Source organism: Nerophis lumbriciformis, linkage group LG11, assembly GCF_033978685.3.
Source record: "Nerophis lumbriciformis linkage group LG11, RoL_Nlum_v2.1, whole genome shotgun sequence".
In the NCBI taxonomy this organism is placed as follows: Eukaryota; Metazoa; Chordata; class Actinopteri; order Syngnathiformes; family Syngnathidae; genus Nerophis; species Nerophis lumbriciformis.
The window spans coordinates 42,890,979-42,963,067 of NC_084558.2; the positions used below are offsets into that span (position 1 = coordinate 42,890,979).

Here is a 72,089-nt window from a genome sequence, read left to right on the forward strand (position 1 = left end):
ACAAATGCTTGCTTTATTTTGATGAATGGGCATATGTTTTGACCGAAGTGTGTCATTTTGCAAATAATCTAGGAATTAAGAAAATGTAATGTGTTTGGAAAAGTGTGTAAATCCTTTTGAAAAGAGACACACAGTTAGTAATATTGTGTGTAAGCAAATAGAAAAAACTGTAATTGTTTACACCATTACGTGTTATGTAAACCACAAGGAAGTGTTTTAATGTAGAAAAAAAATAATTACTGTATATGATCCCTTTAAAGAAACATTAAATTTTTTTTTAATCCATTGTTAAAAATTAGGAATTGTTTTAAAATCGGAATGAATACAAATCACAATTTTGATGTGAACCGATAACGTGTTTTTCCTATCTTTCAATTGGTTTTCCTGCTTTCTCACCATGCATCTTCTTCTCAAGTCCCACCTGGCACGTCTCGCTATGCTAATGGCACCATCAGGGCCACATAGCCTGTCTCAAATCAAATAGGTGTGAGCCAAATGAGCATGTATCCAATTATGTATCAAGACTGACAAGTAGGGCTTCTAAAATAACATTTGTAACCTCTTTTGTCCTTATCCCCTTAATGCAATGCCTTTTGACTGCTAAAAAAAACAATCAAGTCTCAAGGATTGAGGATGTGTTGCCAGGCAACAAGTGGGGATGTGTTCAGATAATTAGAATCACCGAAAATAAAATGTAACAGCGACACGAGTACCACCTCCATCTTATCGCACTGACCCACTTTTCAACTTTCAACTCTGCATGACTCTTCCTTGCATCCATCAGATCACATGCAGGGAGGACCCTCGCTTCCTCCCCTCATGACCAATCAGCATGGGTGGGTAAAATATCTATACAACAATATAGCAATATAACAAAAATTTCTTACGATAAATATACATGTTTTTTGTCTTAATATTGATTTTTTTTTTATTAAACTTTTTTCTTTTTCAATTTAAATAATTACATTTATATCTCATTGTACAGTTAGTAAGACAGTACAGTACAGGAAGTCAACAGTTAAAGGGTCTGTTTGCAACTTTAACCCGGATCCCTACAGGGCGCTAACATATATATATAAAATAAATATATACAGTATATATATATATATATATATATATATATATATATATATATATATGTATATATATATATATATATATATATATATATATAGTATATATATATATACATATATATATATATATACATACATATATACACATACATACAAATATACATACATATACACATATATACATACAGTTGTGCTCATAAGTTTACATACCCTGGGAGAATTTATGATTTCTTGGCCATTCTTCAGAGAATATGAATGATAACTCAAAAACTTTTCTTCCACTCATGCTTAATGGTTGTGTGAAGCTATTTATTGGCAAACAACTGTGTTTACTCGTTTTAAATCAAAATAACAAAAGAAAGTACCCGAATGACCCTGATCAAAAGTTTACATACCCAAGTGACTTTGATCTGATAACGTGCACAAAAGTTGACACAAACAGGTTTGAATGGCTAATCAAGGTTCCAATCCTCATCTGTGACATGTTTGTTTGTAATTAATGTGTGAGTATAAAAGGTCAGTGAGTTTCTGGGCTTCTGACAGACCATTGCATCTTTCATCCAGTGCTGCACAGATGTTTCTGGATTCTGAGTCATGGGGAAGGCAAAATAATTGTCAAAGGATCTGTGAGAAAAGGTAATTGAACTGCATAAAACCGGAAAGGGGTATAAAAAGATATCCAAGGAATTGAGAATGCCAATCAGCAGTGTTCAAACGCTGCTTAAGAAGTGTAAAATGAGGGATTCAGGTAGACCAGCAAAGATTTCAGCCACAACTGCCAGGAAAATTGTTCGAGATGCAAAGACAAATCCACAAATAACTTCAGCTGAAATACAGGACTCTGAAAAATTGTGGTGTGGCTGTTTCAAGATGCACAAAAAGGAGGCACTTGAAGAAAAATGGGCTGCATGGTCGAGTCGCCAGAAGAAAGCCATCACTCCAAATTACTTTGTTCCAGAAGTTTTGAGGCTTGTCTCTATGCTGTCTGGCGTAATGTAAGCGGGATACTTTGTGAAATTTGCGCAGAAATGGCTTTCTTCTGGCGACTCGACCATGCAGCCCATTTTTCTTCAAGTACCTCCTTCTTGTGCATCTTGAAACAGCCACACCACAATTTTTGTCATTCTTTTTTGGTGTGGATTCACAGTGTGGCGTATATTTCTAACAATGTTAAAGTTGCTTATACGGCCACTCTCAGTGTAAACTGTATCGCTGTTGATGAAGTATGCGTTGCATTTACGTGTGTGCGTACAGAAGCCTCTCATGTCTTGTGACTGGGCGGGCACGTTGTTAGAAGGGATGAAAAGCGGACGTGACGTCAGCTCGTAGAGGACGTTAAAAGCAGTGCCTGTAAGGCACGCCCCCAAGACTGTGGAATACGAGATATAATGACTGACGAACACCTTCGTTGGATAATGAGGGTTGCTTCAGCTCAAAGCCTGAGCCCCGACATTAATGAACTAGCATCCAAGAAAAGATGCCAGGTATCTGGCTTGGGCACATCAGATTAGATCAGTGTGTTGCAAACTGAGCAGTTTAAAATCCTGAATGGTTGGTTTATTCATTATTTTATTTTCAAATTTATTAGCCTGTGGAAAAAGTTAATGTTGATATTTACCTCAAAAGGCTGCAAATAGAAGAGGCATTCAATTTTTATTTAAATTGTATTTGATATGCCATTGATATTTTTTAATTATTATTATTATTATTTGAAACTCAATTTTGCATGTCACTATAAAGTTATATAAGCCTTGCTTGTTCAATGTTCAATGCAAAACTTGTTTGGGTCCCTATTAAAGGTTAATTTGTTCAACCTTGGCCCGCGGCTTTGTTCAGTTTTAAATTTTGGCCCACTCTGTATTTGAGTTTGACACCCCTGATTAACGTGGACCCCGACTTAAACAAGTTGAAAAATTCATTGGGGTGTTACCATTTAGTGGTCCATTGTACGGAATATGTACTGTACTGTGCAATCTACTAATAAAAGTCTCAATCAATCAATCAAAAAAAGCACTTTATATGTAGAAAGGTTTTGTTAAGAAACCATTCTGAGCCTTATCTTATTTAGTTTTTATTTTATATATGTTGACCACATTGACCCTGGCAATGGACCCTGTGTGTATATGTATGTTATGCCATTGTTTACAAATTTGGAAAAATAAATAACCAAAAAATTTATATTTTGTTGTTTTCTTACTGTACCGAAAATGAACCGAACCGTGACCTCTAAACCGAGGTACGTACCGAACCGAAATTTTTGTGTACCGTTACACCTCTAATATATAGACTATTATTTGTATACTATTAACAAGTGATCTACCGAAAACTTGACGTGGTCAAAACCGCACTACCAAAATCGGATGTAAACAAAATGCACACCATTGTCTGGAGTGTTGTTAGCATGTATGCAATGTGAACGTAAGTTTTACATATGGCGCAGATATACCCGCGGACAGCCATCTACAAAATGTGCAAATATGAAGAGGACAGTGGCGGCTTTTAAGAAGAGAAAGTCCAACTAGAGCAACAGAGCCAAGCAAGTGTGACGTCGTGCTCGCTGCAGCTAGCCTCTTTAGTCAGCGACATCGAGGGACAGAAGAGTCTCTTAACATGAGTAAATTCTATAACAACACCAGAAGAAGATGCCACATTTGTTGCTAGTTGTTTTTAAATTAAAAAAAAAGTCATGAAAAGTCTGGAAACACTTGAAAAAATTTCAACAAAGTACAATGTACAAAAAGCAGCAACAATTGAAAATATGACAAAATTATAAAAATATATATGCTAATACTAATTAATAATAACATATTTGTTTATATAAGTTTGAAAGAAAATCGTATCATAGCAAATTATGCAAATTCATCGATGACCATGGCAGTAACCACGCTCCCACGGCCACAGGTATCTTGGCAGTTTAGGGGAAACCCTGTATATACTGTACATATATATACAAATGTATACTGTATACACATACATATAAATACACACATGTACATATGCATATACCGTATTTTTCGGACTATAAGTCGCAGTTTTTTTCATAGTTTGGCCGGGTTCCAGTGTGACTTATATATGTTTTTTTTCGTTCTTTATTATGCATTTTCGGCAGGTACGACTTATACTCTGGTGCGACTTATACTCCGAAAAATACGGTACCTATAAATAAATACACATATACACTATATTGCCAAAAGTTTTTGGCCACCTGCCTTTACTCACATATGAACTTGAAGTGCCATCCCATGGAATTGTCCAAAATGTTTTGGTATCCTGGAGCATTCAAAATTCCTTTCACTGGAATTAAGGGGCCAAGCCCAACACCCCCATACAAAACAACCCCACACCATAATTCCTCCTCCACCAAATTTCACACTCGGCACAATGCAGTTCGAAATGTACCGTTTTCCTGGCAACCTCCAAACCCAGACTCGTCCATCAGATGGAAAAGCGTAATTTATCCCTCCAGAGAACGCGTCTCCACTGCTCTAGAGTCCAGTGGCGACGTGCTTTACACCACTGCATCCCACGCTTTGCATTGGACTTGGTGATGTATGGCTTAGATGCAGCTGCTCGGCCATGGAAACCCATTCCATGAAGCTCACTGCGTACTGTACATGGGCTAATTGGAAGGTCACATGAAGTTTGGAGCTCTGTAGCAACTGACTGTGCAGAAAGTCTTTGCACTATGCGCTTCAGCATCCGCTGACCCATCTCTGTCAGTTTACGTCGCCTACCACTTTGTGGCTGACTTGCTGTTGTTCCCAAACTTCTCTTATCTTATAATAAAGTTGACTTTGGAATATCTAAGAGCAAGGAAATTTCACGACTGGATTTGTTGTTCAGGTGGCATCATATGACAGTTCCACGCTGGAAATCACTGAGAGCGGCCCATTCTTTCACAAATGTTTGTAGAAACAGTCTCCATGCCTAACTGCTTGATTTTATGCACCGGGCCATGTGATTAGGACACCTGATTCACATCATTTGGCAATATAGTGTATATAAATATATTTTTTCTAAACTTGGAACTTCCTTCGGGCCAGATTGTGGACGCTGGCGGATCCCTGCTGTATTATATCGTGACTCAAGTATTGCAAAATCCATCCCAATACCCAGCCCTACCGATCTGCAACAACCTATTGTCCCAAAACACCATCATTAGTTTTTTTTACCTACACAAACAACACTGAGCATCTCGGTAAACTACTGAGGTTGAAACGCTGGAGGGTTTGGTTGTACTTCACCTCCAAAGTTGCTGAGTCAGCCACATGCCTGAAGGTGATAGTGTGCAAGTAACGTCTTGTCAGTAACTTAATTTTGCTCAATTAATGCACAACTCTTTCATGTAGGGTTGACTACTAAACACTGTTGTAATGGTAAAGTAATTATAAAGTCTAACCTCATAACAATTGTGTACCAATAATCAAATTGTACAGAATGTATGCACTTAAACAGTGGAATGAAAGCACTTTAAAAGCTTGTTAACTGTTATTACATTCCTTGTATTCTGTATTGCTGCTGGTTTTGAAGTGATAATTATGACATTTGCTGTGAATGTTATTTCATTTTGATGAATGTTTTACTTTATTATCATTTTAATCATATTATTGAAGTATATAAATTCATTTTTGTGCTTAACTTTGTATGTCACAAAATAAAAAAAAGATATTGTTTTTGGACAAAATCTGTAGGTTTTCTTTTTTTAGGTACCGATTCAGGCATCATCTAAGCCAGGGCTATTCAACTACATAATGAAGAGGGCCGTAGTTTCAAGAGCCCAAGGGCTCAGGGGCCGGACATCAAAATGTGGATGTTTCGTCTGAAAGACTGCGTTTACTTAATTGCAAAGTAAACACATTGGCTTTCACACTGCACTGTCAATAAATGCATTGTTTTGCTCTTGCTACTCGTTTCCAGCGCGTGCAGGTAGTTAACAGTATAAAGAAAAAATATCTCTAGTTTTTGTTGCAAACTAATGTTCCTTCTTTTGAATTATTTTCCTTCCTTAGTTGTATTTCTTTATACTTCTTTCTTCATTTAGGTTTGTAAGACTGAAAACATAAACATAAAATAAACATAAACAAAGTACAACGTCTATTATGTATTTTACATAAATAATGTCCATTGTGCATTTGACATTAATAAAATAGAAGGTTTAGTATTAATATATTCACACAATAAGGCTCCAGCACTCCCCGCAACCCCTAAAGGGACAAGCGGTAAAAAATGGATGGATGGATGTTTACACATATAGAAATTACACAGCATTCACACACCAAACATTGTATGTGATTTATCAGTATTAGCATTGTCGCCATCTACTGGTCAAATTTAGCACTACACATAATATTAATATATTCACACAATAAGATAGGCTCCAGCACCCCCCGCAACCCCTAAAGGGACAAGCGGTAGAAAATGGATGGATGGATGTTTACACATATAGAAATTACACAACATTCACACACTAAACATTGTATGTGACTTATCACTATTAGCATTGTTGCCACCTGCTGGTCAAATTTAGCACTACACGCAAAAAAACGAGGTTTGATTGTTACTCTCGGACAAAAAACAGCACCACCACGAATACAAAAGACATCATGAAGTCAGCAGTTCCATTACAAAACAAACTAATTATACATATGCACAAATTATATCTACTTACAAATGTTTGACTGAGTTTTGTGATGAAGCCTAAACACTAGGATTTCTATTGTTGCTGCTTGTCTGGATCAACGTGTCCGTCGTTTAAATGGTCCGCCAGAAAACAATGTCTTGAGCACTTGCTCTGGGTATAACATTCATACTTTTTTGTCCAGTCGGTGTTAAAAGACAGATTTTTACAATTTACTTTGATTTTTTTTCCAGGGTTGAATGAGTAGTCTTCTTCTACTCACCCCAGTGCAGCTTCACTGTGACACATATGTGGCGGGACATCTGCATACGATCAACCCTAGTTTTAATGGTTTCATCAAGCCCTATTTGGGTGATGTTCGGCGGGCAAAATTAAATGCCTTGGCAGTCCAGAAGTGGCCCGCGGGCCACCAGTTGAATAGTACTGATCTAAAAAAAAAGAAAAAGAAAAAAGTACTGACTTAGCACCAGTATCGAATAAAGGGGCCATATTATCCAAAACCAACTTTGCTTACCTATTGGTACCTGTTTTTGGGATCTTCATAAGTCCCAAAAATGTGAAATCAAACCGGAGATATTTCTAAAACAATCTTGCCTTCCTTCATATTTCCTCCAAGCGAGCTGTTTGGAATTTGCCCAATTTGCGACATTTTTCCCCAACTGTGACATCAGCGGATTATCCATATATGGTAAAAATTTACCCAGAGAGCTTTCCACGAGTCCACCATTGTAGTCAATACGTTAAGTGAGACAGACTGGCTCGTACATGCACCTTCGGCTGTTGCCATTTCTAATACAAAGTAGTGTATAGCTCAAACTTCTGTCAGTAGATTAGTTTGTGCTCATAGACTTAGGTTGGTCAGATATAGTCTAGCGGCTGGTACCAAAAGCCCAAATATTAATACTCCAAAACCAGGTGGGTATGCCTGGGCAAGGATGGTTTCGTAGTGAGAAAAACAACTGTTTTGATGCATACCAGCAATCCTACTGTTAAAGCCAACAACAGTCGTGTAATTACCCCTCGTTAGCCTTGAGGTATTGCGTGGCAGAACGATCGCTGTGGATCGACTACTACCAGTCCAAAATAGTCAGAATCCCCCGCCTAAGTATTCCATTCAGTTGTAAACAAATGGCATTCTGGTCACCTTCTGTGACCAGGATGTTTCTAACTCCTATTATTTGTTGGAGGCTAAATTGCAGAGTCTTTTAGTTTAGTTATATGTGGGGGACAGGTGGTGTCGCAGACAACTTCGTCTGTTCAGGGATGGTTTTTCAACCTTGACATAGATGGCTTTCCTCACTCCTGTTTCGTACCATCAGTCCTTCCTGTCCAGAATATGTACATTTTTGTTCTCAAAGGAGTGCTGTTTCTCCCTGAGTCTTGGCCTGAAGAGTTTGCCCGTCTATGCTGTGCCATGCGTCGGCTTAGTGGTTGTTTTGTTTCCCCAATATATGAATCAGTGCATTCATCATTACACTGGATAGCATACACCAGATTGTTTTTGTGGGTGTGGGCTATCTGGTCTTTAGGATGCACGAGTCTCCGTCTCAGGGTGTTGCCTGGTTTGAAGTGTACTGGGATGTTGTGTTGGTTAAAAATTATTCTGAGTTTTTTTAGATAGACTCTGATACATATGGAATGACGATATATTTGCATCCGTCACCTTTTTCCTCGTCATCCACTCTGTTCTTGTTACTTCTGGAATTGGATGCACTTTTCACAAATGACCAGCTGGGGTGACCACATGTTTTTGAGGGCTTCCCTCAAATGCCTATACTCTTTCTCTTTGGCCTGTGAGCTGGTAGGAACATTATCAGGTGCAGGGTTCTGATAATGCCCAGTTTGTGTTTCAGTGGGTGGTGCGAGTGAAAAAAGTAGGTATTCATTGGTATATGTGGGTTTTCGGTAAACCCTGACATGCAGGCCCAGTTTTCTCCAAGGTGGACGTCACAGTCCAAAAAAGGCAACTTACTGTCTTTGACCTCTTCACGTGTGAACTTGATGTTTCTGTCCACTGAGTTAATGTGCTCGGTGAAGGGTTGCACTTCTTGGTTTCCGATTTTCGCCCACGTGTCATCCACATATATGTACCAATGACTTGATGTTGTTCCCTAAAAAGAGCTCAAAGCTCTCTTTCCCATGTCCTCCATGTAAAGGTTTGCTACTATTGGGGATACAGATGATCCCTTGGCACAACCGTGTTTTTGTTGGTAAAACGTTCCCATGAATTGAAAGTATGTAGTGTTAAGGCAAAGTTCCAGCAAAAGGCCAATCTGTTCTGGGTTTAGTGTGGATCTATCTTGTAAGGTGCCATCACCTAGTAGACGCTGCCTCACTGTCTCTACTGCATCTTGGGTTGGAATACAGGTGAACGTCTAATGAAACTATAGCTTCATTTTTGTCCAGTTTTAGATCTCTGATCTTCGCTACAGAGCTTTGGACATGATGTGGAGTTTTGCCAACCAAAGGTGCTACGATGTTGGTCACATACTTGAGTTAATGCTAGTGACAATGGGTCTGAGGGGAGCCCCATGTTTGTGTATTTCTTGGAAGGCCATAAATACCAGGGTTGGTTTCTTGTGGGTATAATTGGTAATACAATGTCTGGTTGATGGCTTCTGACTTTTGTAGAGTTTGAAAGTTTTTAATGATTCTTCTCTTGTACCTACTGGTGGGGTCCCTTTTGAGTATTTCCTGTGTTATGAGTCTTTGAGGAGTGTAAGCAACTGGTTTTGGTAGTCAGTTGTTTTGAGAATTACTGTGCATCTCCCCTTATCAGCTGGCAGAATTGTGTTATTTTCATCCTTGCCCAGATGTTACTGCCTTCCTCTCCTCCAAGGAGAGGTTTGGGGGTGGCAGTTTGGCATTAGAAAGAGCTGCTGTCACTTTCATCCGTATTTGCTACTCTTCGGTTTCTGTTAGGTTGCTTTTCCTAATGGCTGATTCCGTCGCTGTGATCAAATCAACTCTAGTAACCTGATGTGGAGTGGCAAAGTTCACAGATTCATCTTTTTCTGGTTGGGTAAAATTTCTGCTGGACAAATTCTGTACCCATCTATTGTGTGATTCATATTCATTATCAGTTGAGTCCCCAGTTTTATGCCTCCAAATGAGTTCTTGCGGTGTGGAAGTGTTATTACTGACTTGTAATTTATGAAACGTTCTTGTTTGTCTTGCTTTGGTTCTGTTGTCTAAGTTGGGCTTTGATTGTGAATATTGTAACCTTTTCCCAGACCTCTTCGGTCAAGATATTTTGCAATTTGAGGCATAATTCATCAGATTTTACTCTGTGTCTTTCAATTGTAAAGTTGACTTGTTTTACTCTCACAATCAAGAGTTGTTTTTGTGCTTTCAACAGGATTGTGTCTGTCCTGTGGTCTTTCATGGTAGAACGAAGGCGTAGGCTTGTGGGTATATGAGGTCATTTGGTCTACATCTCAGGTTAAACCTGAAGTGGTTGCGGTAGTCTGCAACCTTACGAGCCAACCTTTCATATTCCCACACCATTTTTAGGGTATCCAACTCAAAATGTTTCAAAACATGTGTATTATTGTTCTCATTCAGCCATTAGACTAAATCTGACCAATCTAAGTCTATGAGCACGAACTGATGAAGCCTACTCGGATGAGAGGAGAAACAGTCCAGTTGCGATCGATTGAATACCGTGAGATGACAATGACCTGGATGAATAACAACATTCTTAGACATGAAGAAGCGCTAAAAACTACAACATGGATGAAAGGAATAGACACAAAGTGGAGCCACGTAAATAAGAAAGAAACGGTCTGTGAAAAATAATGCAGAATTTGGACCAAAGAACCACCATTACATGGTATGTAGACCACAAGGAAGTGTTTTAAATGTAGAAACAAAATCATTATATGACCTCTTTAATATGTAAACAATATCCAATTGAGTCTGCTACTGGACAGACTCTGCAGTAGTTTGCTTTATAGAGTTTTTTTTATTATCAACTCACAAAAGGTCAGTTAAATGTGTTGACCCTGGAACCGACTATTTCTGTTTCAAACCTATTTTATGGGAAAAAAATTGTTTCTAAAACCGGTCAAAACTAAGGTCAAGCAGTGTCCCTGAACGGATTGTGTTTTGCCGCATCTATAAATGCTCATAAAAAGCTACCGGCTTCACCGCCTCAGTATAAAAGCCACAATGTCAGCCCTGGGGATGTTTCATGACAGCGTAAACATTGTCACCAAAGGTCAGATGAAAAAATACACAACCTGCCGCAGGGAAGATGAAATGCGGCCATGATGCGCTGTAGACCTTGACTGGTGTCAGCAACAAAGACGTGCTTCTCTTATCATTTGTGCTCCAAACAACCGAAGGAGACAAGCAACAACATCCTTCATCCAAATCAAGAAGGGGAGCCAAAGAAAGTCTCAGAGTTTGGAAAATGGAGTAACTTTCTTCAGCACTTTTCGGATTGTTCTCATGGTTCAAATTTGTTGATCGTGCAAATGAACAGAAGTTGCTAATTCGGGATGGGTAGAGAATGTTGTACTTTACTAGGTACTGACCGTCAGTACTACTACGTACTGTCGGAGGCAGATATTTACATATATCCGTATTTAAGTGTTACTTCTTTATTTTCATAGTCATATTACAAAACAGCTAGTGTTCTTCTTCCAATTGTGATCTTTTGGTTGTCTGCAAGTACTGTGTGCTAACCTTGACTTTAGGAATGTAAGGAGGACAGATACTCCTTTTCCTTATCTGTTCCTGTGCCCAGCTGAGGAGGACAATGGGAATGTGTTTGGGCTGGAAAGAGAGACAACGAGGGTGGGAGCGAGAGACACTTTATAGAAGAGAAGGTTTCCATATTTTAGATCAGACCATCTTAGCTGCGCGATTGAATGTTCTATGCTGGACTGGTCTCATTCTGTTTCCAAGGCTTTGGAAATAAAATTACAAAATACCTATTCTGTCTCTGGTGGTTCTTCTACTCAGCTGTACGTGTCACAAAGAGCTTGGGAGCGACCAGCAACTTGAATTCCCTGGGAGGAACAACTGGTCCAAACGCAACAGTACCCGTTCACGTAAAATCAAACAGTAGCATATTTCGATACCTTTGTTTCACATTATGTCATTTCCAGTTACAGACTCTGCACCGGCTCAAGCACTTGGCGAGTAAACAAGTGTTTTCGTAGCGCACTGCCTCTTGGTATTGTTGCAATTTTGGTCTCGGACGGGATAAGAAGCTATTTAACCAACAGGAAGCAATACGTGAAGCTAAGTAAAAAATATGTCAACAGAGCTAGATTTATTTTGTGGCGTACCACAGGGATCAATACTGGGACCAAAAGTGTTCAATCTCTATATAAACGATATTTGTAAAGTTACAAAAGACTTAGATTTCTTCAGTGTGTAATTCTAATACATTGACAAAAAGTTGTGAGCGAAAAGATATTGGCTGTGCAGCTTTCTGCGCTTACATCCTGTGAAGCTCCTGGAGGCGAAGCACCCCTTGTTCTTAAAACCTAGTGACGCCCCTGGTCATTTGGCAACACTTTGGACAACAATGCTTTACTTATTTCGTCAGGAAGGCAAAGTGTGGCCTAGGAGTCATTTGCTGAAGGCACTTCTTTTTTATGGCACATTGTAGACATAACTAAACCAAAAACATTTGAAAAACAAAGCAAAAAGGCATATCCTTGCATATTGTAATTACAAATGACATGATAATGTCACACTGCCACCATATTAAGAGAATATTAATACCAATATTGTTTGTTTTATATACTTGAAGGTACCACACCACTGCTATTCTTATTAGAATGTAAAATAGCTGACTATTGTTGTTATTTATGAACATATTTATTAGCACAGTATTGTTTTGATATACTGGAAGGTTATAGAACACTGCCGTTGCCTCTTGGCAGTCGATACTGATATTTCAATTCTGTGCAAAGAGATATGATCTTAAATACTTGACAGTTTGAAACACTTTTCATTAAAGTAGTGAATTTAAAACAACAGTCAGTTTTTTTAATATTTTAAACATGGTATGGACTAGTGTTGTCCCGATACCAATATTTTGGTACCGGTACAAGTACCAAAATGTATTTCGATACTTTTTGGCACTTTTCTAAATAAAGGGGACCACAAAATTGCATTATGGGCTTTATTTTAACAAAAAAATCTTAGGGTACATTAAACATATGTTTCTTATTGCAATTTTGTCCTTAAATAAAATAGTGAACATACTAGACAACGTGTCTTTTAGTAGTAAGCAAACAAAGGCTCCTTATTTGTCTGCTGACATATGCAGTAACATATTGTGTCATTTTCCATTCTATTATTTTGTCAAAATTATGAAGGACAAGCTGTAAAAAAATATTATCAATCTACTTGTTCATTTACTGTTAATATCTGCTTACTTTCTCTTCTAACATGTTCTATCTACACTTCTGTTAAAACGTAATAATCACTTATTCTTTTGTTGTTTGAATGCTTTACATTAGTTTTGGATTATACCACAAATTTAGGTATCAATCCGATACCAAGTCGTTACAGGATCATACATTGGTCATATTCAAAGTCATCATGTGTCCAGAGACACACCAATTTTTGGAGGCGGTATAGTACTGAATATTATTTATTAGTATCGCGGTACTATACCAATATCGGTATACCGTGCAACCCTAGTATGGACATATTATCGAGAATCGTGGAAATTCATAGGTATCGGCTACTGAAATTCCAGTATCGTAGTCCTGTGAGAAACACTGATTTGCTAGGAAAAAGTAGATGTTTTGTGTTCGTTATGTGAATGTCAGGCATCATCGATAGGTGAAAGCAGTTTTAATTTTCTGCAGTTTCTTATATAGTGGTTAACTTATTGGTACACTTGTATGACAATAAGTATACGTCACTTTTTATCGCTAATAAAGGGTTGATGATGTTTAGGCCTGGGCCGATGACACATTTTGCTGGACGATATATTGTCCCACAAGTAATTGCCGATAAACTATATTATTGTCAGCCTAACGTTGTGACCAATTTAAGCACTAATGTAATCGTAATATACAAACCCCGTTTCCATATGAGTTTGGAAATTGTGTTAGATGTAAATATAAACGGAATACAATGATTTGCAAATCCTTTTCAACCCATATTCAATTGAATGCACTACAAAGACAACATATTTGATGTTCAAACTCATAAACTTTATTTTTTTTTTGCAAATAATAATTAACTTAGACATTCATGGCTGCAACACGTGCCAAAGTAGTTGGGAAAGGGCATGTTCACCACTGTGTTACATGGCCTTTCCTTTTAACAACACTCAATAAACGATTGGGAACTGAGGAAACTAATTGTTGAAGCTTTGAAAGTGGAATTATTTCCCATTCTTGTTTTATGTAGAGCTTCAGTCGTCCGCTGTCGTATTTTACGCTTCATAATGCGCCACAAATTTTCGATGGGAGATAGGTCTGGACTGCAGGTGGGCCAGGAAAGTACCCGCACTCTTTTTTTACGAAGCCACGCTGTTGTAACACGTGCTGAATGTGGCTTGGCATTGCACTAATGCACCCCCATACCATCACAGATGCTGGATTTTGAACTTTGCGTCGATAACAGTCTGGATGGTTCGCCTCCCCTTTGGTCTGGATGACACGATGTCGAATATTTCCAAAAACAATTTGAAATGTGGACTCGTCAGACCATAGAACACTTTTCCACTTTGCATGAGTCCATCTTAGATGATCTCGGGCCCAGAGAAGCCGGCGGTGTTTCTGGATGTTGTTGATAAATGGCTTTTGCTTTGCATAGCAGAGCTTTAACTTGCACTTACAGATGTAGGGACGAACTGTATTTAGTGACAGTGGTTTTCTGAAGTGTTCCTGAGCCCATGTGGTGATATCCTTTAGAGATTGATGTCGGTTTTTGATACAGTGCCGTCTGAGGGATCGAAGGTCACGGTCATTCAATGTTGGTTTCCGGCCATGTCGCTTACGTGGAGTGATTTCGCCAGATTCTCTGAAACTTTTGATGATATTATGGACCGTAGATGTTGAAATCCCTAAATTTCTTGCAATTGCACTTTGAGAAACGTTGTTCTTAAACTGTTTGACTATTTGCTCACGCAGTTGTGGACAAAGGGGTGTACCTCGCCCCATCCTTTCTTGTGAAAGACTGAGCATTTTTTGGGAAGCTGTTTTTATACCCAATCATGGCACCCACCTGTTCCCAATTAGCCTGCACACCTGTGGGATGTTCCAAATAAGTGTTTGATGAGCATTCCTCAACTTTATCAGTATTTATTGCCACCTTTCCCAACCTCTTTGTCACGTGTTGCTGGCATCAAATTCTAAAGTTAATGATTATTTGCAAAAAAAAAAATATATTTATCAGTTTGAACATCAAATATGTTGTCTTGGTAGCATATTCAACTGAATATGGGTTGAAAATGATTTGCAAATCATTGTATTCCGTTTATATTTACATCTAACACAATTTCCCAACTCATATGGAAACGTGCTTTGTATAATAAAAATGCAAGTAACCATTTAAAGGAATATAAACTTGTATTTTTCATTACTGTAGAATTGTTTACCATTGTAATGTAATTGGAAGGTGAATAACTTTTGGTTATTCCAAAATAAAAAACAAAAAACAACAATGGACTCCAAACTCTGTAAGCAAAAATGTAACCTAAATCATTATAATGGCGGTGAATCTTAGGGCACCACACGATTGGATTCGATTCGATTGGATTCTTGGGGGTTACAATTAGATTCATAATCGATTCTCGACTTAAAACGATTCACGAATCAAAATCAATACTTTTTAATAACATTGGGTGCCAGTTCAATAATTACCGTAATTACATTCCTTCATAAAATAGATAAACAGCTCTGATAAACTTCTACATTACTTAAAAGATAACTGGTTTTGTTTAATATAATTCTACCCAAACATTTAATAAAGTCAAATACAAATAAGGCAACAAGAGAAGTATCCAACACTTCTTTTTTCTAAAGTAAATCTGTACAGCAGATATGATCATCTACATCAACTATATGATTGCCTGTAAACGAAATGGAGGTCATCATCATGGACCCACTAGTTGCGGAAGCTAGCTGTCCAAAAAGCTAAACAGACTTAATAACTCCACGGTGACGTTTTGGTGAATTTATTGAGGAATTTGTGAAACTAAAACAATGCAAACAGGATGCCATTGTAAGTTGATAATACAAACACAGACACTAATAAACGTGTTAGCATATTAACTAATGCTAACAATACTCGCATCATATCGCACGTACAAATATGCATGAAAACACGCCGATAGACATCACACATGGGACGGTTTTGTAAGTATAAACTAGGGATGTCCGATAATATCGGAAAGCCGATATTCCATCCATCCATCCATCTTCTCGTGGTCGGGTCGCGGGGGCAGCAGCCTAAGCAGGGAAGCCCAGACTTCCCTCTCCCCAGCTACTTCTTCCAGCTCTTCCCGGGGGATCCCGAGGCGTTCCCAGGCCAGCCGGGAGACATAGTCTTCCCAAAGTGTCCTGGGTCTTCCCCGTGGCCTCCTACTGGTCGGACGTGCCTGAAACACCTCCCTAAGGAGGCGCTCCGGTGGCATCCTGACAAGATGCCCAAACCACCTCATCTGGCTCCTCTCGATGTGGAGGAGCAGCAGCTTTACTTTGAGCTCCCCCCGGATGACAGAGCTTCTCACCCTATCTCTAAGGGAGAGCCCCGCCACCCGGCGGAGGAAACTCATTTCGGCCGCTTGTACCCGTGATCTTGTCCTTTCGGTCATAACCCAGAGCTCATGGCCATAGGTGAGGATGGGAACGTAGATCGACAGGTAAATTGAGAGCTTTGCCTTCCGGCTCAACTCTTTCTTCACCACAACGGATCGATACAGCGTCCGCATTACTGAAGACGCCTGTCGATCTCATGATCCACTCTTCCCTCACTCGTGAACAAGACTCCGAGGTACTTGAACTCCTCCACTTGGGGTAGGGTCTCCTCCCCAACCCGGAGATGGCACTCCACCCTTTTCCGGGCGAGAACCATGGACTTGGACTTGGATATTATCGCCCGATAAATGCTTTAAAATGTAATATGGAAATTATCGGTATCGGTTTCAAAAAGTAAAATGTATGACTTTTTAAAACGCTGCTGTGTACACGGACGTAGGGAGAAGTACAGAGCCCCAATAAACCTTAAAAGCACTGCCTTTGCGTGCCGGCCCAGTCACATAATATCTACGGCTTTTCACACACACAAGTGAATGCAATGCATACTTGGTCAACAGCCCTACAGGTCACACTGAGGGTGGCCGTATAAACAACTTTAACACTGTTACAAATATGCTCCACACTGTGAACCCACACCAAACAAGAATGACAAACACATTTCGGGAGAACATCCGCACCATAACACAACATAAACACAACAGAACAAATACCCAGAACCCCTTGCAGCACTAACTCTTCCGGGACGCTACAATATACACCCCCCGCTAGCCCCCTCCCCCCCACACCTCAACCCCGCCCCGCCCACCTCAACCTCCTCATGCTCTCTCAGGGAGAGCATGTCCCAAATTCCAAACTGCTGTTTTGAGGCATGTTAAAAACAATAATGCACTTTGTGACTTCAATAATAAATATGGCAGTGCCATGTTGGCATTTTTTTCCCATAAATTTAGTTGATTTATTTTGGAAAACCTTGTTACATTGTTTAATGCATCACAACAAAATTAGGCATAAAAATGTGTTAATTCCACGACTGTATATATCGGTATCGGTTGATATTGGAATCGGTAATTAAGAGTTGGACAATATCGGAATATCGGATATCGGCAAATGATGCCAATTTTAGTTATTCTGTAAAACTTACAAACTTTGTGTGTGATGAATGAAGAATCCATATGAGTGAAAACGCTATGAAGGGCTAGAAGATGGAACGGCACTTCTACTTCCGGTTGAAAGCACTAAATGGAAGGACTCATCCAAAAGATGGTCACCACAGCACAAAAATAACACATCTTTTCTGTGTAATTTCTCTCAAAAACTATTTGCAATATGGCCGTCAGCGAAGAAAAATCTATAAATTAGCCACAACGCTAAATAAACCGCAGGGTTCAAAGTGTAGGACAAAAAGTAGCGGCTTACAGTCCGGAATTTACAGTAATTGACTTACTGACTATCGGCCCAGGCCTAACAATGTTGACACTTTCACACCGGCACGGAGGAATAACTTTGCATTATTTTGCATGACATTTTTTTAAATGAGAAATTAGAAGTCAACCAGCGTCACGGCACAAAGAGTCCACATTTACATCGCCGTAAAAAACAAGTTCAAATTCACGGCAAATTAGCGCGACGTGTTCCCATGTCCCCGGTCTCGTTAGCTGCAGGCTAACGCAACAAAGTGTGACATTTACCAGTGTCACGTTGGCAAATTTTGCCGCTGACCCAAATATCGGGTGGTGTGTATCTGAAAACACACACATAAATCATGCGCACACACACACCTTTAAATAATAGGCTCCAGGCTTGTACCTCAACTCCGCAGCAGTCACGTTTCACATGCAAATGTATTGTGGGTCTTCTGCTCGGACGGGGAGGTCAGAGGGCAGTGCGCAGGTTAGGGTTTAAAGCCTCGCTCGTTAAAGCTGGTGGTAACTTCACCACCTCCAAAAAAAAACCAGAGGAACATTCCCACACTAAATCCCTAACAAGCCTATTGCCATGCAGGAGGAGGCGTTTCATTTGCCCCCGAGCCAGCATTACTTCCAGCATGTGTGCGCCATAATGAGATTTCCACTGCATTTCCCTGAGCTGTGTGTCTGCGAGTCAAGCCCGCTTTGGAATTGGAATTGGGAAAACGAATGCAGCGCACAGCTCCCAAAGACATAAAAAGTTGTTTTTTTTAGCACCAATAACAAGAAGTAAAGTCGCGTTAAAGTTTTTGAATAGCGCTCCCATTCTCTCTTTGCCACTTCGTCCGAGGCCGCTGAGCTTTGAGTATAGACGGACGGCGGCATGAGTCATTTCTCGCAGTGAACATTATGGGATGGCATGAGTCACGCCTCTGTGGGCAGCTCATTGTCATGTGCAGCCGAGTGGCCTTGTGCTGGAAGGAGGGCGGCAAACACATGCAAACACAAAACAAAGGAGCGTACTTAAAATGATGAACAGACTGTGCAATCTAACAAGGAGTCCTTAGAAATGATTATAAATGATCTTGCGAATGGAAAACATCAGCATATCTATCACACTGATGGCCTCAGGAAAATAAAAAAATATCAATAATGCAAGAAAATAGGATCTGTCTTCTCCTAATTCATATTCATTGCTTAAAAAAGGATACACCCTTTACTGTAGAGCAGTAATATAGGGCAGGCTCGGTGAGGTGGGAACTCGAATTGAACGGCATTTCCACAGATTTGGCGAGTTATGCGCGGTCTTGTAACTTCAACAATCAGCGTCATTGAGCGGCGCTCAAACATGCACAACAAGTGTCTTTTTAGGAACAGCAACGCGTAACAACACTTATGGCTCGAACGACACAATCGGCGTCCTCTCGCGTAGCACAGACCTGTGTCCGGTTCCTGTCTAAAGCACTAAGGCCATGTCTACACCATACTTGCCACCCTTGAGATCTCCGATTTCGGGAGGTGGGGGGTGGGGGCGTGGTCGGGGGTGGGGCAGGGCGTGGTTGGGGGCGTGGTTAAGAGGGGAGGAGTATATTGACAGCTAGAATTCACCAAGTCAAGTATTTCATAAATACATACATACATATATATATATATATATATATATATATATATATATATATATATATATATATATATATATATATATATATATATATATATATATATCCTGAAAATATGCAAATAAAACTGTGTTTAGATAATTGATACTTCAAACTTGCATAAATAAATATTAAGGAATATAACATAACTTGGCTTCTGAGAGCTGCAAAATGTAATGAAAAAAATGCTAAAGTTGTTGATAAACAAGCAATTATTTTAATAATTAAATATGGTAATTTCAAATGAGTTATTATGATAATTTAAAATTAATTATTTCAAATATGTTCATTTTAATGTATAATTCTAATGCCTGGATGTAATAAGGAGTCAGAAAAAATACAAATAAAAATACAATTAATTTTGATGTTTTTAGCACAATATAGTAAAACATTTTTTTATTTTTTTATTTTTTTAAATTAATAAATATATTTATTTTTAGGTAAGATAAACATAATAATACAATTTATCTCTTGTCTGGATGATTTAGTTCTTGTCACCCGTCGTGAAAAAAGGATGTCCTCATTCAGGTCCGTATGGAGCTGGAGGGGGCGTGGCTTCCAGCTCTGCCTGAATTTCGGGAGATTTTCGGGAGAAAATTTGTCCCGGGAGGTTTTCGGGAGAGGCGCTGAATTTCGGGAGTCTCCCGGAAAATTCGGGAGGGTTGGCAAATATGGTCTACACTAAGTTGTTTAACCTAAACCAGCGTTTAAGGTCCCCCTCCTCGGACAATTTTTTACACGGCTAAGTGCGCCGTGTATTTCTTGAATCTCCGGCATTTAGCTTTGTGTGGACTCATTGATCGTTTACAAACTGAGTTCGGAGAGCAAGTGACGCCAGAAAGACCGCGCCCCACACAGGAAGTGACGTCAGAAAAAACGCGCCTTCATAATAAAGCGGTTTCGTAACTCGGAGCTAACCACTGGAAATTTGAAGGCGAGTCATCCAGACATGTCCGTGTTTCTCCTTCTTCTCCATGTACAGACGCTTGTGGAAATCACACATGAATACCTTAAGAGAAAGCGATTGCAGCTATTTGGGATACAACACTTCTCAGACGGCAAGAGAACTTTACAATGTCGAGGTCAGCTGTGATTCTACTTAGCGGAAAACTTCATCCATTTGTCGAGGGAGAGACAACGAGAATGCGAGCTCCCGTGGATGTGATAAAAAAAGGTAGCGTGTGCTTTGTATTACCTGGCCGTCGAGGGAAAACTACAGAAAACAGCGAATGCTTTTGGACTGGCAAAGCAGACTGTATCAGTTATTGTCCGCCATGTATGTCGCGGACTCAACGTCTAGGTCCAGAGTATATAAAGTCACCAAAAACGAATGGACAATGTAGGTGAAGGCAAAAGAGTGAAGAGTGTCCTGACCAGATATCAAGATCCTAGATGGATTGATGTAAAATGTTCTTTATCACATTGTTTACGTGTGGAATAAAGATTATATTAATTTATGATGGCTCAGGTGTGATTCACTACAATAGGGCCCCACAGCACACTGGATTCCAGTTAATTGAAATAGCACAACACTGGATATTGTTCAGATAAGTTAAATTTAAGAACTTGCACACAAAGCAACACTGGAGGTGACTATGACGTGCGCATTTTCCGCGCATGCGTATTAGGTCGCATTGCACTGGTGGACGGAGGGGGGGGAGGGGGTCTTAAACAGTGGCATTGTTGTGTGTGGACACGGATAAGGTTAGGTGGGATTTACCCTGGATAACATTATCCGGCTTTGTGTAAACGGGGCCTAAGCCTTCTGGGTAATAGTACATAAACATTTAGCAACACACCGGTCTCCTCAATTCCTAGTTTACACGTCTTTATATATTTATTTAAGCTTTATTTATCCAGAGAGAACATATTTTCCATTTGCAAAGCCGTCCTAGCAAAAAGGCAGTTGGAGGTGTGGAAGATTAGCATAAAATAAACATGGGGAATGTCTGCAACTTTTGCACAACAAAGCAGAGGGCGGACAATAAGGAAACTTTTGGTGGTTCTTTCCATAATTAGAATGAATTATTACTATTAATAGGTATAGCTAAGAACAGTGCAGTACATTGACGATGAGCTCTGCGTGTGTGCCTTACGGCCATCCAGTGTCTATTTTTAAGTCTGTGTGTTAAAAAAAAGCCATCATCACAGTGTACTTTTACTCGTTTGAAATACAAATATATTTGTTTCCAATTTTTGTTGCAATCCTGTGCTTTTTGAGTTTACAGCGCTACTTTATTGAAGTCATTGGTACTTTACTTTTTATTAGTTATGCTAAATTGGATTTAGTTCTATTTATGTATTATATATTTATTGTACATATATTTTTATCATCATGTTATTTTTTTAATTCATATTTTATCCTTCATTCTTAATCATAGTTCTATTTGTTCACGTTTTATTATTTTTACTCATAGAGCCTTCTGCAGCAGGAATTGTATCGTCCATGGCCGTGGTCTGGAGACCTCCTGGTGCAGACGGCTCCTATGATAGTGTTTCTTCACCTGGCTCCTCTGTACTCAGCCAAGCATTCATCCATGTCTTAAAAAATCTACATACTATTTCACTATAACGGGATCTGCCCTGCACTCAGCTTCTTTAACGTGTAGCCCATCCTCCGTATATTCAGGCTCAAAAGGATCCGGTTCTGGATCATCATTTGTCCCAAAGTAGTCGTTGTGAAGTCTGCCATGAATAGTGGTGTCAAACACAGAACTCTATGCTGTTGTTGACAGAAGTAGCATTGTGAAATCAATGCACCCAAGAAAGAGGTGCATTAAAGCTTAAAAAGACCGAAATACTGTAAGTATTATATGTATAGAAAATGTTGGAGGATTTTTTAGAGGGCTTTACAGACATAATAAGGGAATACGGGAATCCCTATTACTTGTATTAATTTGGTATCCTTTTTGATATGCTGGCATGTTTACATTTAAAAGATTGCAAACCAAATATTACATACAGTATTGTTCTAGATGAATCTCAAATCTGGCTGTTAGCAGGCTACAGTATGGACACATTTTGTTGTAAATTACAGAAATGATATTTATATTGGCGGTAATCAGTCACCCACCTCTTCTAAAGTTTTACGTACCATTGTAGCGCCTATCTTTTCAAACGGGGTGCAGCACCACTTTAACCTGTGGTCTCCTCGTCTGTTTTGGCCACGCATGTCCATCTTCTTCTTCACCTTTTTCCTGATGTCCGACCATTTCTTTTTTTTCCCCGCCTGTGTGCGTTTATCGGAGCCCACAGCATTGACATGCTCTCAATCTCAACCCTCTTTTCGTCCGCTCGAAACACGAGAAAGAAGCATCTCCTACTGATGCCTCCTCAATTGAGATCTCAGGCAAATGGCTACCGTATTTTATATTACTTTAGAAGAAACAAATATTTTTCCATATATTAGCTGCACTGGACAATGACCAGCAGATATAAACGTTGTGAAATTTGTATTTACGCAGAAAGATTTTGTAAATGTCTTTTTTTTTTTTTTTTTACATACCTTAATTGCTTCTAAACGGTGTCTGTAACATGGCAGTAAAACGACTGAGCAAACAAAACATAATTCATGGTCATGGACCCACTAGCTGCGGAAGTTAGCTCTCCAATTAGCTAAACAGACTCAATAACTCCACGGTGACGTTTTGGTGAATTTACAAAACTAAAACAATACAAAAAGAATATCATTGTAGGTTAATAATACTAACGCAGACACTCGTAAACATGTTAGCATATTAGGCAGCTTCATTACATTACGATAGCACGTACAAATATGCATGAAAACACATGAAAACAGACATCACTCATGTGACGGCTTAGTAGGTAAGAATTGTTTTAGTTGTATTGTTGAACTTACAAACGTTGCTTGGTGTGACGAATGGAGAATCAATATGAGTAGAAACGCTATGGACGATTGAAAGACGGAATGGCACTTCTACTTCCGGTTCACAGCTTTCAACAGCAGGAAACACTGTAAAGGTTCACCCAGCTCACCTGATGTGAGCGAACCCGTCTAAAAATGACTACTATTCACATTATGGCCGTCAGCAAAGAAAAATCCATAAATTAGCTCACAAACTGCAAGGTCCAAAGCTTATAGCGGCTTATACTCCGAAATGTACAGTAATTTCAATATGACTTGCGTATTTTTAAGGAGGCGTGGCAATAATGTAACAAAGAAATGTACTTGTTAGAGATGTCCAATAATATCGGACTGCCGATATTATCGGCCGATAAATGCTTTTAATTGTAATATCGGAAATGATCGGTATCAGTTTCAAAAAGTACAATTTATGACTTTTTAAAACGCCGCTCTACGGAGTGGTACACGGACGTAGGGAGAAGTACAGAGCAGTTACGTCTCCCAGTCATACTTGCCAACCCTCCCGATTTTCCCGGGAGACTCCCGAATTTCAGTGCCCCTCCCGAAAATCTCCCGGGGCAACCATTCTCCCGAATTTCTCCCGATTTCCACACAGACAACAATATTGGGGGCGTGCCCTACAGGCACTGCCTTTGCGTGCCGACCCAATCACATAATATCTAATATCTAGCTTTTCACACACACAAGTGAATGCAAATCATACTTGGTCAACAGCCATACAGGTCACACTGAGGGTGGCCGTATAAACAACTTTAACACTGTTACAAATATGCGCCACACTGTGAACCCACACCAAACAAGAATGACAAACACATTTCGGGAGAACATCCGCACCGTATCACAACATAAACACAACAGAACAAATACCCAGAACCCCTTGCAGCACTAACTCTTCCGGGACGCTACACTATACACCCCCTGCTACTCTCTACCCCCCTACGTACTTCTGGTTATTGCCTCCAACTCAATATATTACAACAACATTGCTGTTTACGGCAGACGAACTGCTTTACGGTAGAATAAAACATGACTGCTGTTGTTGTGTGTTGTTGCCGCGCTGGGAGGACGTTAATGAAACTGCCTAACAATAAACCCACATAAGAAACCAAGAACTCGCCCTCAATTATTCTACAGTTATAACGTGTTTGGGCAGGCATGCTGTTTATATTTTGGGAAAGCGGACGTGAATACAGGCTGTCGACACGTCACTCAGGTCCGCATGGAGCTGGAGGGGGCGTGGCTTCCAGCTCCGCCTGAATTTCGGGAGATTTTCGGGAGAAAATTTGTCCCAGGAGGTTTTCGGGAGAGGCGCTGAATTTCGGGAGTCTCCCAGAAAATCCGGGAGGGTTGGCAAGTATGTATTATCTGAATTATTCTTGCATACGCTGTTTTTTTTTATTTAAACGTATGCCAATTTTTAGTAGGAAATCCATACAGCTCTTCATACATGAGGCCCCAGGTGATTATAAGTGGATTATGTGGGTGCCAATAAGAAGCCCACATGAATGTGTGCTGCTGTGCGTTGTCGTGACAACCTCAACATTTGCAGCAGACACAGAGTAAATTGATTGAGTTATAAAAAGGGCATCCGACGGAAAGTTTGAATTATTTACCATCGTGGATGCGTCAGAGTCCTGTTGCGCGGCCGTTAATATTTCATGTCCTCGTTCCGGCTGGAGTGGACAGGTGACGGGGAGACCCTTGATGTTTGGGTCTTGCTGCTCATTCTTGTCATGTGGAGAGAAAGAAGGATGTGCGTTAGCTTTTTAGCAATAGTCTGAAATGGACAATAATACGTCATTGATTTGTGACATGCGGTGCAAACAAGGACAACAAACAAGCCAAGACATAACACGCTAGTTGGATCCAACATAAATAATACAAGTGTTGACTTTGTTAGCTCTGCATGACTTGAGCCTCCTAAAGGATCCGATGATGCGGGCTTCCTATTTCACCCTGAGTGCCTGCCGTGTGCGCCTGACGTGACCCTCACCGCTAACCTACTTCAGGATTCATGCTTGATATAATAAGGACGGGACAGGGAGGGGAAATTGCCCTTGGAATGCTGTGGCACAATTTAGTAAACCCTACCCTGAAGATCAACTAATGTACAAACACTTGTGGCATTTGGAATTGAACAGATTTCCCTTGAGGGCACAAGTTAAGAGGCTTTTATTGAATAGCCGACTTTGAAACCTGCACCTACACGAATGGACCGTCAACATCAAGCCGCGAATCAGCTCGGGAATGAGGTCACATTCTTTCCCCCCCGCTAGAGCACCGCAACGATGTACAAACAGGTCCCAGCGGCCATTTTGGAAAGGGCTGCGTTCCTCACCTGGGAATGTTTCTTGAGGCCACATGCAGTGGAAGGAAAGCATTGAAGTCCTCTTTTTAAAAGTGGGAACCTCACTATTTGATTACGACTATGCTTCAAGGGCTACGAGTCAATTATAAATTGATTATTTATACATATTAAATTATTATATTGTATATTATTATTATTATTGTATACTCTAAATGTATTACATGTAATTATTATTAATATTAATGATATGTCAAGGCTCCTCCTTTTGCTACCGACGTCTGCTGTATTGCTTCACTTCAGGTTTTTGGATTTGTGCGCATATATACCGTATTTTTCGGACTATAAGTCGCAGTTTTTTTGATAGTTTGGCCGGGGGTGCGACTTATACTCAGGAGCGACTTATGTGTGAAATGATTAACACATTACCGTAAAATATCAAATAATATTATTTAGCTCATTCACGTAAGAGACTAGACGTATAAGATTTCATGGGATTTAGCGATTAAGAGTGACAGATTGTTTGGTAAACGTATAGCATGTTCTATATGTTATAGTTATTTGAATGACTCTTACCATAATATGTTACGTTAACACATACTTGCCAACCCTCCCAAATTTTCCGGGAGACTCCCGAAATTCAGCGCCTCTCCCGAAAACCTCCCGGGACAAATATTCTCCCGAAAATCTCCCGATTTTCAGCCGGAGCTGGAGGCCACGCCCCCTCCAGCTCCATGCGGACCTGAGTGAGGACAGCCTTTTTTTTTACGACAGGAGGACAACAGGGTGACAAGAACTAAATCATCCAGACTAGAGACACATTGTATTATTATGTTTATCTTACCTGAAAATAAATATATTTATTAATTACAAAAAAAACTAAATACATTTTTACTATATTTTGCTAAAAACATCAAAATTAATTGTGTTTTTATTTGTATTTTTTCTGACTCCTTATTACATCCAGCCATAGAATTATACATTAAAATAAACATATATGAAATAATTAATTTTAAATGATCATAATAATTCATTTAAAATGACCATATTTAATTATTAAAATAATTGCTTGTTTATCAACAACTTTAGCATTTTATTCATTACATTTTGAAGCTCTCAGAAGCCAAGTTATATTATATCCTTAAGATTTATTTATGCAAGTTTGAAGTATCAATTATCTAAACACAGTTTTGTTTGCATATTTTTAGGATGTAGATATATATATATATATATATATATATATATATATATATATATATATATATATATATATATATATATATATATATATATATATATATATATATATATATATATGTATGTGTGGGGAAAAAAATCACAAGACTATTTCATCTCTACAGGCAATAAGGAAATAGTCTTGTGATTTTTTTTCCCACACATACATATATTGCGCTCTACTACGGTATCGAGCACTATTTTTTGGATAACCTTATTAAGACATACATATATATATATATATATATATATATATATATATATATATATATATATATATATATATATGTCAATATACACCTCCCCTTTTAACCACGCCCCCGCCCACAACCACGCCCCAGTCCCACCCCCGACCATGCCCCCCACCCCCATATATATATATATATATATATATATATATATATATATGAAATACTTGACTTGGTGAATTCTAGCTGTCAATATACACATCCCCTCTTAACCATGCCCCCGCCAACAACCACGCCCCAGTCCCACCCCTGACCACGCCCCCCACCCTCACCTCCCCCACCACCTCCCGAAATCGGAGGTCTCAAGGTTGGCAAGTATGCGTTAACATACCAGGCACGTTCTCAGTTGGTTATTTATGCCTCATATAACGTATACTTATTCAGCCTGTTGTTCACTATTCTTTATTTATTTTAAATTGCCTTTCAAATGTCTATTCTTGGTGTTGGGCTTTATCAAGTAAATTTCCCCAAAAAATATTTTTCAGCAGGTGCGACTTATATGTTTTTTTCCTTCTTTATTGTGCATTTTCAGCAGGTGCGACTTATACTCCGGTGCGACTTATACCGCATTTTTCGGAGTATAAGTCGCACCTGCTGAAAATGCATGAAAAAGAAGAAAAAAACATATATAAGTCACACTGGAGCCCGGCCAAACTATGAAAAAAACTGCGACTTATAGTCCGAAAAATACGGTACTCCGAAAAATACGGTACACACACACACACACACACACACACACGCTTGCCACTTATGACACAGGCTCATTTTATAAGCAGACTACTATAAATGACAATAAAAAAATTCAGCTGAGTGTGCGTGTCGGCAAAGTGCCTCCTCAGTCTTCATAACAGTCAAAGCAATGTGTGACTATTTCGAGCAGCCCCTCGTCTTCTACAATATTAATCGGTCACAGAATTAAAGCTGTTGCCCTCCCCACTTCGCAATTGCTGTCGAGCCCAAAATGTTTTCCCCTGAGGGCCACAGACTGGGGGCCATTTGGGTAGTTTTCACTTTCAAAACCAGTACAATATATATTAACGTTTTTCAAATAAGTACAAAACGCAATTTCGGTAGAAATGTTGTGGGAATTCTGAATAACCAAAGCCGAACTGAAATGCTAACAGTTAGCACGCTAGCCAGATAGCATCATGTAACAAAAAAATATGAGCAAAATAAGCTTGTGTGCTAACCGTACGATACTACATAACCAGTCAACATTACTGAAATATCAAAATATATGACAGTAATATACTATATACCTGCCAAGTTAGCTAAATTAAGCTAGCATGTTAATGTTAACATGCTAAAATGCTAACTGTAACATGCGTCAAGTACCAAAATAATATATGAATTTAAGGTGTGTACCTGAAATAGTTGTTTCAAATGCTAGCATGCTAATGTTAGTATGCATCAAGTACCAAAGTACGAATGACGTTCATACTTACAAAATTAGCTAAAAAAACAACAACAAGCTAGCATGCTAATAGGTATCGCATGTCAAGTAACAAATATTTGACGCTGAGGTGTATACCTTCAAAATTAGCAAAAAAGCTACCATGCTAATATTAGAATGCTAACCAGTCATCAGAAAATTAGCTACGGGTCGGCATTTTGGACTCCCCTGCTGTAGAGAAAATTTGAAGTATCAGTATTGGTATGACCAAGGCCTCGTATACACTGCACACCAAATCTGATTTTTTTTCCCCCTCCAGTGACACAGATAGGATATGTTTTGCCATTCTGAGCGCTCTAATGTGCTACTGATCTTTTCACATCAGATTTGGGCCACATCAGGAGAACGACATTTACATTGCAGGCCAAAGTGGACCAAATCCGATTTTTCCCAGCTGACTGTTTAGATTACATGTAAAATGTGATCTTTATCAGACTCCGGTATAAACGCACAAAGGCCAATGGGGAACCAATGTGGCCTCGACGTTACTTGCATGCACAGTTCGATAAAGTGAAAACAAAGGAAATTGACCGGATTCCATAAATGAACAAGGAAGTCGCTACTCCTACGGCTACAAAATAAAATACAATTTGCCACATCTTAAAAATGAGTGTTTTTACGTGAAAATAATTTAGAGTAATATAATGTTTGAATGGATAATCTTTTTGTTGCTGTTAGGTAGAGGCGTCACAGACATCAGCGTGGATCTACGTTAGCTTAATTTTTAATTCACTTAAGTACAGAGCTTGCCCAATGTACGTAACAATGTCGATTTTGGTCCTTCAACAATATATATATATATATATATATATATATATATATATATATATATACAGTATATAGATAGATATTAGGGTTGTACTGTATACCGGTATTAGTATAGTACCGCGATACTAATGAATCATATTCAGTACTATACCGCCTCTAAAAAGTAATTTTTTTTTGTTAAAATAAAACCAATGATAAAATTTTTTGTGGTGCCCTTTATTTAGAAAAATATTGAAAAGTACCAAAATATTGGTATCGGGACAACACTAATATATATGTATGTATGGGGCGGCATGGCGTAGTGGGTAGAGCAACCGTGCCAGAAACCTGAGGGTTGCAAGTTCGCTCCCCGCCTCTTACCATCCAAAATCGCTGCCGTTGTGTCCTTGGGCGGGACACTTCACCCTTTGCCCCCGGTGCCACTCACACCGGTGAACTGAATGATGAATGATAGGTGGTGGTCGGAGGGGCCATTGGCGCAAATTGCAGCCACGCCTCCGTCAGTCTACCCCAGGGCAGCTGTGGCTATGAAAGTAGCTTACCACCACCAGGTGTGAATGATTGTTGGGTTCTACATGTAAAGCGACTTTGGGTACTTAGAAAAGCGCTATATAAATCCCAGTTATTATGTATGTATGTATGTATGTATGTATGTACGTACGTACGTACGTACGTACGTACGTACGTACGTACGTACGTACGTACACACATATATATATATATATATATATATATATACAGTATATACATATATATATATACACAGTATATACATATATATATATATATACAGTATATACATACACACATATATATATATATATATATATATATACAGTATATACATACACACATATATATATATATATATATATATATACATACACACATATATATATATATATATATATATATATATATATATATATATATATATATATATATATATATATATATATATATGTATTAGGGCTGTGAATCTTTGGGTGTCCCACGATTCGATTCAATATCGATTCTTGGGGTCACGATTCGATTCAAAATCGATTCTTTTTTCAATTCAACACAATTCCCGAATTCAAAAACTATTTTTGTGACTGCCTTTGCGTGCCGGCCCAATCACATATCTACGGCTTTTCACACACACAAGTGAATGCAGCATACTTGGTCAACAGCCATACAGGTCACACTGAGGGTGGTCGTATAAACAACTTTAACACTGTTACAAATATGCGCCACACTGTGAACCCACACCAAACAAGAATGACAAACACATTTCGGGAGAACATCCGCACCGTAACACAACATAAACACAACAGAACAAATACCCAGAACCCCTTGCAGCACTAACTCTTCCGGGACGCTACAATATACACCCCCCGCTACCCCACCCCACCTCAACCCTGCCCCCCCCCCCCCAATCCCGCCCACCTCAACCTCCTTATGCTCTCTTAGGGAGAGCATGTCCCAAATTCCAAGCTGCTGTTTTGAGGCATGTTAAAAAAAATAATGCACTTTGTGACTTCAATAATAAATATGGCAGTGCCATGTTGGCATTTTTTTCCATAACTTGAGTTGATTTATTTTGGAAAACCTTGTTACATTGTTTAATGCATCACAACAAAATTAGGCATAATAATGTGTTAATTCCACAACTGTATATATCGGTATCGGTTGATATCGGAATCGGTAATCAAGAGTTGGACAATTTCGGAATATCGGATATCGGCAAAAAAGCCATTATCGGACATCTCTACGCCACATGTGTTCATTCATAGTTTTGATGCCTTCAGTGACAATCTACAATGTAAATAGTCATGAAAATAAAGAAAACACATTGACTTTTGGCCTGTACTGTATATCGTTATCGCGGGAGGCAGCAATACATATCACGATATTGATTTTAGGCCGTGTCGTCCATCCCTATCCAGTCGTTTGCAGAACATTCGCACAACAGTCTGTCGGCTGAAAAATGACAACCGTTGTAGATGTTTCCAGAGGGCAGCGTTTGACAACTCAGCCCACCGTTGTGGTCTCTTTTATCGATGCAGACAGACGGTGGACGCATGAGTTGTGGCTGCTCCTCGGTGGTCCACATTCTTTTGTGGAAAGCACGGATGCAGTCAGGTGATTTAGTGGTCCGGGACGGCGCCCTGGGCTTTAGGGAATGGATGGGAGGGGCCGGGGACTACTTTGTGACACTTCATATATCAGCTGAAGTGAGGTGAAATAATACAAATAATAAGAAGTCTGGGTGGGCGTTTTTTCACCTCATGCACAGACTATCTTTAAACCAAAGCGATTCTTTCTGAAAATGACAGAGATTTTCTCATGCTAACTATTCCTCCTCGCATACATGCGCTCACGCGGTAGGTGTCAGCTCTCGGCGTTAACACATCGCAGCACCGTGAGTGGAGGAGAGGAGCTAGATGTGATGTGACTCCCGGGGCATCTTCTCTTCCCACACTTTGTGAATGGATAGCACAATGTCACTGGTGAAGGGGGGAAAAAAAAAAAAAAAACTTTACGTGCACAGAGATATCTTTCGTCTAATGAACGATGACAAGGATGGGAGGTGTTTTCAGAGGTTCTACGAGCAGGTGTGACTGTGATAAGACACATGGCTGCTTTCATTCTTTTTAAATAAACACACTACGTACTAGGGTTGTCCCGATATCAGTACTTTGATACCGTTTCAAATAAAGGGGGGCCAATAAACAGAAAATGTTATGATACAATAAACATATGTTTCATATTGCAACCAAATAACAATTTTGGCATTAAATAAGATAGTGAACATACGAGACCACTTTACCGTATTTTTCGGACTAAATCCTTTCATTTTCTCAAAAATCGACAGTGCGTCTTATAACCCGGTGCGCCTAATGTACGGAATAATTCTGGTTGTGCTTACCGACCTCGAATCAATTTTATTTGGTACATGGTGTAATGATATGTGTGACCAGTAGATGGCAGTCACACATAAGAGATACATGTAAACTGCAAGATGACGCCAGTAAACAACACCAAAACTTCAAATGTTCCATTGAGAATATAGAACATTACACACGACGTTCAAAAATCTGTCAAAAGGTTTTTAGTACGACTTCGGTAAGCTATGAAGCCGCACCGTTTGATGGATTGTCGGCGCATTAAACATACAAGTATTATTATGGTGTGTGTATAAGGACTGCAAAATGGCACCCATTAGCAGACATATTACCAGGCGTTTTGTTTCGCAATATTATGCAAAACCAACTTCTCTTACCTTCTGATGTAAATTTGGGATCTGCATAAGTCCTGAAAATGTGCGCACTTCCGCCATTGTAGTCTGTGATGACGCCGTAGTAATAAGCTTCTTCTTTTTCTATATCTTCTTATGTGGCATTCATCTTCTGCTGTTGCCATTTCTAATATAAAGTTGTGTAAAGTTCTTACTTATATCTGTCAGTAAACTAGCTAAGAAAGCGCTAAAAACTGTTATGGGTTTACATAATTCACCCACAGAACTTTAGTTATTAGAGGGTTCCGTTCGGACAGTTTTTCATGGAACACATTTCCAGCGTTGATGCTGCATTAGTGAGTCACGGATGAGGAGATGCTGCTCCGTTATTGATTTAGGTAAAGTCTGAATGTCATTAAAACAGTTAGCTCCATCTTTTGACACTTCTTCCACTCCCGTCCTTGCACGCTACACCGCTACAACAAAGATGATGGGGAGAAGATGCTGTCGAAGGTGAGCCACGTAAATAAGACCGCCCACAAAACTGTGCATCCTGAAGAGACGCTCAGAAAGCTAATTGAAGATGGTCTGTAAAACATAATCTATGCAACATTTTCACCCAAAAAACACTATTACATGTTATGTAGACCACAAGATAGTGTTTTACATTTAGAAAAAAAATGTTGTCCTTAATGACAATATGAAAAACATTAAAAAAAAAGTTTTTGCAAATGTATTAAAAATAAAACACTAAGAAATGTACATGTACATAAGTATTCTGAGCTTTTGCTCAATGCTTTGTTGATGCACCTTTGGCAGCAATTACAACCAATTACAAGTCTTTTTGAATATGATGCCACAAGCTTGGCACACCTATCTTTGGGCAGTTTTGCACATTCTTTTTTGCCTATTTTAAATTTGAATAAATATGCCATCCATCCATCCATCTTCTTCCGCTTATCTGAGGTCGGGTCGCGGCGGCAGCAGCCTAAGCAGGGAAGCCCAGACTTCCCTCTCCCCAGCCACTACGTCCAGCTCCTCCCGGGGGATCCTGAGGCGTTCCCAGGCCAGCCGGGAGACATAGTCTTCCCAACGTGTCCTGGGTCTTCCCCGTGGCCTCCTACCGGTCGGACGTGCCCTAAACACCTCCCGAGGGAGGCGATCGGGTGGCATCCTGACCAGATGCCCGAACCACCTCATCTGGCTCCTCTCAATGTGGAGGAGCAGCGGCTTTACTTTGAGCTCCCCCCGGATGACAGAGCTTCTCACTCTATCTCTAAGGGAGAGCCCTGCCACCCGGCGGAGGAAACTCATTTTGGCCGCTTGTACCCGTGATCTTGTCCTTTCGGTCATAACCCAAAGCTCATGACCATAGGTGAGGATGGGAACGTAGATCGACCGGTAAATTGAGAGCTTTGCCTTCCGGCTCAGCTCCTTCTTCACCACAACGGATCGATACAGCGTCCGCATTACTGAAGATGCCGCACCGATCCGCCTGTCGATCTCACGATCCACTCTTCCCTCACTCGTGAACAAGACTCCGAGGTACTTGAACTCCTCCACTTGGGGCAGGGTCTCCTCCCCAACCCGAAGATGGCATTCCACCCTTTTCCGGGCGAGAACCATGGACTCGGACTTGGAGGTGCTGATTCTCATCCCAGTCGCTTCACACTCGGCTGCGAACCGATCCAGCGAGAGCTGAAGATCCTGGCCAGATGAAGCCATCAGGACCACATCATCTGCAAAAAGCAGAGACCTAATCCTGCAGCCACCAAACCAGATCCCCTCAACGCCTTGACTGCGCCTAGAAATTCTGTCCATAAAAGTTATGAACAGAATCGGTGACAAAGGGCAGCCTTGGCGGAGTCCAACCCTCACTGGAAACGTGTCCGACTTACTGCCGGCAATAAATAAATATGCAAAAGTAAAAAAAAAAAAAAACTTTTTACGTTGTCATTAAGAATTGTGAGGACAAACATGAATTCATTCCATTTTGGAATAAGGCTGTAAAAAAGCGAAGCACTCTGAATACTTTTCGGATGCACTGTATTGTGTCATTTCCCATTGCATTATTTTGTCAAAATTTTGAGGGACAAGCGGTACAAAATGATTGCTTTCTGTTTTAACATGTTCCATCTACACTTCTGTTAAAATGTAATATGCACTTATGCTTCTGTTTGGATACTTTACAAGAGTTTAGAATAATACTACAAATTGGGGTATGGATCCAATACCAAGTAGTTACAGGATCAAATATCGGTCGTAATTAAAGTTCTCTGATGTCCAGTGACGTATTCCTGAGTTTATAAACAATAACAAAAAAGGCAAAAGATTTTATAATAATAAAAAAATATCGATGTAATCATTGTCATATCGACTATATACGGATCTTCCACTTGGTATCATTCAGCCAATATTTGTATAGTTCCACCCATTTCTTTACATTCATGTTAGCGGTTAGCTATTGTATCGTCCTACGGTGTGTAGTGAAGCATGTTTAGCTATTCCTCGTCCTGCAGGGATGATACTTGCAGTATAGTACCGTATTTTCCGGACCATAGGGCGCACCGGATTATAAGGCGTACTGCCGATGAATGGTCTATTTCCAATCTTTTTCATATATAAGGCGCACCGGATTATAGGGCGCATTAAAGGAGTCATATTATTTATTTATTTTCTAAATGTAAAACACTTTGTTGTGGTCTACATAACATGTAATGGTGGTTCTTTGGTCAAAATGTTGCATAGATGATGTTTTACAGATCATCTTCAAGCCGCTTTCTGACAGTCCCTTCAAGATGCGCCGTTTTGTGGGCGGTCTTATTTACATGGCTCACCTTCGGCAGCGTCTACTCCCCATCATCTTTGTTGTAGCGGTGTAGCGTGCAAGGACGGGAGTGGAAGAGGTGTCAAAAGATGTAACTGTTTTAATGACATTCAGACTTTACTTGAGTCAATAACAGAGCAGTATCTTCTCAACCCGTAACAACAACAACGCCGGAAAGGTGTCCCGTGAAAAATCGTAATAACTGTAATAACTAAAGTTATTTGGGTGAATAATGTAAACTCACTACACCGCTATGTTTTAGCGCTTTCATGGCGAGTTTACTGCCAGATATAAGTTAGAACTTTACACTACTTTATATTAGAAATGGCAACAGCGGAAGATGAATGTCACATAAGAAGATAGAGGAAAAAGAAGAAGCTTGTCGACTATGGTGTCGGCATGGACTACAAAGGCGGACACGCGCAATTTTTCAGGATTTATGCAGATCCCAAATACAGATCAGCAGGTACCAGAAGGTAAGAAAAGTTGCTTTGGCATAATATCGCAAATCAAAACGCCAGATAATATGTCTTACCTTATACACATACCATAATAATACTCGTATGTTGAAGCACAGTACAATCCATCAAGCGGTGCGGCTTCATAGCTTGCCAAAGTTGTACTAAAATATTTTGATACATTTTTGAGCGCCGTGTGTAATGTTCTTTATTTTCAATGGAACATATAAAATGTTGGTGTTGTTTACTTGAGTCATATTGCTATCATATTACAGTCTACACATATCTCTTATGTTTGACTGCCATCTACTGGTCACACTTATCATTTCACCATGTACCAAATAAAATAGCTACGAGGTCGGTAAGAAAAAACAGAATTATTCCGTACATTAGGCGCACCGGTTTAGTTTTGAGGAAAGCCTTAAAATCCGAAAAATACGGTACCTTTTTTAATTCATTAGTACAGCAATACTTAATTAGTACTGGTATACCGTACAACTCTACTACATACACACAGACATTTCATTGAGGGAGCGGCAGATGACGGTCATCACAAATAAAAGCGTTGTTGTTTTGGCTGTTTGTTTTGACCACAGACATCCAAACTGGCCACAATAGTTGATCTATTCTACAGGAACCTGAGTGCATGTTAGCACTGCATCGTGGCATCCCGCAATCATCCCAAGGTTTGGCTGTACAGTTACAGAGATGTAAACAGAAACTGTTATTGTCGAAAACCAAACCAAAATGATGAACAGGGATTTCTCCTCTTAACATTAGGAACTGGAGCTGTATGTTGTTTGTGAGTCAAACAGGCCTGTTAGACTTAAAAGTCCATCAGGGAGGGGATGCAGACATTATGAGGCATCTGGAAGATGAGGTCACTGCTTCCAGGCTGGGTGCAACCACCAGGATTTGAAGCAGACATACGTTGGATGTCTGCAACACGGACTATGCAGGGAAGTATGGAAGTGGTTAGCTGTACTGTCGGGGCCTCTCCTGGAGATGCTTATCGAAAGAAGTCCACCCTATACTCTCCATGTTGGAGTGACAGGAGGCTTGGGTGTGTCGAATCCGACATGATGTCATTCCTACTGGACCCCAAATGGAAATGACAGAACTAAAACAAAACGAAAACCCTCGTTTTTTAATGCCTTTGAAAACAAGCATTGATACATAATGAACTAAAAAACCCAAAACCAGTGAAGTTGACACGTTGTGTAAATGGTAAATAAAAACAAAATACAATGATTTGCAAATTCTTTTCAACCTATATTCAATTGAATAGACTGCAAAGACAAGATACTTAACGTTCGAACCGGAAAACTTTATTTTTTGCAAATATTAGCTCATTTGGAATTTGATGCATGCAACATGTTTCAAAAAAGCTGGCACAAGTGGCAAAAAAGACTGATAAAGTTGAGGAATTCTCATCAAACACTTATTTGGAAAATCCCATAGGTGAACAGGCTAATTAAGAACAGGTGGATGCCATGATTGGGTATAAAAGCAGCTTCCATGAAATGCTCAGTCATTCACAAACAAGGATGGTGCGAGAGTCACCACTTTGTGAACAAATACATGAGCAAATTGTCGATCAGTTTAAGAACAACATTTCTCAACGAGCTATTGCAAGGAATTTAGGGATTTCACCATCTACGGTCCGTAATATCATCAAAAGGTTCAGAGAATCTGGAGATTCTACTATGCAAAACTCTACAATGCAAAGCGAAAGCCATTTATCAACAACACCCAGAAACGCCGCCGGCTTCACTGGGCCCGAGCTCATCTAAGATGGACTGATGCAAAGTGTAAAAGTGTTCAGTGGTTTGACGAGTCCACATTTCAAATTGTTTTTGTAAACTGTGGACGTCGTGTCCTTCGGACTAAAGAGGAACATAACCATTTATACCTGTTATAAACAGTTATAACCTGTTATAGGCGCAAAGTTCAAAAGCCAGCATCTGTGATGGTATGGGGGTGTATTAGTGCCCAAGGCATAGGTAAATTACACATCTGTGAAGGCACCATTAATGCTGAAAGGTACATACAGGTTTTAGAGCAACATATGTTGCTATTCAAGCAACATGGACGCCCCTGCTTATTTCAGAAAGACAATGCCAAGCCACGTGTTACAATAGCGTGGCTTCATAGTAAAAGAGTGCAGGTACTAGACTGGCCTGCCTGTAGACCAGACCTGTCTCCCATTGAAAATGTGTGACGCAATATGAAGCCTAAAATACCACAACGGAGACCTCGGACTGTTGAACAACTTAAGCTGTACATCAAGCAAGAATGGGAAATAATTCCACCTGAAAAGCTTCAAAAATTGGTCTCCTCAGTTTCCAAACGTTTACTGAGTGTTGTTAAAAGGAAAGGCCATGTAACACAGTGGTAAAAATGCCCCTGTGACAACTTTTTTGCAATGTGTTGCTGCCATTAAATTCTAAGTTAATGATTACTTGCAAAAAAAAACATTAAGTTTCTCAGTTCAAACATTAAATATCTTGTCTTTGCAGTCTATTCAATTGAATATAAGTTGAAAAGGATTTGCAAATCATTGTATTCTGTTTTTATTTGCGAATTACACAACGTGCCAACTTCACTGGTTTTGAGATTTGTAGAAAAGCACTTGGAGAGGCTCTATCACCCAGTAGTAAACAATCCTTATAAAACAATCCTGAATCCAGACAGTGATCGGGATCACCCCACAAATCTGACCACATTTTAGAGGGCTGAGTGTCATAAATTTAAATACCGATTAATTGAACCTTTTAATTTGATTTCAGTTAATGCATGATTATTGCACTCTCCAATACTTTTTTGGTTGGTAAAGTGTGTCCAAACAACCGACACATAATTCCTTTTGGGTACAAGCTGCTCACATTGTACCGTCGGCTTGGTGCTTCAGTTTTCTTCCACGACACTTCTGTGTAGCGGACTGGATGGGACAGTTTTACTTGGCTGCTGCCTCTTCTGCTGGGTTTCTGCCAGCCTTCATGCTTTGCAACACCTGGCTCACTTTCCTTTAACAAATAAAAGAGAGAGAATTACAAGGGTGGGAAGAATCTAAATAATCGAGACAGCAGTATTCAGTCAGTTAAATGCTCTAAACCAGGGGAGGCCACACTTTTTCAGCAGGCAAGCCACTTTTTAAATCACCAAGTCGGGGTGATCTACCTCATGTATACACACACACACACACACACACACGCACACGCACACGCACACATATATTTATTTATTTTGCCGTTTTTGTTCACATGTTAAAGGTGTTTGAATGAAAATACAGTCATGTTTTCCTTTCTTTCATGAAGACAAGAATATAAGTTGGTGTATTACCTGATTCTGATGACTTACATTGATTGGAATCAGACAGTATTGCTGATAATGTCTGCATTTTCAAATGGAGGAGAAAAAAAGTCCTCCTTTCTGTCCAATACCACATAAAAGTGTTTGGTTTTTGGCATCTTATTTGTCCAGCTTCCATACTCCTTTTTATACACATTGACGGCAAACTCCGCAGCTTGCTGGCTCGTTTGCGCTAGCTTTCGGAGACTCTTATTTTGTTAGCGCAGGCAGGATGGAGTAGCACTTTTATTGTGAAGACAGGAACTGTGCAGTCAGTCTTTAGGCTTTTGACGGGAGGTACGGTTGAAATAAAAACAGTTTCTCGCCTTCCTGACGGTCTTTTTTTCTTTCACACAGAGCTGGCAGCAGCCAGCCTCATTTCACAGGATCCTCGGGTGCCTTGAATGTCAATCAAGTGACGGAAGTGACGTCATAGTGAAGATTTATGATCGCTAATTTTTAGGTCTATTTTTCAAGGCCAAGCTGGTGGTCGACTGATACACCCTCCGCGATCAACCGGTAGCTCACGATCGACGTAATGGGCACCCCTGCTATAAACGAAGGTTTCAATTATTTTTTTAATTAAATGCCTAACCCTACTGCTCTTTCTTTGTTTATTTGTTTTGAAGCCAGAGGCTAATTTCCATTGAAAACATAATAATCCGACCAGCATCAGACATCATAAACAATTAGAGCTGTCAAAGTTAACGCGATAATGCGTTAACTATTCTTTTTTTTTTTTAAACGGGCAATTAACACACACGTGCCCTTTTTGACCCTCGGGCCGTTGCCGTAGCGGGGGAAGATGGCTGCAGTTCACTTGCTACTGATGAGCCACAAGCGAGCAGAAATAGACAAAGAAAAGTCTAATTTATGGAAATATCAGGTTTTAAGCCATGGCGAGTTGTTCTCCCGACAAGAAAGGACTATATTTCGCCGCGAGACGGGACAACATCAGTGCAGCAAAGGCCTGCTGCGTGTGTTGTTCAGAGGTGGGTGGTGCTTTACTTCCGTGTTCAGATTACGGTTAAGGTGCAGTAATAACATCACATTTAGATTGTTACTCTGACTGATTTAGTAAGTAAGTTAAGTTAAAGTTAAAGTACCAATGATTGTCACACACACACTAGGTGTGGTGAAATTTGTCCTCTGCATTTGACCCATCCCCTTGTTCACCCCCTGGGAGGTGAGGAGAGCAGTGGGCAGCAGCGGTGCCGCGTCCGGGAATCATTTTTGGTGATTTAACCCCCAATTCCAACCCTTGATGCTGAGTGCCAAGCAGGGAGGTATGGGTCCCATTTTTATAGTCTTTGGTATGACTCGGCCGGGGTTTGAACTCACAACCTACCAATCTCAGGGTAGACACTCTAACCACTAGGCCACTGAGTAGGTATAAACGCTCAACTGAAATGAAAGCCGGTTGGCAGGAACTCGAAAGGGTCCTTTTTTTTTAATTGCAAACAGTCGATCCGACATTAAAATATGTCAAGACACTTTCTCAAACCAATCACACACTTTTCCTGCTCTACGCTATACATCCGGTTTAACTACATTAACAAAATGAAAATATCTTACATTACGATCATGCTTTGTCAGCGATGTTTTGTCAGGTTAATCGGGGATATTTGCACCTGAAAAATGCTAGTGCATCTGTTTAGGAATATGGGGGGAGGGATATTTTGGCTGGCTAAAATATTGTGTACATTTTTTTTATAACATGTTCTGGTCGAGTCCTCAATTATAGAATGATTAGCAGGCAAAATATTACATTTATTAATTAATAGAGAAGGTTAAAGCAATATGAAGACCATTACAACATGTGATGTACAGAATATCAGAAGCATTTATTCAGGTAGCAATATTACAGATTACAGCTGAGATAGGCTCCAATTTTTCTGACCTACATTGTATCCAAAAAGTATTCACAGCCCTTCACTTTTTCCACATTCTGTAATGTTACAGCCTTATTTCAAAATGGAATACATTCTACAGACAAAGACAATGTGAAAAGGTTGTTTTTTTTGCAAATGTATTAAAAAAAACAACAACAAGGTATTCACAGCCTTTGCTCAATAGGAGGGTTGTATCAGACGTCACAGCCGTCTTTCTTCTTCGCGGCTTAATTCACACGCTGGTCAAGCAGCTTGAGCATAGCATTAAAACAAGATAGAGTGAGTGTAGAGTTTCAGCAAAAAATGCTGTATTGTTGTTCTGTTCTTGGGTGTTCCAGTCGTTCAAACAGAGAGATGAGAGAGAGCTTTCATAGAGTCCAGAAATAAGTAGTTCATAAAGGTCTTGTGGAATACAATCGAACCATACTTGTGTCTGCAGTGATCACTTTGTAAAATGTTTGTTTGAACATTTGATATGTTTGAGAAACTTTCTGTGATGCAATCGAGTGCATTCTCTACTATATTAGTAGTGTTTGGGTTCTTGGTCACCTCCCTGACTAGACAAAGATGAATGCAGCAACGTACAGAGACATCCTGGACGAAAACCAACACTTCCCATCCAACCTGATGGAGCTTGAGAGGTGCTGCAAAGTGGAATGGGCGAAACTGCCCAAAGATAGGTGTGCCAAGCTTGTGGCATTGTATTCAAAAAGACTTGAGGCTGTAATTGCTGCCAAAGATGCGTCAACAAAGTATTGAGCAAAAGGCATTAACACATAGTTATAAGTTATAATAAATTTACAAAATTACAACAACAACAAAAAACTTTTCATATTGTCATTATGGAGTATTGTGTGTGGAATTTAGAGGACAAACATGAATGTATTCTATATACGGCAGGAACGTAATAAAATGTGAAAAAAGTAAAGCGCTGAACACTTTCCGGATGCACTATATTGATACCTGTTTTTGTGTATTTGGAATCTGCATCCATCCATCCATCCATCCATCCATTTTCTACCGCTTATTCCCTTCGGGGTCGCTGGAGCCTATCTCATACATTTTAAATCAAACCATGGAGGCATGGCGGAGATATTAATGAAACAACCTTGCCTTCCTTCATACTTCATCCAAACGAGCTGTTTGGAATTTTCCCCATTTGTGACGTTTTCCCAAGTGTGACATCAGCGGATATCTCCATATATGATAGGAATTTACCCAAAGAGCTTTGCGCGAGTCTGACATCGTAGTCCGACGGTGTAGTCAATGAGAACAGAAAATGGTGACGGTGACGCAGATCACCCCCGTAATTGAATCAGTTGTTCTTTATCCTATTTCTGATATTTCCTGAACGTTTAATAAAATTCCGCCCATCATTGTTTTACTTACCGTATTTTTCGGACTATAAGTCGCAGTTTTTTTCATAGTTTGGCCGGGCTCCAGTGCAATTTATATGTTTTTTTCCTTCTTTATTATGCATTTTCAGCAGGTGCGACTTATACTCCGGTGCGACTTATACCCCGAAAAATACGGTCATTTGTTTACTACAAACAGCACTTTGGCTACCCTTGTGGTAAATTTAAAATGTGCTTTATAAATGAAGTTGATTTGATTTGATTACTAACAAACGATGGTGACGTTTATTAGTGGTTATCTATGTAAAAGTGGGCGTGTATGGTTGTTTTAACATGTCCTATTGTAAAGAGTGTCACGAGAAAAGGCATCAAACATCAAGAGTGATGTACGGTCAACATAAACACACACACTGAATGCTCAGTGTGATTTACGAGGCCTCTGCAGGGTGATGCATTAAATCCAAATCCCCCACCTCCGGTGGAAATAAGATCTCACAGCCGCACAATAAAGTACGGCCAGCGCAGCCTCCTGTGTCGGCTTGTGGAGCCGGTGTGAAATTGTGGAGTTATTTCAGAGGGGAAAGTAGCGGCGTTGTTAAAGCACTTTGTGATGAGGTGCTAAAATGTTTGAAAGTAAGGAATAGACTCTTGGTGGATGTGTTAACTCAACTAATACAATCTTATCACTTCCCCATGACAGATGCTGCTGGAACAGCAATTGAAAAGTAAGAGGGGCGACTTGGAGGGCGGACCGACGTGACCTCGACCTCGAGGTCTTTGTGATTAAAAAACAGGATTCTTCCACCTGCTTGGTTTTCTGAGCTGACATGAGCGCATTGTTGTAGCGTCACTGTGTTTTTGTGTGCTGATGCACAAGCAAAACAATCTAACTCAGGGGTCTTTAACAGTTTCCAGGCCTAGGACCACCAAATTGATAGAGAGGTGACCCCCACTACAGGGGTGTTTAAAGTGTGGCCCAAAGGCACAATACATGGGCCCAAAAAGTAAAAATATAAGCAAAAATACATCATGTAATGAGAAACAGTTGAACATTTGATACTAATACCGGTAACTAATAATAATGCATGTTGTAATCCACAATATAAACATGATGCAAAGTTGAGTTTTTAAATATATATAATGCTTGTTTATAGGTTGTTTTTTTTATAACAAAATAAGAAAATATATAACTTGGTCACCCCTGCTCTACTTATTTATTCTGTATGAATTGTGTTTTAATTAAACTAGTTCTAAAAGTACCTTGATATTGTGCAATATTAAAGGGGAATATTATCACTAGACCTATGTAAGCGTCAATATATACCTTGATGTTGCAGAAAAAAGACCATATATTTTTTTAACCGATTTCCGAACTCTAAATGGGTGAATTCTGGCGAATTAAACGCCTTTCTATTATTCGCTCTCGGAGCGATGACGTCACGTTGTGACGTCACATCGGGAAGCAATCCGCCATTTTCTCAAACACATTACAAACACCGAGTCAAATCAGCTCTGTTATTTTCCGTTTTTTCGACTGTTTTCCGTACCTTGGAGACATCATGCCTCGTCGGTGTGTTGTCGGAGGGTGTAACAACACGAACAGGGACGGATTCAAGTTGCACCACCAAAGATGCGAAAGTGGCAAGAAATTGGACGTTTGTTCCGCCCACTTTACCGACGAAAGCTATGCTACGACAGAAATGGCAAGAATGTGTGGATATCCTGCGACACTCAAAGCAGTTGCATTTCCAACGATAAAGTCAAAGAAATCTTCCGCCAGACCCCCAGGAAAAGAGAGCGGATGAGGGTATGTCTACAGAATATATTAATTGATGAAAACTGGGCTGTCTGCACTCTCAAAGTGCATGTTGTTGCCAAATGTATTTCATATGCTGTAAACATAGTTCATAGTTGTTAGTTTCCTTTAATGCCAAACAAACATACCAATCGTTGGTTAGAAGGCGATCTCCAAATTCGTCCTCGCTTTCTCCCGTGTCGCTGGCTGTCGTGTCGTTTTCGTCGGTTTCGCTTGCATACGGTTCAAACCGATATGGCTCAATAGCTTCAGTTACTTCTTCAATTTAGTTTTCGCTACCTGCCTCCACACTACAACCATCCGTTTCAATACATGCGTAATCTGTTAAATCGCTTAAGCCGCTGAAATCCGAGTCTGAATCCGAGCTAATGTCGCTATAAACTTGCTGTTCTATCCGCCATGTTTGTTTGTATCGGCATCACTGTGTGACGTCACAGGAAAATGGACGGGTGTATATAACGATGGTTAAAATCAGGCACTTTGAAGTATTTTTTAGGGATATTGCGTGATGGGTAAAATTTTGAAAAAAACTTCGAAAAATAAAATAAGCCACTGGGAACTGATTTTTAATGGTTTTAACCCTTCTGAAATTGTGATAATGTTCCCCTTTAAATAATGCAGTATATTGCAACTATTCGCTAGATGTTAACAAATGCAATAATCCCTAGCTAGGAGCTGGCACCGCTAATTGCTAACTACCGTAAATGCTAACATGAATATAATATTAACATTTATTCAAGTTCATCTTTGAAACCTAAAAAGATACAGTGATTAGGGGGGCCATGCCGCGGACACATCCAAATGTACACTACAGTGTGGTGAATCAATGGTAATGTGTATTTAAAGAGACTTAAATTACTATAAAAATATATGTAAAAAAGAAAAAAAGAAACTAGAAATCTCACAACCCCCCTGCAGTATCTCTGTGGACCCCCTAGGGGTCACGGACCCCCTGTTGAAGACCTCTGATCTAACTCCCATTCATCACCTTTGTTAGCTAGGAGGGTTCCGCCCCAGTTGACTTGTCTTCTTCGTTGGCGTCACCACCATTCAACTATTCTTCTTCCTTCCCGTGACCCCGCTCACACGCTGAACTCGCACATTCCGCGCAGACATCACACCTGCAATTAGCGTTGTTAGAATTCCCTCTCACATGTGCCCTCGGGCAGCAGCAATTTAAACGTGACATACTGACACTGCTGATGGCGCTTCCAATACTTTGATATCAGTCCAATATCACAAAATAACAAGTATCTGATTACATTGGCTTGCATCTAATCTCTCCTATATCAGGCTCCCATACAGGCAGTCCTACAAAGACAGTTAACATCTAAATGTCCTCCAATAAGCACACAACGTTGGTCTTTTCCTCTATTTTAGTTTATTGCAATCATTTAATCAATCGAGTAATCTGTAGAGATGTCCGATAATATCGGACTGCCGATATTATCGGCCGATAAATGCTTTAAAATGTAATACCGGAAATTATCAGTATCGGTTTCAAAAAGTAAAATTTATGACTTTTTAAAACGCTGCTGTATGGAGTGGTACACGGACATAGGGAGAAGTACAGAGCAGTTGCATCTCCCAGTTATACTTGCCAACCCTCCCGATTTTCCCGGGAGACTCCCGAATTTCAGTGCCCCTCCCGAAAATCTCCTGGGGCAACCATTCTCCCGAATTTCTCCTGATTTCCACCCATACAACAATATTGGGGGCGTGCCTTAAAGGCACTGCAATTGCGTGCCGGCCCAATCACATAATATCTCTGGCTCTTCACACACACTAGTGAATGCAAGGCATACAGGTCACACTGAGTATAAACAACTTTAACACTGTTACAAATATGCGCCACACTGTGAACCCACACCAAACAAGAATGATAAACACATTTCGGGAGAACATCCGCACCGTAACACAACAGAACAAATACCCAGAACCCCTTGCAGCACAAACTCTTCCGGGATGCTCCAATCTATACCCCCTGCTACCCCCTACCCCCCCACCTCAACCCCCCCAACCACGCCCAACTCAACCTCCTCATGCTCTCTCAGGGAGAGCATGTCCCAAATTCCAAGCTGCTGTTTTGAGGCATGTTAAAAAAAATAATGCACTTTGTGACTTCAATAATAAATATGGCAGTGCCATGTTGGCATTTTTTTTCCATAACTTGAGTTGATTTATTTTGGAAAACCTTGTTACATTGTTAAATGCATCCAGCGGGGCATCACAACAAAATTAGGCATAATAATGTGTTAATTCCACGACTGTATATATCGGTATCGGTTGATATCGGAATCTGTAACTAAGAGTTGGACAATATCGGAATATCGGCAAAAAAGCCATTATCGGACATCTCTAGTAATCTGTTGATTAGTTTGTTCCATTAATTGGATAGAACACACTTTTATGTCACCTAAAGGTGTATTTTAGGGAAAACAGTTGACATGAACCAACTCTTTTGAACAAAATAAGTGCACAGGTGCTATATTCTTAGACCTCTCAAAGGCTTTTGATCTAGTTGACCACTACATTCTCCTTGACAAACTTAAATCGGTAGGCCTTAGTAGAAATGCTCTCCTCTGGTTCAATGCCTATCTACATAATAGATGCCAATTTATTGCTTTTAAAAATGCAGTGTCCAGTCTCAGTATCATGGAAAAAGGAGTTCCGCAGGGATATACGTTAGGACCCCTTTTATTATCTATATTTATTAAAGACCTTCCTCGAGTGTGTACTAAATGTCAAGTACATTTATATGCTGAGGATACTGTTGTCTATATGTCAGGGGTAATATGAATCAGCTTCAGGTAGATTTCAATTCAATTCAGAACTGGCTTAGAATGAATTTGTTAAAACTTAATATGAAGAAAATCCCTCTGTGTCCTTTTTGGAACTCGCAACTGGCTACAATCTGCGGATTTGAACATTTACTTTGACAATGGTACTCCAATGACCAAGGAGACCGCCGTGAAGTACCTAGGAGTCTGGCTTGACTGTGAACTTAACTTTAAATTACATATTGACTATATCATTAAGAGAACATACTCCTGCCTAATGCCACTATACAGACCATCAAACTGTTTTACATTTCAAGTCAGAAGGAAAATAATCTCTCAATTTATTTGACCAATTATTGAATATGTGGACATTGTTTATTTTAATACCTATGATATACACCTTAAACCTCTTAATGTTTTGTTTAACACCCTGGGTAGATTGATTTTAAGTTGTCCATACAGAACTCATCACTGTCATTTACACACCCAGCTCAACTGGCTCCATCCTGACAAGCGACGGCTGGACCACTGGTTTTTATTTATTTTCAAGTGTATTTATTTTATATCTACCAGCATACGTGCAATGTTTTCTTGTGCCATTTACATCATCCTACCCTCTAAGATACTCTCAATATCCTACATTTACTGTCCCTACTGTGCGTAAAGAGCTGGCCCGGAGGTCCTTTTCTATTACAGCCCCCTTTGACTGAAATCATCTGCCTGTCTCTCTGAGGTCTTTATCAACCATTGGTCTCTTCAAAATGTCTCTTTTTGTTTATCTTTAAACTGAATGCCACTGTATGTAGTATGTCCTTGGTTGGAATTTAATTTAATTTAATAATATTATTATTTATTTTACTGCATTATATGTTATTTTGTTGTAAATATTGTACATTCTGAGAGAGTTGTGTGAGCTGAGAGATATCTGAGCAAAATTGTCTCAATGATTGTCTGTAATTGTTTGTTGTGTGTTGTTTTCTATTCGGGCTCCAGTTCTCCGGAATGCCCTCCCGGTAACAGTTAGAGATGCCACCTCAGTAGAAGCATTTAAGTCCCATCTCAAAACTCATTTGTATATTCTAGCTTTTAAATAGACCCCCCTTTTAGACCAGTTGATCTGCCATCTCTTTTCTGCTCTGTCTAGGTGACCACAGATGAGATGCTAGCTGTTCAAAGTCGGGATCCGAGGTCGACCACTCATCTGTGCATCAGTTGGGGACGTCTCTGCGCTGCTGACTTGTCTCCACTCAAGATGATCACCTGCTGGCCCCACTATGGACTGGACTCTCACACTATTATGTTAGATCCACTATGGACTGGACTCTCACACTATTATGTTAGATCCACTATGGACTGGACTCTCACACTATTATGTTAGATCCACTATGGACTGGACTCTCACACTATTATGTTAGATCCACTATGGACTGGACTCTCACACGATTATGTTAGATCCACTATGGACTGGACTCTCACACTATTATGCTAGATCCACTATGGACTGGACTCTCACACTATTATGTTAGATCCACTATGGACTGGATTCTCACACTATTATGTTAGATCCACTATGGACTGGACTCTCACACTATTATGTTAAATCCACTATGGACTGGACTCTCACACTATTATGTTAGATCCACTATGGACTGGCCTCTCACACTATTATGGTAGATCCACTGTGGACTGGACTCTCACTATTATGTTAGATCCACTATGGACTGGACTCTCACACTATTATGGTAGATCCACTATGGACTGGACTCTCACACTATTATGTTGGATCCACTATGGACTGGACTCTCACTATTATGTTAGATCCACTATGGACTGGACTCTCACACTATTATGGTAGATCCACTATGGACTGGACTTTCACACTATTATGTTGGATCCACTATGGACTGGACTCTCACACTATTATGTTAGATCCACTATGGACTGGACTCTCACACTATTATGTTAGATCCACTATGGACTGGACTCTCACACTATTATGTTAGATCCACTGTGGACTGGACTCTCACACTATTATGTTAGATCCCCTATGGACTGGACTCTCACACTATTATGTTAGATCCACAATGGACTGGACTCTCACACTATTATGTTAGATCCCCTATGGACTGGACTCTCTCACTATTATGTTAGATCCACTATGGACTGGACTCTCACACTATTATGTTAGATCCACAATGGACTGGACTCTCACACTATTATGTTAGATCCACTATGGACTGGACTCTCACACTATTATGTTAGATCCCCTATGGACTGGACTCTCACACTATTAACTAGCTCCACTCGACGTCCATTGCACCGGTTGCCCAGGGGGTGGGTCCCCACATCTGCGGTCCCCTCCAAGGTTTCTCATTGTAGCCCATTGGGTTGAGTTTTTCCTTGCCGTGATGTGGGATTGAGCCGAGGATGTCGTTGTGGCTTGTGCAGCCCTTTGAGACACTGGTGATTTAGGGCTATATAAATAAACTTTGATTGATGATTGATTGATAAACAAGACGATAGAAACTGAGTTATGATGCAGTTCGGGACACCAGTGCAAACTACAACCACAATAAGGAACATATTGGTTTGCTTCTTCCGTCAATGAAAGGAGCGTTGCAAACATTGGTGCTAGCTGGCTAAAGCTAAAACCGCTAAGCATGTATTGGCTTCTACTTTGCTGCAGAGACAATGCGGATTTGGATTTTGTGCATTGAAAACCTCCAACAAGCTCTTCCCGCGGTGTCTATTGTGTTTATTTATGAGGATTTCCGCCAGTTCCCCGCGGCAGCTGACAACAGCATTTGATTTATGCTAACGCCTTAAGCATGAAGACGCTCCCCGTGCTCCATTTAAACGCCAGTACATTTCTTTTTGCTCTCATGCCGGCTGTGCGGGATTTCCACTTTCAAGACTTGAAAGTCAGCGGCGTGCATTGTAGTGCAGGTTCACATGACAGCGCTATGCTCGGAATTTCATTCGTCTTCCTCTTTCGGGCCTTGCACCGCCGCTCCCACCTCGACATTCATTCGTTCATGAAACGACAAAAGAAGAAGCATCTCGCCGTAAAAGACGCGCCGCAACTATTTTCCCATCACGCCCGCCAAGAATAATCTCAGACAGCTGATTTGGGAACGCGCCAGGGCGTCATTAACGTGCTCTTTCACCCAATTTCGCACAGGGAACTTTGACTGCTGCGGGACAGTCACCGGGCTGAGGATTATTTTCTTAGCGGTGTGTGTGGAAAGCCAAAGATAAAAAGAAGGGAGCTAAAAAATAAACATCAGTATAGGACTTGTCCCGCCACTTCTACACATTTAAATGGAGGCACAAAACATAAACGCATGTGATCTAAGGCAGTGTTTTTCAACCTTTTTTGAGGCAAGGCACATTTTTTTCATTATAAAATCCGGAGGCACACCACCAGCAGAAAACGTTAAGAAATGAAACTCCACCAGGTCGTCGTGCCTTATTTTGAGTTTGTTGGTGTTTTCCTGTGTGTAGGGCTTTAGTTCTTGTCTTGCGCTGTTATTTTGGTGGCCCTTCCTGTTTTGTTAGTGTTTTCCTGTAGCACTTTCATGTCTTCCTTTGAGCACTATTCCACGCACCTGCTTTGTATTAGCAAGCAAGGCTATTTCTGTTCTTGCTATCCTTCTTTGTGTGGACATTGATGATTGTCATGTCATGTACGGATGTACTTTGTGGACGCCGTAAGTTTTTGCTGTCGTCCAGCATTCTGTTTCTGTTTACTTTGTAGCCAGTTCAGTTTTACTTACGTTTTGCATAGCCATTGCCTTTTCCTTTCCCTTTCGTTCATTTTTGGTTTAAGCATTATATACCTTTGTACCTGCACGCTGCCTCCCGCTGTGGTCTGCATATTGGGATCACAACAAACCATCCTCGTCTCACCCGACACATTCCGACTTTTACAAAGCAATTAACTACCTGCTGCCACCTACTGACATGGAGTTTTTTTTGGACCAATTAGGTGAAGTTGCATAATTTCCCACAGCACACTAGACAATATCTCACACAGCGGCACAGTGGTTGAAAAACACTGATCTAGGGATCACATGCATACTCCCAGCGCCTGGGAATCACTATCGGTACTCAACGGTGCCAAATTTTGGTGCTTTTGTGTGTTTATGTGGTAATAAATTTACATTTTTATAATAATAAAATCTCTTTTTTTATTAAACTTTTAACAGTGAGCTGTCCAGTTGTGATATAATGTTTTATTTCATGTTTGAGTCTCATTTGCAAGTGTTATTTAGTAGATATTAAATGGGAGTAATGCAAAGACTACGGTGTGTTGCCCTATAGTCAGGAAATAGTCTTTGCCATCTGAAGGTGTCTTTTGTTGAGCCTTACAAAGTGTTAATACTATAAGTATTGTATAGTGGTACGTCGACTGATGAGTACCCCAACTTAATTTGCGAAAGGTAAAGCTTCAAGTAGCCAGCAAAATTTAAGTTATGTGCTTCCCCGCAACTAACTGACGTAGCGTATGCCATAGTGAACCCCGTAACATCTTACCAAAACATCCGATCTTCTCACTAGTAGGGCTGGGCAATAAAACAATATCAATTCATAACGTCATATACACGTAATCGACATCAATAAAAAATGCGCAATATTTTTTTTTCTTCTTTGTCGGAAAAAAAGTGGAAGTTGCGAAGCAAGGTTAGTTGCATGAACAAAGGCACTCTCTGGTAACCGAGCAAAGCAGGAAGTAATAAGTAATCAGAGTGACGCGATTAATTTTTTCATATCATCCGATCTCGATTAATATCACAATTTCTTTTTTTTCTTTTTTTTAAACTAAAGCGGATTGTTCCGTGCAGGATTATACAGAGTACTGCATCATTATTGTTTACTACTGCAGTATCTTGTAACAAACATTTCCACGATGTTTGATTGAGGTTAGAGATGGTTTCAAAAAGTAAAATGTATGACTTTTTAAAACGCTGCTGTACGGAGTGGTACACGGACGTAGGGAGAAGTACAGAGCGCCAATAAACCTAAAAGGCACTGCCTTTGCGTGTCGGCCCATTCACATAATATCTACATATTTTCACACACACAAGTGAATGTAAATCATACTTGGTCAACAGCCATACAGGTCACACTGAGGGTGGCCATATAAACAACTTTAACACTGTTACAAAAATGTGCCACACTGTGAACCCACACCAAACAAGAATGACAAACACCTTTCGGGAGAACATCCGCACCGTAACACAACATAATCGCAACAGAACAAATACCCAGAACCCACTCTTCCGGGACGCTACAATATACACCCCCCGCTACCCCCTTACCCACCTAACCTCCTCATGCTCTCTCAGGGAGAGCATGTCCCAAATTCCAAGCTGCTGTTTTGAGGCATGTTAAAAAAAACAATGCACTTTGTGACTTCAATAATAAATATGGCAGTGCCATGTTGGCACTTTTTCCATAACTTCAGTTGATTTATTTAGGAAAACCTTGTTACATTGTTTAATGCATCCAGCGGGGCATCACAACAAAATTAGGCATAATAATATGTTAATTCCACGACTGTATATATCGGTATCGGTTGATATCAAAATCGGTAATTAAGTTGGACAATATCGGAATATCGGCAAAAAAGCCATTATCGGACATCTCTAATTGAGGTAATATATGCTAACAGATGACAACTGTCATTTTGTTCATATATATAATTGTGTTTACTAGAGGTGTAATGGTACAGGTAACCCACGCTACGGTCCGTGCCTGGTTTTAGGGCAACGGTTTTGCGTTTTCTTCTGGTATGTTTTGTGGGGGTAAAGAAAACAACTTGATTGATTGATTGAACTTCTTTTCCTCTCAAAGTTCTTTTGTTTTTTCTGCTTGTCATCACAAATATTCTGCAGTAAACAATGTATCAGTGGTGCAGTGAATACAATAAGACTTTTATTTCAAGTTAACATCTACTAAACACTTTCAAACTGTCAATTATTGTTGGTATTCTTTAACTACTTGTATACATCAGTGCTTCTCACCAGTGCTTTAATAAACAAGCAGTGACTCAGATTGTGGACTTTTAAAACTAAAATACTGTAGATTATATTTAAGAAAAGTACATTAAAGTGTAATTTGAATTTGAGGTACTGTAAAATAATGGGTACCAACACATAAAACAAGTTTAATGATTATTTCAGGAACAACATGTTTTTCTATCCACAAACAAAAAGAACACAAAGTACTGTTTGCAGAGTTGTTTTTTTTAGCACATGTTATATCAGAGGAGGGGAATCTTTGAAGACACAAACAAAAAGTCTGATTAAAAAGATTTTAAGTATAAACATGCCTTTTGTGGTTAAAATAGTGGGTGTGTTGATTGTCCCAGTTGGTACTAATACAGTCACAAAGACGTTTTGTGAGTGCTTACAAGTCCGCATTCAGGGCAGGAATACTGGTGGAACTAAAGTCTGTCACTAAATCCGCTACTACTTTTCAATGTTGTGTTTCAACTTCTACGTCATATTTCTTTACTTTGTTCTGCTGGGCTGCACTTCCAGCTGTGTAAGGGGAAGAGGCCCAAGGCTATTGAACATTAATTACGTCGTGACGACTGACGTAATTTTGCAACGGTCACGCACACACACGGACACACACAAACATTCACAGACACACACAGGATCACGGTCAATAAAGGCGGATTGTCCCGTGCAGGATAATACCGAGCATCGTTGCTTCCTTACTGCTTACTAATGGGGTAACTTCTAACAGACTTTTCTGCCATGTTTGATGCAGAAAATATGCTAACAGCTGATCAGTGTGATTGAACTCAAATTAATCACGATCATATAAATCGCCTTGCCCTACTATCAGCCAATCAGGTAACAAACAAGTTTAGCTGCGTCATCTTATTGTCTCGCAAATGATTCTTTGCATGGAGTGAGAAGAGAAAGTAAAAATGAAGAAATTGTGGCTAAAAGAAGAAAATTCACCTCAAGGGTATGGCAGTTTTTTTGATTTTTTTCAAAGGGACCAATGTGGTCTGTAAATGACGCAAGACCAGTAATACCACACCAGCTTAGCCGCGCTCACCCTTTAGAGCACAGCTGTAACTTCCTGGCATTTAACCTGCAGAAAATAGTTCTCAGGTTTCTCTATGTTTACATTTTCACACTTTGCACTAATTTCTTCACTTTCTTAAGCATTTCTTACATATTCCTTATTTTTCCTACTTTCATTTTAAGAGGTATTTGTTAAGTGTTCAATGTGATTTTACAATGTGTTAAAAATGTTTACATTGTTTGAGTGTTTTCCATTCTTGTGTTGACATTTCCTTTCCTTTCTGCCTTGATAGCTAAGGGGATTAGAATCAGAGGAAGCCTTACACACACACACATACATACATATATATATACATATATATATATATATATATATTTATACAGTACAGGCCAAAAGTTTGGACATACCTTCTCATTTCAATGTGTTTTCTTTATTTTCATGACTATTTACATTGTAGATTGTCACTGAAGGCATCAAAACTATGACACCTGTGACGTGAAAACCATTTCAGGTGACTATCTCTTGAAGCTCATGGAGAGAATGCCAAGAATGTGCAAAACAGTAATCAGAGCAAAGGGTGGCTATTTTGAAGAAACTACGATATAAAATATGTTTTCAGTTTTTTCACCTTTTTTTGTTACGGTAAGTACATAACTCCACATAGTTTTGATGCCTTCAGTAACAATCTACAATGTAAATAAAGTTAGGTTAAAGTTAAAGTACCAATGATTGTCACACACACTAGGTGTGGTGAAATTTGTCCTCTGCATTTGACCCATCCCCTTGTTCACCTCCTGCGAGGGGAGCAGTGGGCAGCAGCAGTCGCCGCACCCGGGAATCATTTTTGGTGATTTAACCCCCAATTCCAACCCTTGATGCTGAGTGGTAACGGGTCCCATTTTTATAGTCTTTGGTATGACTCGGCCGGGGTTTGAACTCACAACCTACCAATCTCAGGGCGGACACTAACCACTAGGCCACTGAGTAGGTGTAGTAGTCATGAAAATAAAGAAAACCCATTGAATGAAAAGGTGTGTCCAAACTTTTGGCCTGTACTGTATATACACATATATATACTTTTTGTTTTTGATAGGTCATTAAAAATATCAATAATGATCTATATTGACCTATATAAAACACTTTTATTGTGATACATCGCCCAGCCCTAAGGTGTACCCGTAAAAAAAAAAAAACTGTCAACACTGGACATTGTTTTCTTCAATGTAGTTGCATACCTGCCAACTTTTGAAATCAGAAAAACCTAGTAGCCAGGGTCCAGGGGCCGCAGGCCCCGGTAGGTCCAGGACAAAGTCCTGGTGGGGGGTTCAGGCTTCGCCCCCCCGACGCAAAATGATTATTAGCATTCAGACAGGTTAAAATGTTGCTAAAACCATCACTTTTCTATCAGTCACAGTGACTTTTCAAAACAAAAATATTACAGCAAAAATCATATGGGTTGATTGACATGTTTATTCTGTAAGCTAACTTCAATAGTTTGAAATTACTTTGACAGTTAATGCCAGTTATCCTGTCAACCTTTCACAAGACTTCAATTTGTTAATTGGAAGTATAAACAGTATAAACACTTTTTACAGTAAACAAATGGTAAAACAGTACTAAACAATTCCATTAAAAAACAAATTGGTGTCATTATTAACTTTCTGTCCAAGCTTGTATAATCTACTGCCTTGTTCAATTGTAAAAAATATTCTGTGCCTAAAATTCACATTTCTATCACAATTATCATACTGTAAACATGGTAAGCTAACTTCATTCAAATTAATAGTCCTGTCAATAGCATGGAATTACAATTCAAATGTAGTTTTTTTTGTAAGCCTTTCAAAAGAATTCAAAATATGAAAAATGAATGAAAATTAATTTAAGCCATCAGACAATTGAAAAGTGGCACATCACATCTCTAATGTTATCATTTTAACTTTTCAACAGAAATAGCACTGCAAAAATATTAAGGACATACTTCTGTATTTTGGTAGTTATGCTGTCAACATTTAACAAGATTTCTTCAACTTGGACTTGAAAGCATAAATAGTATAAACACTTTTAACAGTATAACAGTACTAAACAATTCCAATAGATAACATTGGTGTCATTACCTTCCAAAGAATCTGTTTGGGCGACGAAAAACGTTGAAAGTTTTCCACTTGTATCGCTAGCAACGGCATTAGACTTGTGTTTTTTTGTCGCAACGTGGTCTTTTACATCGCTAATTCCTCCGTGTCCGATCGAAAAATCTTGTCTGCACAAGGTGCAATTCGCGTAGTTTTCACCCTTTTTGGAACGGATAATTATTCCCGGATAGGCTTTCGAATATTCTTCACGGAATGACTGCAGTTTTCTTTTCGGTTTAAGACTCGTTTGCGATTTTTCTCCGGCTGATTCCATGATCGTTCGCTCGTTTGGAAACAATGGCAATAGGTGCCTCGTGCTTGGCAGCGGTGCTATAAATAGCCTCGTGCATGGCATTCGGAATGGCTCGATAGGAAGTTACGGGAAGCAGTGTCGATTGTCATTGTTGTTACGCGATTTCGTGAATAAAACTTTTTTTTAAATATTTTTTTTTAATTAATGAAAAACCGTATTTTTTATCGTAACCCGGAATAGGTTGATGAAAACCGTACTAATTACGGGAAAACCGGAGTAGTTGGCAGGTATGTAGTTGCCAACTACCCAGAACAGCTACAATCTAAATGCAGGAGCTAACCTAACAAAACGCTACTTCACTGCTTTGAAGCACATTGTAAACAAATACATGTTTTTGGCCTTTTTTCTGCAGTGCGTTGAGGCTTTGTTTGGGACAAAGTGTGTTCTAGAAAGAAGCGAGGAGGACTTCACGCGCCATGGACCACACTTCTAAATGAGTGCTAGCCTCCAGGTCATTATTGAAGACAGGACTTCCTCCCCTGCACTCGCATTAATCAATTTTAATTGCGTCGAGTCTATAATGCCGCCATTGTGCACGGCGGAATTTAATCTGCAGGCTGGTTGTTAAAAAAAAAAAAAAAAGGCACCCTTGGCAGTTGATACATCTACTTACATGTCCACACAACACCACCCCCTGCGCTAGCTTTCTCAGCAGGGTCGCCGGGCGGGGAAAAACGGGAACGTCGGGCGGGGCGAGGTCAGAGGTCGTGGTGCGGTGCATTTCATCCAGCACGTCTCCAGTGTAAAGGTGGGCTCCGAGATAGTGGTCGTGTTTCATGGCGGTCACTGTCTTCAGCCTTGAACCTCCCGCTACACACACACACACACACACACACACACAAACAAGATGAATGATACTGTCAGCGTGCCAGAGTAGGCGTCAAACGATGAAGCTGAACATAACTTAGCCGCGGGGGAGCAGCAATAAAGTGGATTTGTTTAACGGCGGCGTGTCCATCACCATATCTCAACTGTCCGTACAGTCAATTACTGCACCGACTCTAATTATTCCGTCATGTCAGGGGAGGAGGTTTGCTGAGTCTGCTGCTCTCTTGGCAACACGCAAGAAACATGGCGCACTTAAACTGATCATTAAAAAGTGTTATTTTTAGAGAAATTCAGGGTTTATTCCAAATTACAATTGTTCCCAACGAACATCATAGAGATAGAAATAGTCTGTTTATCACCATCGTAAAAACATGAATTAACTGCATGGTAGGGCTTGGCGATAAAATGACATTAATAGGATAGACACGTAAGTAGGGTTGCAAAATTCCGGGAATATTCAAAGTTGGAAACTTTCCATGGGAATTAACGGGAAATTAATGGGTATAAACATTGAATGCAACATGCTAGATCTTGCAGCATGATTATTAGCTAAAACAACCTGATTTAATGCAAATTCAGTTGAATTTCAACTCTACACTGTGCATTCCTCCACCACATGTGCAGTGCATTCTTCCACAGAAAATTCCCTGCATGCTACACACTACAGGCCACACTAGTATTTGAGCCCAAGGACTTCATCCAGTCAGGGAAGTTTTGATGATATTACCGGGCTAAATATATTTGATCTATTGTATTTAAGTTTAATAGACTATGGACTGGACTCTCACGATTATGTTAGATCCACTATGGACTGGACTTTTACAATATCATGCTAGACCCACTCGACGTCCATTGCATCCGGTGCGTCACCCACATCTGCGGTCCTCTCCAAGGTTTCTCATAGTCATTCATATTGACATCCCACTGGGTTGTGAGTTTTTCCTTGCCCTTATGTGGGCTCTGAACCGAGGATGTCGTTGTGGCTTGTGCAGCCCTTTGAGACACTTGTGATTTAGGGCTATATAAATAAACACTGATTGATTGATTGATAGAGGTGTAATTGCTTGTTACTGCATGACTGTAGACTACTCCAGCAGACTTCCACTCAAGCTAGCTAGCTCTTCCTGTACTTGTTAAATGATTTTGGGGCCAATATCTCTAGCTAGCTAGGTTTATGTACCGCCACAGTCTCATAATGAACCGAAAATATTTCTCCGTTAGCCGTGATGCTAATTTTCTCTATATTGAATCCCATTCAATAATGCTAACAACGTTAGCGATCCGAATGTACCTTTTTTGTGATCTGTAAAGTTCAACTAGCAAATACTAAATCAAAACGTGCAGTTTCCTCTGCCTTCTGTTCTGCTTGCCATTCTGTTGTCATACAAAAATGTAGGTTATAGATTGATTTAGCATGCTGATTGAGTGTTCATTTATTCATCTAGCCTATTTCGATTCATTTGTCCATCATCCATCCATCCATCCATCTTCTTCCGCTTATCCGAGGTCGGGTCGCGGGGGCAGCAGCCTAAACAGGGAAGCCCAGATTTTCCTCTCCCCAGCCATTTCGTCCAGTTCTTCCCGGGGGATCCCGAGGCGTTCCCAGGCCAGCCGGGATACATAGTCTTCCCAAAGTGTCCTGGGTCTTCCCCGTGGCCTACTACCGGTCGGACGTGCCCGAAAAACCGCCCTAGGGAGGCGTTCGGGTGGCATCCTGACCAGATGCCCGAACCACCTCATCTGGTTCCTCTTGATGTGGAGGAGCAGCGGCTTTACTTTGAGCTTCTCACCCTATCTCTAAGGGAGAGACCCGCCACCCGGCGGAGGAAACTCATTTCGGCCGCTTGTACCCGTGATCTTGTCCTTTCGGTCATAACCCAAAGCTCATGATCCGCATTACTGAAGACGCTGCACCGATCCGCCTGTCAATCCACTCTTCCCCCACACGTGAACAAGACTCCGAGGTACTTGAACTCCTCCACTTGGGGCAAGATCTCCTCCCCAACCCGTAGATGGCACTCCACCCTTTTCCGGGCAAGAACCATGGACTCGGCATTGGAGGTGCTGATTCTCATCCCAGTCGCTTCACACTCGGCTGCGAACCGATCCAGTCAGTAAAATATTTTTAAAGACTACTCCAATTGTTTAGCTGACTATTTATATCTGTGTGTGACATTGCATTAGTGTTTTACAAGCTTCTCATCTTATCCTACAGAATAAGATGGACGGTGTCCAACTTTGAATAATTAAAAAATTGTAAAAATTTCCAAACTTCCCGAGCTTAACTTCCCGGCGTAAATTTCCGGAAATTTACCGGAAACTTTCCACCCCTTTGCAACCTTACACGTAAGTGATATCAAAAAAGCAGAAGTTGCGAGGCGAGGTTGGTTGCACGAACAAAGGCACTCGCTCTCTGGTAACCGAGCAAGGCAGGAAGTGATCACTGATGAGTGGGAGTGACACGCTAACAGCCAATCAGGTAACAGTATCAACTAGCCGGTTGATTCTTTGCATGGAGTGAGAAGAGGAAATAAAAATGAGTGCTGCAGAGAGCGAAGGAATTGTGGATAAAACAGAAAAAGTCACCTCGACAGTATGGCAGGTTTTTTTTTTTTTCATTTTTCAAAAAGGACCGTAGAGCTCGTCCTCACCAAGACCGGTAATACCACACCACAATAGCCATGCTCAACCTTTAGAGCAGTGGTCCCCAACCACCGGTCCAGGGACTGGTACCGGTCCGTGACGCATTTGCTACCGGGCCGCAGAGAAACATTAAATCATTTATAAACGACTGCATTTTCTCCGACTTAACTTTTGCCGGGACCACGAGACACACCAATAAGCTTGTTTATAGATGTACAATAAAACTCCTCATAGGAATTTTCCATTTGTTATATTTTTATAATTTTGGGACATGATACAATGCACAATAATAAATAAATAAATGATAAATGGGTTATACTTGTATAGCGCTTTGACACTATTTCCACATTCACCCATTCACACACTAATGAACATATACAATACAAATGTGACCGATTGTAGCCAAAGGCTGATTTCCATCTGCATCTCATTGCAAAGAAACAAGTCCAGGGCTAATTCAGCGTTATAGTGAGTTGTATTTTTCATGCACTTAGTTTTGCTGTATTTATCTGGCACAAGTGGAAAGCGAAAATAGTGAAAATAATGCCTACATTAAACCGGTGCGTGTTGCAAAAAAGGTTGGGGACCACTGCTTTAGAGCACAGCTGTAACTTCCCTGGCATTAAACCTGCAGAAAATATATATATTTATTAAGGTTTCTCTATGTTGACATTTTCACACTTTGCAATATTTTGTTACACTTTATGAAACATTTCTTACATTTTCCTTATTTTTGCACCTTCATTATGTACATGTGATTTTTTACTTTGAATAAATTTGCAAATAAAAATAAATAAATAAACTTTTCACATTGTCATTATGGGTAATTAATTGTGTGTAGAATTTTGAGGACACAAAATGGAATAAATCCAAAATGCAGAAAAAGTGTAGCGGGTGCACTTAAAATAAGAGGAAGGTTACATTAGAAATTATTATATTTTTCTCATGCTCCTCAATTTTGATCGCTCACAAAAAATATAAATAATTATCGATATCAACCGATATTAAAAAAACGTATATCGGGATACAGTTTTCAGCCCTGCTGCATAGCCTTCTAAACAGTCGTAAGTGTAAAAATAAGCAAACTACCAGGTACATTGTAAGTGCATACATATCTACATCTGATTTTTTTGCTTTTAATAAATTTGCACACACACAAACAAAACTTTTCGCATTGTCATTATGGGTAATTGTGTGTAGAATTTTGAGGACACAAATGGATTCATTTTCATTTCGGAATAAATCTAAAATGTGGAAAAAGTGAAGCGGGTGCACTTAAAATCAGATGAAGGTTACATGAGAAATAAGAATGTTTACATTTTTTTTTTCTCATGCTCCTTAATTTTGATCGCTCACAAAAAATGTTAATTATCGATATCAACCGGTATATCAGGATACAATTTTCAGCCCTGCTGCACAGCCTCCTAAACCGTCGTAAGTGTAAAAATAAGCAAACTACCAGGTACATTGTAAGTGCATACATATGTACATATGATTTTTTTACTTTTAATACATTTGCGCACACACACAAAAAAAAATTTTCACATTGCCATTATGGGTAATTGTGTGTAGAATTTTGAGGACACAAATCCAAAATGTGGAAAAAGTGAAGCGGGTGCACTTAAAAATCAGAGGAAGGTTACATTAGAAATAAGAATGTTTACATTTATTATATTTTTATCATGCTCCTTAATTTTGATCGCTCACAAAAAATATCAATAATTATCGATATCAACAGATATAAAAAAAAACGTATATCGTGATACAGTTTTCAGCCCTGCTGCACAGCCTCCTAAACCGTCGTAAGTGTAAAAATAAGCAAACTACCAGGTACATTGTAAGTGCATACATATGTACATATGATTTTTTTACTTTTAATACATTTGCACACACAAAAAAAAAACAATATCACATTGCCATTATGGGTAATTGTGTGGACACAAATGGATTTATTTTATTTTGGAATAAATCTATATGTGGAAAAAGTGAAATTGGTGCACTTAAAATCAGAGGAAGGTAAGAGAGAAATAAGAATGTTTACATTTTTTTTTTTTTTATCATGCTCCTTAATTTTGATCGCTCACAAAAAATATCAATAATTATCGATATTAACCGATATAAAAAAACGTATATCAATTAAATTACCAGGTACATTCTAAATGTAAAACGAAGTTAAGTAGGCTAGGTCTTATGACGTGACTTTGTGAGACATTTTCCACAGGTTCCACGACGTGGAAGCGAAGGTTTTTACTGTCTTTATCCACATTTTCAAATATTTACGATGTTTGCACACTATCCCCACCACCGACAGATATTCAATGGTGGACCTTGGACCGATGCACTCCACGACCCCCGCCTCGGTCCCAGATCACTGGCACCGCGGGCTTGTCAGCGGGACAAAGAATGTGTTGTTTAGTTAAAGGAGGAGGCCATGGATGTGTAATTAACACAGTCTGCTGCTGCTGCTGCAGGAGGCTCCATCAACACACAACCACACCCTGCCACAGTTACCTAAAAGAGGAAAGTTCCTGTAGTTTCTCTGGGCTCGAGTAACTTCTTTTTGAAAGCTGCAGGAAAGAAAATAAAACAAACATTTCATACGGTTATTCATTTCAATGACGGAATACATTTACAACTAAACAACAAAACTGTCTAGGCTGACTATATTCTGAAATCCCAAAAAGAGGACACATATGCGTGCCAAGACCGGGACTAGGTGAAAATTTGCCAATGATACTCAAACTTGCTTTATAAATAATATATTTATTTAAATAAAGCATTTTTTCTCCTCTGTTGACAGCAGTGTTGGCACTAGGAGTCTTCAAAATGGGGTCTTAGGGACCCCATCAAGTCATAAAAATGGGGTCCCACAGTACATTTTTGGGGTCTGGTCCCACTTTCTTGTAAGCGTTTTGAAAACAAATGACAAAGTATGCATTATCCTGTTATATCTCACATTCTATATTGTGTTTTGGAAAAAAGTTGTCATAAACATTACTTAATTCATTAAAAACAATAATACAAAAGAAAACAAATGTGTATGCATATGTAAATGTATTCAGTTATAAACATTCAATCACTTTCTTCTTTCCTTCATGGATCTAAACTTTACCACTGCTGGTAGTTTTTTCCATGTTTTTATTTAATAAGTTGTAGGTGTATTTATTTCAGTATAAAAGTGTAAAAAGTGTGTTGCTTCGGTCATGAAATGATGATAATGGTGTGCCAGGGCATACATACATTTTATATTTAACACTTAAATCTCTGGAGTCTACATCAACTTCAGATCTATCCCTCATTTGAAAATGGTTTAGTTTTTCTTATATTGTTTTTTTGTTTGTTTTCCGCCCTTTTTTGTTAAACAAAACTATGTTTTTAATGGCAAACACACAAAATACGCAAAATCTTCCACCAAAAATATTTTTCAAAGTGGAATATTTGATGTGAAGTAATCGGAACCTTGGATAGGTCAATAATTCAAAAAAACATTGATTTTGATTCAATATTATGTTTTGAGCAATGACAGTTTGAAAGAAAAAAAAAACAGCTTTGTTTTATTAGTCAACATTGCAACTTTTTCTAAATTACATTTCACCTTTAAGCTTTTTTTATTTCACTTTTGCTATGTTTTTGTTTATTTTAAAAGTATTTTTAGAATGTGCCGTGGGCCTTTAAAACATTAGCTGTGGGCCGCAAATGGCCTACGGGGCACACTTTTGACACCCCTGATAAATCTATGGATAAAAAGCAGAGCCTGGCGACGCATGCGCGTTTTTCATAACTCTCTCGCTCTCTCTGTCTCTGCCTCATACTTACCAACCTTAAGACCTCCGAATTCGGGAGCTGGGGGGAGTGATCGGGGGGGCATGGTTAAGAGGGGAGGAGTATATTTACAGCTAGAATTCACCAAGTCAAGTATTTCATATATATATATATATATATATATATATATATATATATATATATATATATATAGTATATATATAAAATAAATACTTGACTTTCAGTGAATTCTAGCTATATATATATATATATATATATATATATATATATATATATATATATATATAAATAAGAGAAATATTTGAATTTCAGTGTTCATTTATTTACACATATACATACACATAACACTCAATCTACTCATTGTTGAGTTAAGGGTTGAATTGTCCATCCTTGTTCTATTCTCTGTCACTATTGTGGGGCGGCATAGCTCGGTTGGTAGAGCGGCCGTGCCAGCAACTTGAGGGTTGCAGGTTCGATTCCCACTTCCGCTACCCTAGTCACTGCCGTTGTGTCCTTGGGCAAGACACTCTACCCACCTGCTCCCAGTGCCACCCACACTGGTTTAAATGTAACTTAGATATTGGGTTTCACAATGTAAAGCGCTTTGAGTCACTAGAGAAAAGCGCTATATAAATATAATTCACTTCACTTCACTATTTTCTAACCATGCTGAACACCCTATCTGATGATGCATTCTGCTTCGTCTCCTTGTTGTGTGAGCAGTTGTGCACTGCACTCTCTAAAAGCTCTAGATGTTATTGTCACATATGCACGTACAGTAGATGGCAGTATTGTCCTGTTTAAGAGTGTCACAACATTGCTGTTTACGGCAGACGAACTGCTTTACGGTAGACAAAAACGTGACTGCTGTTGTTGTGTGTTGTTACCGCGCTAGGAGGACGTTAATGAAACTGCCTAACAATAAACCCACATAAGAAACCAAGAACTCGCCCTCGATCATTCTACAGTTATCACGTGATTGGGCAGGCACACTGTTTATATTGTGGGAAAGCGGACGTGAAAACAGACTGTCGACTTGTCACTCAGGTCCGCCTGAATTTCGGGAGAAAATTTGTCCTGGGATGTTTTCGGGAGAGGCGCTGAATTTCGGGAGTCTCCCGGAAAATCCGGGAGGGTTGGCAAGTATGCTCTGCCCCTCCCTCACCAATGCTGCTGCTTGCTCACACCTTCACAATTTGTTTAGTTTTGAACCCCTTCTTAACCCTGAACGTACATTGAAAATACACGCAACCCTAACTTAAAATGCCGGACATTTGAGGCATTTAAGAAACTCCGCCCGGACGCAAAAGAGGACTTGTCCGGGGAAAAGAGGACGTATGGTCAGTTTAAGTTACCTAAAAGAGGAAAGTTCCTGTAGTTGCTCTGGGCTCGAGTAACTTCTTTTTGAAAGCTGCAGGAAAGAAAAGAAAACATAAGCATTTCAATTGCAATGACAGAATACATTAACAACTAAACAACACAACTGTATACTTTCCAAGGCTCAACATTGCCAACTAGTTGTAGTGCAGTTTTTCTTCTACATAACTTATATTAAAAAATGGGCATTTAATCAAGGTGTAATACGTGTTTCTCCTTAATTGTGTCACGCCACTAATAATTTATTGCGGGATTAGTGCAATAAATTGAATGTTCATTCTAGCTGTCTCCGCTAGCATTAGCCGTTAGCATCAAGCTACCTAGCTTCATCCACTTGACGTTTTACACAGAAGTAATCCCTAGAAACGTTTCTCCAACGAAATTTACACCAATAATGTACAATTTAAACTGCAGTGCTCATAATATTTCTTGACATTTTACTGACCTGAGAAAAAGAAGAATAGGAGGAAGACACACGTTAGCTATTAAACTAAGGAGGGCCGATTTATGGTCACTGGAGAAAGATGGTCCGCCTCGTGGACTGGCGTGGTAATGACAGTGTAGTTTACAAGTGCAATTGCAATTATATATTTTATATATGTATATAATTAAAATACAAATTTAACGGTGTATGCCGTTTTGTGACGTAAATAATTTCTTCTTTTTTTTTAAATCTAATTCGAAAATATTTTTTGATCAGTGATGTCATCCCCTTCGCCTTCTCCCAACCTTACCGAATTTGTATCGAAAAAAAATAAGTTGTGCTTTTAATGTTTACATATGAATATTTACACATAGCCCCCCACCTTGTTCAAATTTGAACCATAAAAGTGTAACCTATTTTTATGTGCTTTCCTCTTTGTGATGTTAAGTTCCGGTTATAAGCTGTTATACAGTATATGCCTTGAGCTCTTATTTTGAAGGCGCTAAGAGCGGAAGTGGTGACACGTTGTAGTGGAGCGGAGGTTTTGAAAGAAAGAAAATAAAGTGGTCCTCGTGTAAAACTGGAGCCTCCGTGTTTGTTATTTTGTAGTTTTATACAGTATAGGCGACATATATAAACCCTCGGTTACATTAGGCAAGCCCATAAAAATAGGTTACAAAACCATAAAAGCACAACTTTTTTTTTTTGGACAGCACGAATGTAGCACAAACGTTCCAGACAAATTTGGTAAGGTTGGGAGAAGGTGGGGGTATGACGTCACTGGTCAAACGTTAAAATTAAAGTACCAATGATTGTCACCTACACACTAAGTGTGGTGACATTTGTCGTCTGCATTTGACCCCTCCCCTTGTTCACCCCCTGGGAGGTGAGGGGAGCAGTGAGCAGCAGCGGTGGCCGCGCCCGGGAATACATTTTGGTGATTTAACCCCAAATTTCAACCCTTGATGCTGAGTGCCAAGCAGGGAGGTAACGGGTCCCATTTTTATAGTCTTTGGTATGACTCGGCCGGGGGCTTGAACTCACGACCTACCGATCTCAGGGCGGACACTCTAACCATATTTTCGAATTAGATTTAAAAAATTGTTTTTATTTACGTCACAAAGCGGCATAAACCGTTAAAATCGGTATTTTAATATTTGCAATTGCACGTGTAAAGTACACTGTCATTACCACGCCAGTCCACTAGGCCAGGGCTGTACAAAGTGTAGCCCGGGGGCCATTTGCAGCCCACAGCTCGGTTTTTATTGGCCCACGACACATTCTATAGACCGGTGTTTTTCAACCTTTTTTGAGCCAAGGCACATTTTTTGCGGCGGCACACCACCAGCAGAAATCATTAAAAAACTAACCTCAGTTGACAGTAAAAAGTCGCAATTGTTGGATATGACTTTAAACCATAACCATCAATATAACTCTTGACTCAAAGTACTGTCACGACCTGTCACATCACGCCCTGACTCATTTGGACTTTTCTGGGGTTTTCCTGTGTGTAGTGTTTTAGTTCTTGTCTTGCACTCCTATTTTGGTGGCTTTTTCTCTTTTTTGGGTATTTTCCTGTTGCAGTTTCATGTCTTCCTTTGAGCGATATTTCCCGCATCTACTTTGTTTTAGCAATCAAGAATATTTCAGTTGTTTTTATCCTCCTTTGCGGGGACATTGTTGATTGTCACGCCATGTTGGGATGTACTTTTTGGACGCCGTCTTTGCTCCACAATAAGTTTTTGCTGTCGTCCAGCATTCTGTTTTTGTTTACTTTGTAGCCAGTTCTGTTTTAGTTTTGTTCTGCATAGCCTTCCCTAAGCTGCAATGCCTTTTCTTAGGGACACTCACCTTTTGTTTATTTTTGGTTTAGGCATTAGATGCCTTTTTACCTGCACACTGCCTCCCGCTGTTTCCGACTTTAGCTACCTGCTGCCACCTACTGATATGTAAGAGTATTACACGGTTACTCCACCGAGCTCTAGACAGCACCGACACTCAACAACAACACATCATTTGCAGACTATAATTACTGGTTTGCAAAAAATATTTTTAACCCAAATAGGTGAAATTGGATCATCTCCCACGGCACACCAGACTGTATCTCACGGCACACTAGTGTTTGAAAAACACCGCTATAGACAACCTAAACAAGTCCCAAATTAGAACAAAAAACTATGAAAAATTCACCGGGACCAAATCCCCCAAAAATGGGACCTAGTGAAAACCAAAATAGCCGTTTTTGAGTGTACTAAAGTCCTCAAACGCCTTTCAGTTGACCGTTTAATAGCAATATTAGTAAATACAAGCTTACTTTCGACCACAGTTAACATAAATACAAAGAAAATCATTGTTAAAATAATCATGAATTATTTTATTGCTTTGTTATCTATAACACAAAGCTCAGATGTAGAAGTTTTTTTCAAATGTTAGTATATGTTCACCTACATTGTTTTGGTTTGAGTATTTTTCATATACAAAATGTGTAAAAGTGGCCCTCGTATCCTTCAATTTTTCTCTATGTGGCCCTCGCTGGAAAATGTTTGTGCTATTGCACTGTCCAAAAATAACGGCACTATTGTGGTGTTAATGTTATTCACGTCTTTGTGGTAATATAGTTTTTAATGTTATTTATACAACCCAAAACCAGTGAAGTTGGCATGTTGTGTAAATGGTAAATAAAAACAGAATACAAGGATTTGCAAATCCTTTTCAACTTATATTCAATTGCAAAGACAAGATATTTAATGTTCCAACTGAGAAACTACTTTTTTTTTTGTGCAAATAATCATTAACTTAGAATTTAATGGCAGCAACACATTGCAAAAAAGTTGTCATTTTTACCACTGTGTTACATGGCCTTTCCTTTTAACAACACTCAGTAAACGTTTGGGAACTGAGGAGACACATTTTTGAAGCTTTTCAGGTGGAATTCTTTCCCATTCTTGCAAAAATAGCATTTGTGCTTTATTAGTTTTAACATATTTAATGTCTCTCCTAATTTGTCCCAAACGTTTGTGCAACATTTGTGCTGCTGATCTGTAACAGTCACTTATTCTTCTGTTGTTTACATTAGTTTTGGATGATACCACAAATTTAGGTATCGATCCGATACCAGGATCATACAATGGTCGTATTCAAAGTCCTCATGTGTCCAGGGACGTATTTCATAAGATTATAAATATAATGTATATTTTTTTTAAAAAGGAAAAAAGATGTGACGATAAAAAATACCGATGTAATCATAGTAGTATCGACTAGATACGCTGTTGTGCTTGGTATCATTACAGTGGATGTCAGGTGTAGATCCACCCATGGCATTTGTTTATATTGAGACGCCGGTGAGCTACGGTGTGTAGTGAAGCATGTTTAGCTATTCCTCGTCCTGCAGGGATGATATTTGTAAGAAACTCACTTCATTCGTCGCCATAAAGGCGAGGATTAGTGATTTAGAATTGCGGATTCAGACTGCGGATTAGCGGTTAGCCGCTAACTAGCAAGCCATGTTTTAAAGCCCCTCTTCCTGAAGGCGTTTCAGTGTTATAACTTCACCTTTATTGTTAGTTTTTAAGCCAAAATGCCTCCGTTCTCCCTTTTCTGTCTACACACTGTGTCTGCTTGTAAGTACTCTGTGATTGTGCGCTGCCGAACATGCTCCTCTGCTCGTAAAACCAGCAATGTCACGACGACGCGCCGTCATGCCTGTAAAAAAAAAAATGGGGAACAGGTACTTTTCAAACAGACTATAGTACCGTTTTTGATTCATTAGTACCGCAACACTATACTACACTGCAAAAACTGAAATCTAAGTAAGATTAAATATCTCAAATAAGGGTGATATTTGCTTATTTTCTGTCTGATAAGATCATTCTTCTCACTAAGCAGATTTTATGTTAGAGTGTTTTACTTGTTTTAAGTGTTTTGGTCCTAAATGATCTCAGTAAGATATTACAGCTTGTTGCTGAAATTTGATGACCTATATTGAGTAAAACATGCTTGAAACTAGAATATCAACTGTTGCAAAGCTGTGTGATCAACACTCACAAGTATAAAACTACTTTTTTCAAAGTAATAATTTCTTATTTTAAGCATGAAAAAAAAATCAGGACTTTGACACAATTGTGTCTCATATTAAAACAGATGACAGCCAAATGGACTTTGCTGTTTTATTTTCAATGAAACAATAGAACATACGTACTCATATAGTAGTACACTTGTTATCAGTGAGAATATACTTATTTTAAGGTATTTTGGGGTTCATTGAGGTTAGCTAATTTTACTTGTTTTGGATAGTCTTGACAAGCCAAATTTTCTTGTTCTATTGGCAGATAATTTTGCTTAGTTCAAATAAAATACCCCTCATTTTTGTATTTTTTTTCTTGTTTTTGAACACTGACTTTTTGCAGTGTAGGACCTGTATACCGTACAACCCTAGTTAAAGTTAAAGTACCAATGATTATCACACACACACACTAGGTGTGGCGAAATTATTCTCTGCATTTGACCCATCACCCTTGATCACCCCCTGGGATGTGAGGGGAGCAGTGAGCAGCAGCGCTTAAGACCAGAAACATTCTTTTATGGCACAACCCCAAACAAAGAGTGTTATTTGAATATTTCCACTAACAAGGTAGGCCACGTCGAATTGTTCCCACGGTATCTTATTGTTTTGACGTGTCTACAAGGCTGTACTGGCGACACAATCAACCACATCATGATGGTATTTGGTAGAGATGTCCGGTAATATCGGCCGATAAATGCTTCAAAATGTAACATCGGAAATTATCGGTATAGTTTTTTTAATTATCGGTATTGTTTTTTTGTTTTTTTTATTAAACCAACATAAAAAACACAAGATACACTTACAATTTGTCACGACTTGGACTATGGCTTGGCTTGTTCTCCCGAGGTGCAAAAGATTTGGACCATATGTGGCGTGAAGGGGAATACATGATTTATTTAAACACTATTACTACAAAAAAAAGTACAAACAAAAAGCGCGCACAGTGGCGTAGAAACGACTTGGCTATGAAAACAAATACTTGCACAGAGGCAGAAACTATGAACAACAAAAAACACTAACTGTGGCAATAATAAACAAAACTTACTTGGCATGGACAAAAACGGCATGAAAAAGCGCAGCAAGGGTCATAAGTGTGTGGAGAGTATAAATGCGGGGATGTCACCAGAAAGACAAACTGAAAACACTGAACTTAAATACTACAGACATGATTAACGAAAACAGGTGCGTGACTCAAAACGTGAAACAGGTGCGTGACGTGACAAGTGAAAACTAATGGGTTGTCATGGAAACAAGACAAGGGAGTGAAAAGCCAGAAACTAAACAAAACATGACTAAGACAAAACATGATTACACAGACATGACACAATTAGTGCACCAACCCAAAAACTTCCCTCCCCCACAAAAGGGTTGTTTCTTTCTGTTATTAATATTCTGGTTCCTATATTATATATCAATATATAACAATACAGTCTGCAAGGGATACAGTCCGTAAGCACACATGATTGTGCGTGCTGCTGGTCCACTAATAGTACTAACCTTTAACAGTTAATTTTACTCATTTTCATTAATTACTAGTTTCTATGTAACTGTTTTTATATTGTTTTACTTTCCTTTTTATTTAAGAAAATATTTTTAATTTATTTATCTTATTTTATTTTATTAATTTTTTTTTTTTTAAATGACCTTATCTTCACCATACCTGGTTGTCCAAATTAGGCATAATAATGTGTTAATTCCACGACTGCATATATCGGTTGATATCGGTAATGAAAAAGTTGGACAATATCGGATTATCGGATATCAACAAAAAGCCATTATCGGACATCCTTAGTATTTGGTCATGTTTGCTGCACGTACAGTCAGCAGCAGGAAGGATTGTTGAAGAAGAAAACACGCTGGTTGGATTAGCTTCGTCCCTCGCCGTCTCCTGGCAACATCACGCAGGCCATGTTCGCCAGGAGCAGCATCACTTTGCCTTTCATCCCCGCTTGGAACGGCTGATTTAAAGTGAGCGCCTGAGTGGGGTCAAAGGTCATCCTGGTGCGTTCCAGAACACCATTCCTGGTTCTCGCTGTGCCCCCCCCGAGACAAATACGTGCGTGCGGCTGCGGAGGAATCAATTGTTCCAGTTAACAAGCCACGGCTGGCTGGAGATGGAGATGTTTCCTTCTCCGTGATTTCTTTTTTTTTTTTTTTTTACGAGATGCCTACTCCGGTGAGAAGAGATAGCGGCGATGTGGGAGAATGTAAACACTGCAAACACATAAACAAACTGCGCGGGGCAGCGAGACGACACGGTGGTTGAGCGGAGGGAGTCGGGCACAAGGTCCCAGTGTTGTGTTGCTAGGCGGGACAGCTGTCACTGCTGCACCCCCCCGCCCCACACACACACATCCCCCCCAGCTGTC

At 39.6% G+C, this 72,089-nt stretch overlaps 1 long non-coding RNA gene across 1 annotated transcript; it reads right to left on the minus strand.

The window, feature by feature from the left end:
* Positions 1 to 24,755: 24,755 nt before the first annotated feature.
* Positions 24,756 to 57,226, minus strand: LOC140679151 (uncharacterized). Its single transcript, XR_012050722.1, has 3 exons — positions 57,216 to 57,226; positions 38,812 to 38,945; positions 24,756 to 25,131 (listed from the first exon to the last, which is right to left on the minus strand). It is a non-coding gene; the product is annotated as an uncharacterized lncRNA (long non-coding RNA).
* Between the last annotated feature and the right edge of the window lie 14,863 nt (positions 57,227 to 72,089).